Source organism: Zingiber officinale, chromosome 11A, assembly GCF_018446385.1.
Source record: "Zingiber officinale cultivar Zhangliang chromosome 11A, Zo_v1.1, whole genome shotgun sequence".
Lineage (NCBI taxonomy): Eukaryota > Viridiplantae > Streptophyta > Magnoliopsida > Zingiberales > Zingiberaceae > Zingiber > Zingiber officinale.
Window position 1 is genome coordinate 96,175,329 of NC_056006.1, and position 66,589 is coordinate 96,241,917.

The 66,589-nt window shown below is 39.4% G+C and overlaps 6 protein-coding genes across 7 annotated transcripts; 2 read left to right on the top strand and 4 right to left on the bottom strand.

The window, feature by feature from the left end:
- Positions 1–1,297: 1,297 nt before the first annotated feature.
- On the bottom strand, positions 1,298–2,566 carry LOC122031644. Its single transcript, XM_042590735.1, has one exon. It carries the CDS (start codon positions 2,564–2,566, stop codon positions 1,298–1,300), a length of 1,269 nt encoding a protein of 422 aa, XP_042446669.1.
- A 32,656-nt stretch (positions 2,567–35,222) lies between these two features.
- On the bottom strand, positions 35,223–36,492 carry LOC122031645 (zinc finger MYM-type protein 1-like). The gene is made up of 2 exons (XM_042590736.1): positions 35,812–36,492; positions 35,223–35,723 (listed from the first exon to the last, which is right to left on the bottom strand). The coding sequence occupies exons 1-2, from the start codon at positions 36,490–36,492 to the stop codon at positions 35,223–35,225; spliced, it is 1,182 nt and encodes a 393-aa protein (XP_042446670.1).
- A 2,951-nt stretch (positions 36,493–39,443) lies between these two features.
- On the top strand, positions 39,444–41,778 carry LOC122030977 (putative pentatricopeptide repeat-containing protein At3g47840). Its single transcript, XM_042590024.1, has one exon. It carries the CDS (start codon positions 39,452–39,454, stop codon positions 41,666–41,668), a length of 2,217 nt encoding a protein of 738 aa, XP_042445958.1. The 5' UTR covers positions 39,444–39,451; the 3' UTR covers positions 41,669–41,778.
- Positions 41,779–42,191: 413 nt separating this feature from the next.
- On the bottom strand, positions 42,192–44,358 carry LOC122032116 (probable WRKY transcription factor 31). The gene is made up of 6 exons (XM_042591370.1): positions 44,025–44,358; positions 43,867–43,944; positions 43,605–43,790; positions 43,235–43,531; positions 43,052–43,165; positions 42,192–42,981 (listed from the first exon to the last, which is right to left on the bottom strand). The coding sequence occupies exons 1-6, from the start codon at positions 44,253–44,255 to the stop codon at positions 42,367–42,369; spliced, it is 1,521 nt and encodes a 506-aa protein (XP_042447304.1). The 5' UTR covers positions 44,256–44,358; the 3' UTR covers positions 42,192–42,366.
- A 1,256-nt stretch (positions 44,359–45,614) lies between these two features.
- Positions 45,615–54,855, top strand: LOC122031038. Its single transcript, XM_042590086.1, has 10 exons — positions 45,615–45,970; positions 47,314–47,357; positions 47,723–47,837; positions 47,922–48,048; positions 49,010–49,698; positions 51,051–51,321; positions 51,386–51,662; positions 52,255–52,416; positions 53,795–54,274; positions 54,356–54,855. The coding sequence occupies exons 1-10, from the start codon at positions 45,787–45,789 to the stop codon at positions 54,626–54,628; spliced, it is 2,622 nt and encodes an 873-aa protein (XP_042446020.1). The 5' UTR covers positions 45,615–45,786; the 3' UTR covers positions 54,629–54,855.
- Positions 54,856–54,985: 130 nt separating this feature from the next.
- LOC122031040 (probable receptor-like protein kinase At2g42960) lies at positions 54,986–58,891 on the bottom strand. Of its 2 annotated transcripts, none has more exons than XM_042590091.1 (8): positions 58,221–58,891; positions 57,152–57,939; positions 56,930–57,034; positions 56,391–56,513; positions 56,070–56,240; positions 55,816–55,945; positions 55,437–55,646; positions 54,986–55,366 (listed from the first exon to the last, which is right to left on the bottom strand). In XM_042590091.1, exons 2-8 carry the CDS (start codon positions 57,817–57,819, stop codon positions 55,247–55,249), a joined length of 1,527 nt encoding a protein of 508 aa, XP_042446025.1. In that variant the 5' UTR covers positions 57,820–57,939; positions 58,221–58,891; the 3' UTR covers positions 54,986–55,246. The 2 variants fall into 2 exon arrangements, with proteins under 2 accessions (XP_042446025.1, XP_042446024.1); XM_042590090.1 differs by having other exon boundaries at positions 57,152–57,826; positions 58,221–58,654.
- Between the last annotated feature and the right edge of the window lie 7,698 nt (positions 58,892–66,589).

Here is a 66,589-nt window from a genome sequence, read left to right on the forward strand (position 1 = left end):
ACAAAATATGTTAGTCCAATAAACCAAATAATAACCTGCAAGACAAGTGTTAGCACAATAATAATGAGTAATAATAATTAGCTCCTGTCATCCCTGGACCAGGGACTTGTTAAGGTTTCAGTTTAGAGATCCAAAGTAGACTTCAACTGGATCGACGCCTATTGACCCTCAATCGGAACGCGTTCTCACTGAGTCACTCTCCTCCAGTAACTTACCAACTTGTTGTCTGTCATTAGCCTCTTGACCCATCAGGTTTTCATGCCAGTTGTCAAGTCCGTAGACCCAACTGAACTTCTGCCAATCGTCAGGTCCCGCGGACCCAATTGAACTTCCTGCCAAATATCAGGTCGGTCCTTTGCCTATCTGGGCTTCGCACCAACTATCAAGTCCTTAGACCTAACTAGATTTCAGCTTGGTATCAGATCCTTTAGACTCGTCAACTTCTGCACACTTGGTAAAGCAGTTAAATTACATAAATACCTAATTTAACTCACTTGTCATTTATTAAAACCTGAATTAAACTGTTAGTACAAATTACACCAATAAATAACAATAGTAGTAATAAAAATAATAAAAGAATTTCATTACTTTAAAGTAAGGAAAAAATCTACAGATTTATGTTCAACCATCATATATGTTGCAATGCTATTTAATGCTTTCAACACTTTGTTGAAGTTTTGGCTAGTATCATAGTATGATTGATCAAATATTTTATGAATCAAAGAGTATCGAGCATTGTGACTAACAATGAGTAAAATCATGACAACTATTTATTCAATACAAATGTATCTTGTATCTTACAATAGAATTTTTTTCTCTAAGGATGTTGTACAATTTTAAAAATACACCAGAGTGCATTCTATAAATTTCTCAAAAGTGTGTTCGATCCTCTTTTAATATTCTATGAATATAACATCTACTTAAAGGACGATGGACATATTCACTACACAAATAAGATATATGCTCAATCAACACACATAAGATCCTATAAAATTCCACCAACAAACATCTAAGTATTTTGTTTAATTCTTCTTCCAATATCTCGTCCTCCATTTGTTTTTCTACTCCATGCATGTTTATGTTTCACATTTAAATAAATCACATGATATCCAACAAGAAATTAAAATAAAAAAAAACTCTAATAATTCATGAAAATCATTCCACTTATAACCAGGGATGGATCCAGGAATTAGAGTTGGGGTGGGCTTGAATTTAATATAACAAATTATATATTATTATTAAAAATATAATAAATTATATAGATATATAACAAAAAAAAGTCATTACATTATACTATTCAAAGTTGTACCCTACGAGATTTTGAAATATAAAATTCATCTATAATAGAATCTACATCTATATCTTTAGCTAAATCTCGTTCAATATAGAGTGTCAAACAATCTTCAAGAAAATTATCCTCCATTTTATTGCGAAGTGTCGTCTTCACATGCTTCATTGTTGAAAAGGCTCGCTCAGTAGTGGTGGTAGAAACAGGTAATGTCAAAATAAGATGAATCAATCTAGTCAACATAATGTAAACCTTTGACCGTCCACTCTCAGTTAATTGCTGACACAACTCAACAAGTGTTGAAACCTTCAAAATTTGCATTACATCAAGTTTATAATGTACCAATTCATACTCCAAAGCAACGATGTCTTGACTTGTGAAATCTTCATGATAAAACTCCTTTGCAAGTTTGCAAATATCATCACTATTGATTGGGTCAAATGAATTTTTAGGATCTAAAGTTGTACTAAGAGAAAGTAGTTCCACTGATGACTCATTGAATCGAGTATTTAACTCCATCAAGATGGAATCTATTGCTACATTAAAAACATCAAAGTGGTAATAATGCTCAACTGTAGTTTGCTGACGAGAATGACCGATCTTATATAGGCAATCAAGGTCAGGCACATCAATTTCATTTCTAGAGCAAAAAACTTTCACTTCATGAAGAAATTCTTCCCACCCGCATTCTCTAAGTTCTTGAAGGATAGTTTTGGTAGTAGAGACAAATGTAATAGCAGTCAAAATGTCTTGAGATTTTCTTTGAAGAATTTGACAAAGAGTATCTGTTGTTTTCATAATTTTATGCATTAAGTGTAAAATGAACACAAATTCAAAGCTTGTCATGTTTATGTAAATTCCACGAACTTCAGCCTTAGCTCTTGCATTTGGAGAATGGTCACTAAGAACTTCAAAAACTTTGCAAGTTGCAGCGTACATACCTATCAAGCTTTTTACTGAGTCATAGTGAGAACTCCAACGAGTAGCTCCTGCCCATTGCAAATTACCAATCTGATTGGCCCCACTTCCGGAATCATGTTCTCCAATTGCCAACATATGTTCGATTTCATTTCTTTGTGTAGTACGTAACTCAGCAATACGCTTAGTAGAAGAAGTGACAATATTGTCCAAATGAGAAAAGGATTCCCAAATAACACTGACATCCTTGGTTGCATAAACCAATGTTAGTTGTAGTCGATGAGCAAAATAGTGGACATAATATGCATAAAGACAATCTTTGAGAAATAATGCCTGAAGTTCATTCCATGCGCCACGCATATTGCTAGCACCATCATATCCTTAACCTCTAATTTTCTTAACTTGTAAGTCATAATGTATAAGAACATTTGATATTTCATTTTTCAGATTCAATGAGGTAGTGTCACTAACACTTTTGATGACAAAAAATCTTTCTGTCAAAATCCCATGATTATTCACAAACCTCAAGATAACGGCCATTTGCTCTCATTTAGATATATCTTGTGCTTCATCAACAAGAATACAAAAGACTTTATCTCTAATTTCTTTACGAATCATCTGTCGCACTCTATTGGCCATAATATGTAAAATCTCTTTCTAAATTTCTGGAGCAATATATTGGGCATTTTTGGGAGCATTTTCTAGTACAACTTCATTAATTTCCGTACTCATGTTTGCAAAAGTCTTCACCAATTCAAGAAAATTTCCACGATTAGATGAAGACAGAGATTTATCGTTGCCTCTAAAGGCACAACCTTGAAGTGCTAGCCAGCGAACGGTGACAATTGAAGTCCTTAGACGCAAACGATTTTTCTCCTTTTCCTCTTTATCTTGAACATGAATCACATTATCGATATGTTGAGAGGGTCTCATCAAATTTTCAGCCCTTCTCTCACACATAGTATTGTTAGGACCAAAAGTAGCTAGAGGGGGGGGGGGGGGGTGAATAGCTCGTCGCGTTCTCTCGGTGCTCGGCGTTGCTTGGCGTTGCTTGTTTCTTCAAGAATATGCAGCGGAAAATACAGAAACAAATGCAACAACGCTAACACGGTTGGTTTACTTGGTATCCACCTCACAAGAGGTGACTAGTCCAAGGATCCACACCACGCACGCACCCTCCACTATGAAAACACTCCTTTTCGGTAACTACCGAGGGCGGAGAAGCCCTACAAGACTCTCAGTACAAGAAGAAAGGAAAGGGAAACAAAATACAAGCGCAAAGCTTACAATGAGTACAGAAAACCCTAACCCTAGCTTCTCTTCTTGCCTTTGATCCGCCTCTTGACTTGGAAAGCTTCCAAGATCCTTCAAGAACTGGCGATCTGATCTTTGAGAGCGCTGTGGAGGAGTAGGCGAGAGCTCTGGAGTGAATCGGAGAAGTTCTTTGCGGCCAATGAGCGCTGCGGCCTTAAGCGGCGCCAGCGGTCGGATCCCGATCGATTCGAATGTTCCCAATCGATCGGGAGGCTTTGGATCGATCCACGGATCGATCCAGCGCCTATCGAAACTCCGATCGATCCACGGATCGATCCAGCGCTTATCGCGCCGTCCCATCGATCCACCGATCGATTGGGACATCTGATCGATCCACGGATCGATCCGGAAGCTCTCTGTAAGGTGCGGATCGATCCACCGATCGATCGAGCCGGATCGATCCACGGATCGATCCGACTTGGTTTTGTCCAAAACCAAGTCCCAAACATCTAACCAACATTCGGTCAACCTTGACTTGTTGGTATGTCATGCCTAGCATCTAGTCACTCCCTTGACTGCTAGGACTCCCTTACCAAGTGTCCGGTCAATCCTTTGACCCACTTGGACTTTTCTCTGTGCCAAGTATCCATCAATCCCTTTAACCTACTTGGACTTTTCTTTCATGCCAAGTATCCAATCAATCCTTTGACCTACTTGGACTTCCCAACACCGGATGTCCGATCATCCTTGATCCATCTGGATTTTCCTGCTGCCTCACTCACGGGACTTTCACCTAGCTTCACTCACTAGGGTTTTCCATCCGCCTAGCTTCACTCACTAGGACTTTCACCCAGCTTCACTCACTAGGGTTTTCCATCCGCCTAGCTTCACTCACTAGGACTTTCACCTAGCTTCACTCACTAGGGTTTTCCATCCGCCTAACCACAGAAAGCTCGGCTTTTAGTATACACTCCAACACCGGCTTCACTCACCAGGACTTTTCTTCTGCCTGGCTTCACTCACCAGGACTTTCATTTTGCCTAACATCCCAGTTAGTGTTGGTGCAATATCCCTCAGGTCAAGGTTGACCTGGGTAACCAAGCTGAGTCTTGGTTTGGGTTTAGATGTTTGACAATAAGATATTGATTGAAGAAAAGTCAAGTAGGTCAAGGTTGTTGGACACTTGGGAAGTCCTAACCGGGATGTTAGGCAAAATGAAAGTCCCGTAAGTGAAGCCAGCAAGAAAAGTCCGGTGAGTGAAGCAGAAGAAAAGTCCCGTGAGTGAAGAAGGAAGTCCTAGTGAGTGAAGCTAGATGGAAAAAAGAAGTGGGCAGTGAAAGTCCTAGTGAGTGAAGCAGATGGAAATCTGGTGAGTGAAGCGGTGAAAGTCCTAGTGAGTGAAGCTAGGCGGATGGAAAATCTGAGTGAAGCGGTGAAAGTCCTAGTGAGTGAAGCTAGGCGGATGGAAATCCGGTGAGTGAAGCCGGTGAAAGTCCTAGTGAGTAAAGCTAGGCGGATGGAAAATCCTAGTGAGTGAAGCTAGGTGAAAGTCCCGTGAGTGAAGCGGCAAGGAAAATCTAGATGGATCAAGGATGATCGGACATCCGGTGTTGGGAAGTCCAAGTAGGTCAAAGGATTGACTGGATACTTGGCATGAAAGAAATCCAAGTAGGTCAAAGGATTGACCGGATACTTGGCACAGAGAAAAGTCCAAGTGGGTCAAAGGGATTGACCGGACACTTGGTAAGGGAGTCCTAGCAGGTCAAGGGAGTGACTAGATGCTAGGCATGACATACCAACAGGTCAAGGTTGACCGGATGTTGGTTTGGGAGGTTTAGGACTTGGTTTTGGACAAAAACCAAGTGCTGGATCGATCAGTGGATCGATCCAGACCTGTCCCAGCGAACAGAAAGCTTCTGGATCGATCCGTGGATCGATCCAGAGGTCCCAATCGATCAGTGGATCGATTGGGACGCGGCTGCTTCGCGCGATAAGCGCTGGATCGATTGGGAACATTCGAATCGATCGGGATCCGACCGTTGGCGTCGTTTAAAGCCGCAGGCGAGCGTGGTCTTCGGCATCTCTTTACGAGATCTTCTCCGATTCACTCCAGACTACTCGCCAGCTCCTCCACAGCGCTCTCAAAGATCAGATCGCCAGTTCTTGAAGGATCTTGGAAGCTTTCCAAGTCAAGAGGCGGATCAAAGGCAAGAAGAGAAGCTAGGGTTAGGGTTTTGTACTCATTGTAAGCTTGTAAGCTTGTATTTTGTTTCCCTTTCCTTTCTTCTTGTACTGAGAGTCGTGTAGGGCTTCTCCGCCCTCGGTAGTTACCGAAAAGGAGTGTTTCCATAGTGGAGGGTGCGTGCGTGGTGTGGATCCTTGGACTAGTCACCTCTTGTGAGGTGGATACCAAGTAAACTCCTAGTGTTAGCGTGTTTGTGTTTGTTTATGTATTTTCCGCTGCGCATTCTTGAAGAAACAAGCAACAACAAGCAACACCGAGCACCGAGCGAACGCGACGAGCTATTCACCCCCCCCCTCTAGCTACTTTTGGTCCTAACAAGTGGTATCAGAGCAAGGCCGCTCTTCACCGGAATCATCGCCGGAAGGGTCAAGCATATCAAGAAAAGCTAGAGGGTGAAGAAGTTGGAGCAAATTCTTCAAGTTCAAGACTTTATCAAGCTCAACTTCAAGATGCAATTCCAAGATGGGCTTGGATTTGACACAAGGGTGGCTCCACCATACACTTCTACGAGTTTCGATTCTTGGAAATCAAGAATCGAAAATTTTCTTATGATGGAGATAGAGCAATGGTTTGCTCTAATGGAAGGCTTCAAGGCTCCAAGAAATTCAAAGGGCAAAGTTCTAAAGAAAAGTAAATGGAGCCCGGAGCAAGTCCAAAGGTGCGAGGCAAATGACAAAGTGACCAAGCTTTTGGTCAATTTATTGCCAAGCACCATCCTTTGCAAAATTGGAGAGTTTGAAGATGCAAAGGAGCTATGGAGCAAATTGGCCAAGCTTCATGAAGAGATCCCCTCCACTGTACAAGATCATGAAGAATCCAGAGAGGGTGACTCTTTGGAGCAAGACCAAGAGGAGGACTCCGAGGTTGAGAGATGCTCAACCTCGGAAGAAGAAATCAAGAAGCTTCATCCTCAAGGGAATGCAACGAAGGGAACAAGGAGGGAGCATACTCCTTGTTTCATATTCAAGATGATGAAGCCTTCACCTCTAGGATTGAGGGGGAGCAATCCTTGGTGACACCGGATCAAGAAGAAGAAGAAGCTTCTACATCCGGGTCAAGAGAAGAAGAGGAGGAAGAAGCTTCTACCTCCACAAGTCAAGAAAAATCAAATGGAGGAGAATCAAGGTCCGATCAAGAGGAAGCTTCTACCTCCGGATCCAAAGAAAAAGATGCCACCCCTACAAGCAAAGGTATAAATGTTTCAATTAATAATAAAAATCATATAATATGTTTTGAGTGTAGGGAACATGGGCACTATAAGAGCAAGTGTCCCAACTTGGCCAAGAAGAAGGGCCAAGTGGCACAAAAGGGCAAGGAGAAGCCCAAGGTGACCACCCCCGGGACAAAGAAGAGCAAGGAGCACATTGTGTGCTTCTTGTGTCAACAAAAAGGGCATTACCGAAGTCAATGCCCCAAGGGGAAAAAGATGGTCAAGGCTCAAGGAGGCACTAGTCAAGGGGGAGCCTCCAAGGTAAAAAGGAAGGTAACTTTCATTGAGCCTATTCCCTTGCAAAATGGTAAAAAGCATGCTAGGTCAAATTTTTATCATTTTAATGCGATTTACCATAAGAATAGGAAGCATGAGGGCTTTAAGGAAAAGCATGTAGCCCTACATGCCAAAACTACTACACCTAAGGCTAGGAATGTAGGTAAAAGTCTAGGCAAGAACTCTAAGGATTGTAGCTACAAGCCTAGAAACAAAAATGCTCATGAACTTAATGGAAAACCAAAAACTAAGGACTTAGTGATGGAAAATCAAGTCTTGAGGTCAAGACTTGATAAAATGGAAAAGACCCTAAAAAGGATGGAAAATATCCTATTAGGGCAATGAGCATAACCTAGGTTTAGGGGTACAAAAGCCATCCAATGGCCATAAAGGTTTGGGATACAAACCAAAAGCCAAGAAGGATGTGCCTAGTTATCATAGGGTTCCATATAGTTATGGAACGAACCCTAAGTCTAGAGGTCAAGTCAAGGATACAAGGGAAGATATCCCTAGAAGTATCTTTGCAACCAAAGTGACTAAGACTTCTAAGAAGTCTAAGAAAGTCACAAACAAGGTCACAAGGGAGGTTATCCCTAGAGTTGACCTAGAAAATGTGACCAAGGCTTCTAAGAAGCCCAACAAGGTCACTAGGAAGGTATCTAGGGAAGTTATTCCTAGTGAGTACCTAGAGCATCCAAGGAGCACCAATAGGTGTTGGGTTCCTAGGAGCATCTTCTCTACCCCATAGATGGGTTAGAGAGTGTCAACTCCGATTAGAAGGGTGGTTAACCCAACTTTGAGGAAATTGACACTCAAGGAGCATTTTCAAGGTTTTTGTTAACCTTTAAAAATGAAATGAAATTATTACTTACTCCTTGAAAGAGTAAAATGTGCCTAATGGTGGAAGAATTGATTTTAATTTTAAATGGCACATATTGGGAAATTCATAAGAACTATCAAGTTGGGATTTTGGTATGTTCTTAGGCAATTTAAGGCAATCCGAGCCTTAATTTAAAAGTGCTACTCTTGTGGAAAAATGGAATATGCCAACATTTGAGGAATATACTTAATTTTAATTGGCATAAATTAATCAAGGGAATAAGAAATGCAAACTTAGGCTTTGGCATTTTCTTGAAGCACTTTAGGGCAATCTAGATTTAAGTTGTAAGTTTAGCTAAGACTTTAAGGATACTTAGATAGTTAATCTAGGTATATTTTATTTATGCTAAATCTTGCCATGATTGTTTGCCCATCATATGCCATGACATCATATTTTATCTTATTTGTATTTTGCATTCATGACTTATCATGAAAAATACAAAAATACCATGTCATGCCATACATACATCATGTAGTTATAGGAATCTTTCTTTTGAAAGCTATTTTATTTTGATGTATGCCACAACATTATCATGCATTATGTTTATTTCCTTAAAAATTAAGGACATATGGCATTAGTTAAACAAGTGGCATTTGTTTACAACAAGTGGAATAAACAAGTGACATTTGTTTAACAAGTAAATCAACAAGTAACATCCTTTGTGGATGTCTACCTCTCAAAATGCCTAGATAGATATGCATGATCCCTAGAATAGGGCAAAACCAAAATCCTACATCTCACAAAGACTATAAGGTGACTTGTATGTGTTTTAGTGCACATTAGATACAAGTGAGATGTTAGGATGATGAACAAAACTCAAGATGTTGATTTAGTGCATTCTTCTGAGTTTTAGATTCATCAAAACACATAGTTATGTGTTTTCCCATCATTGGGAAAGCTAATGTACAAGTCATGTGCATTATGCCCAAGGAACATGATGGGATATTGGTTTTGAAAATGTTTTTAAAATGGTTTTGGAAAACCTTGGTGAAGGCTATCTTTTGATAGTAATCACCATTGAATAGTTAGACACAAACTTGAAGAAAAACACTAAAGTTTTTGCAAGCTTTCAAGTTTGTGTCAATCTTTGAAATTATGATGTATTTTCATAGAAAACTATTTTTCCATGATTAAGTATGCCCTAAATAATGTCTACACGAAATTTCATAATTTTTGGATTTTTGTAGAATTTTCTAGGGGTTTCTGAAGTTGACTGAAATGGAATTTCAGCAACTATCAGAGCTCCGATCGATCCATGGATCGATTGGAGTTCCTGAATCGATCCGTGGATCGATTCAAAGGTAATTCCCGCGAGCAATTGGATCGATCAGCCGATCGATTCAGGAGTCTGAATCGATCCGTGGATCGATTCAGAAAGGTTCAATCGATTGGAACCCAACTTCAATCGATCCAAGTTGCTGATTTTGGCTGGGAAGGCCTGATTTCAGCATCTTTGAACCTCTTCGAGTCTAGGTAACCATTCCAAACCCCTTAAATACATTTGTATACATACAAAGGGTGTTTTCATGTTGAAAACAAGGATGGATTGGTTAACGAAGACTAAGTAGAAGTTTAGGTTGAGGTTGTCTCAAATTTTGAATATTTGAACCTCAAAACTTCTAAATTTGGGTTTCCTAAAGGTTTAGGGATTCCAAGTCATTGTTGGTGCAATGACAGAAGTTACCACCATGTCTTTAGGGGGAGGGACTCTTTAAAGACATGAAAATTATTTTTCATGAACCTTGGAAGGTGGTTAACCTTCTGTTGTGGACTTGCTCAAGGTTGAGCATTTAAACTTGAAATGGGGAGAAATGGGGAGTGGATATCCTCATTATTTCAAGTGGACACTCAAGTGGTAGATAATGCTCAAGGTTGAGTAGTTGTCTACATTGAGGGAGACGTTAAGGATAAATGAAGGGTATGGGACCTTCATTATCGTGTTGATCACAACGAGTGATGTTGTGAACAACGATGAGCAACTCTTCAGGGGGAGAGTCTTCAACAAATGGATTTGTTGAAGTGTGCCCAGAATTGGAGCATAGGTTGATGTGTGTCCAACGATGGGTTGATGTGTGCCAATAGGGGGAGAATGTATGGTTAAGCTTAGTCCTTCATTACCTATGGGAAGGTCATAGGGGGAGAATGAAAGGACTCATGAAAGGGAGTAAGTTAGGCTTTCATTACCTAGAGGGAGTTTGCCCTCTTAGGGGGAGAATGAAGAGCTTAATTTATGCTTTCATTACCTAGTGGCATGAAGAAGGAGGCTATGGGATTAGCCTAACTTACATATGGGATTGTAAGTGTTATTGTGGTATTGTCAAACATCAAAAGGGGAGATTGTTGTGCAATATCCCTCGGGTCAAGGTTGAGGTAACCAAGCTGAGTCTTGGTTTGGGTTTAGATGTTTGACAATAAGATATTGATTGAAGAAAAGTCAAGTAGGTCAAGGTTGATTGGATACTTGATCGGAAGTCCTAAGCGGGATGTTAGGCAAAATGAAAGTCCCGGTAAGTGAAGCCGAGGAGAAAGTCCCGTGAGTGAAGCCAGGAAGAAAAGGGTGAGTGAAGCGGTGAAGGAAGTCCTAGTGAGTGAAGCTAGGGAAATCCTGGTGAGTGAAGCCGGTGAAAGTCCTAGTGAGTGAAGCTAGGCGGATGGAAATCGTGAGTGAAGCCGGTGAAAGTCCTAGTGAGTGAAGCTAGGCGGATGGAAAATCGAAGAGTGAAGCGGTGAAAGTCCTAGTGAGTGAAGCTAGGCGGATGGAAATCCTGGTGAGTGAAGCCGGTGAAAGTCCTAGTGAGTAAAGTTAGGCGGATGGAAAATCCTAGTGAGTGAAGCTAGGTGAAAGTCCCGTGAGTGAAGCCGAGCAGGAAAATCCGGATGGATCAAGGATGATCGGACATCCGGTGTTGGGAAGTCCAAGTAGGTCAAAGGATTGATTGGATACTTGGCATGAAAGAAAAGTCCAAGTAGGTCAAAGGGATTGACCGGATACTTGGCACAGAGAAAAGTCCAAGTGGGTCAAAGGGATTGACCGGACACTTGGTAAGGAGTCCTAGCAGGTCAAGGGAGTGACTAGATGCTAGGCATGACATACCAACAGTCGAGGTTGACCGGATGTTGGTTTGGGAGGTTTAGGACTTGGTTTTGGACAAAACCAAGTGTTGGATCGATCCGTGGATCGATCCAGATCTGATCGATCGGATCGATCCGCACTGCCCCAACAATGAAAGCTTCGGATCGATCCGTGGATCGATCAGAGGTCCCAATCGATCGATGGATCGATTGGGGCTGCTTCGCGCGATAAGCGCTGGATCGATTGGGAACATTCGAATCGATCGGGATCCGACCGTTGGCGTCGTTTAAAGCCGCAGCGAGCGTGGTCTTCGGCATCTCTTTACGAGATCTTCTCCGATTCACTCCAGACTAGCTCCTCCACAGCGCTCTCAAAGATCAGATCGCCAGTTCTTGAAGGATCTTGGAAGCTTTCCAAGTCAAGAGGCGGATCAAAGGCAAGAAGAGAAGCTAGGGTTAGGGTTTTGTACTCATTGTAAGCTTGTAAGCTTGTATTTTGTTTCCCTTTCCTTTCTTCTTGTACTGAGAGTCGTGTAGGGCTTCTCCGCCCTCGGTAGTTACCGAAAAGGAGTGTTTCCATAGTGGAGGGTGCGTGCGTGGTGTGGATCCTTGGACTAGTCACCTCTTGTGAGGTGGATACCAAGTAAACTCCTAGTGTTAGCGTGTTTGTGTTTGTTTATGTATTTTCCGCTGCGCATTCTTGAAGAAACAAGCAACAACAAGCAACACCGAGCACCGAGCGAACGCGACAAGCTATTCACCCCCCCCCTCTAGCTACTTTTGGTCCTAACAGTTAGGACTTCCCAGTCAAGTATCCAGTCAACCTTGACCTACTTGACTCTTCTTCAATCAATATCTTATTGTCAAACATCTAAACCCAAACCAAGACTCAGCTTGGTTACCCAGGTCAACCTTGACCTGAGGGATATTGCACCAACAATCTCCCCCTTTTTGATGTTTGACAATACCACAATAACACTTACAATCCCATATGTAAGTTAGGCTAATCCCATAGCCTCCTTCTTCATGCCACTAGGTAATGAAAGCATAAATTAAGCTCTTCATTCTCCCCCTAAGAGGGCAAACTCCCTCTAGGTAATGAAAGCCTAACTTACTCCCTTTCATGAGTCCTTTCATTCTCCCCCTATGAGCTTCCCATAGGTAATGAAGGACTAAGCTTAACCATACATTCTCCCCCTATTGGCACACATCAACCCATCGTTGGACACACATCAACCCATGCTCCAATTTTGGGCACACTTCAACAAATCCATTTGTTGAAGACTCTCCCCCTGAAGAGTTGCTCATCGTTGTTCACAACATCACTCGTTGTGATCAACACGATAATGAAGGTCTCATACCCTTCATTTATCCTTAACTTCTCCCTCAATGTAGACAACTACCCAACCTTGAGCATTATCTACTACTTGAGTGTCCACTTGAAATAATGAGGATATCCACTCCCCATTTCAAGTTTAAATGCTCAACCTTGAGCAAGTTCACAACAGAAGGTTAACCACCTTCCAAGGTTCATGAAAAATAATTTTCATGTCTTTAAAGAGTCCCTCCCCCTAAAGACATGGTGGTAACTTCTGTCATTGCACCAACAATGACTTGGAATCCCTAAAACATTAGGAAACCAAAATTTGGAAGTTTTGAGGTTCAAATATTCAAAATTTGAAACAACCTCAACCTAAACTTCTACTTAGTCTTCGTTAACCAATCCATCCTTGTTTTCAACATGAAAACACCCCTTGTATGTATACAAATGTATTTAAGGGGTTTGGAATGGTTACCTAGACTCAAAGAGGTTCAATGATGCTGAAATCAGGCCTTCCCAGCCAAAATCAGCAACTTGGATCGATTGGAGTTGGGTTCCAATCGATTGAACCTTTCTGAATCGATCCACGGATCGATTCAGACTCCCTGGATCGATCGGCTGATCGATCCAGCGAGTTTCTGCTCGCGGGAATTGCCGTTTGAATCGATCCATGGATCGATTCATGGAACTCCAATCGATCCATGGATCGATCGGAGCTCTGATAGTTGCTGAAATTCCATTTCAGTCAACTTCAGAGACCCCTAGAAAATTCTACAAAAATCCAAAAATTATGAAATTTCGTGTAGACATTATTTAGGGCATACTTAATCATGGAAAAATAGTTTTCTATGAAAATACATCATATTTTCAAAGATTGACACAAACTTGAAAACTTACAAAAACTTTAGTGTTTTTCTTCAAGTTTGTGTCTAACTATTCAATGGTGATTACTATCAAAAGATAGCCTTCACCAAGGTTTTCCAAAAACATTTTAAAAATATTTTCAAAACCAATATCCCATCATGTTCCTTGGGCATAATGCACATGACTTGTACATTAGCTTTCCCAATGATGGGAAAACACATAACTATGTGTTTTGATGAATTTAAAACTCAAAGGAATGCACTAAATCAACATCTTGAGCTTTGTTCATCATCCTAACATCTCACTTGTATATAATATGCACTAAAACACATGCAAGTCACCTTAAAGGTCTTTGTGAGATGTAAAATTTGGTTTTGCCCTATTCTAGGGATCATGCATATCTATCTAGGCATTTTAGAGATATTAGACATCCACCCAGGATGTCACTTGTCAATAAGTGTCGTTAAATGCCATTCGTCCTTAATTACAAGGAATTAAACTTAATGCATGATTATGTTATGGCATACATCAACAGAAAATAATTTTCAAAAGAAAATATCCTATTACTACATGATGTATGAATGTCATGAAATGGTATTTTTGGATTTTTCATAATAAAACATGAATGCAAAAATAGACATGATGTCATGGCATATGATGGGCAAACAATCATGGCAAGATTTAGCATAAATAAAATATACCTAGATTAACTACCTAAGTATCATTAATCTTAGCTAATCCTAAAACTTAAACCCTAGATTGCCCTAAAGTGCTTCAAGAAAATGTCAAAGCCTAAGTTTGCATTTCTTATTCCCTTGATTAATTTATGCCAATTAAAATAAACATGTCCTCAAATGTTGGCATATTCCATTTTTCCTCAAGAGTAGCACTTTTAAATTTAAGGCCCGGATTGCCTTAAATTGCCTAAGAACATACCACAAACCCAACTTGATAGTTCTTATTAATTTCCCAATATGTGCCATTTAAGATTAAAATCAATTCTTCCACCATTAGGCACATTTTACCCTTTCAAGGAGTAATCAATAGGTCCATTTCATTTTCAAAGGTTAACTAAAACCTTGAAAATGCTCCTTGAGTGTCAATTTCCTCAAAGTTGGGTTAACTACCCTTCTAATCGGAGTTGACACTCTCTAACCCATCTATGGGGTAGAGAAGATGCTCCTAGGAACCCAACACCTATTGGTGCTCCTTGGATGCTCTAGGTACTCACTAGGGATAACTTCCCTAGATACCTTCCTAGTGACCTTGTTGTGCTTCTTAGAAGCCTTGGTCACATTTTCTAGGTCAACTCTAGGGATAACCTCCCTTGTGACCTTGTTTGTGACTTTCTTAGACTTCTTAGAAGTCTTAGTCACATTTATTGCAAAAATACTCTTAGGGATGACTTCCCTAGTATTTTTGGCTTGACCACTAGACCTAGGGTTTGTTCCATAACTATATGGAACTCTATGGTAAGAGGGCACATCCTTCTTAGCCTTTGGTTTGTATCCCAAACCTCTATGGCCATTAGATGACCTTTGTGCTCCTAGACCTAGGTTATGCTCATTTTGCCCTAATAGGATATTTTCCATCCTTTTTAGGGTCTTTTCCATTTTATCAAGTCTTGACCTCAAGACTTGATTTTCTCTCACTAAGTCCTTAGTATTTGACCCATGAGCATTTTTGTTTCTAGGCTTGTATCTAAAATCCTTAGAGTTTACGCCTAGATTTTTACCTACAATCCTAGCCTTAGGTGTAGTAGTTTTAGCATGAAAAGCTATATGTTTTTCTTTAACACTATCATGCTTTCTATTTTCATGGTAAATAGCATTAAAATGATATAAATTTGAACTATCATGCTTTTTACCATAATGTAGAGGAGTAGGCTCAATAAATGTTACCTTCTTCTTTACCTTAGAGGCTCCCCCTTGACTAGAGCTTCCTCCATGAGCCTTGACCATCTTCTTCCCCTTGGGGCATTGACTTCGGTAATGCCCTTTTTGTTGACACAAGAAGCACACAATGTGCTCCTTGCTCTTCTTTGTCCCGGGGGTGGTCTCCTTGGGCTTCTCCTTGCCCTTTTGTGCCACTTGGCCCTTCTTCTTGGCCAAGTTGGGACACTTGCTCTTATAGTGCCCATGTTCCCTACACTCAAAACATATTATATGTTTTTTATTTTTAATTGAAACATTTATACCTTCTTGTATAGGGATGGCACTTGCTCCTCCATTTGGTTTTTCTTGACCTGTGGAGGTAGACGCTTCTTCCTCCTCTTCTTCTCTTGACCCGGATGTAGAAGCTTCTTCTTCTTCTTGATCCGGTGTCACCAAGGATTGCTCCCCCTCAATCCTAGAGGTGGAGGCTTCATCATCTTGAATGTGAAACAAGGAGTATGCTCCCTCCTTGTTCCCTTCGGTGCATTCCCTTGAGGATGAAGCTTCTTCTTCGGAGGTTGAGTATCTCTCAACCTCAGAGTCCTCCTCTTGGTCTTGCTCCAAAGAGTCACCCTCTCTGGATTCTTCATGATCTTGTACAGTGGAGGGGATCTCTTCATGAAGCTTGGCCAATTTGCTCCATAGCTCCTTTGCATCTTCAAACTCTCCAATTTTGCAAAGGATGGTGCTTGGCAATAAATTGACCAAAAGCTTGGTCACTTTGTCATTTGCCTCGCACCTTTGGACTTGCTCCGGGCTCCATTTGTTTTTCTTTAGAACTTTGCCCTTTGAATTTCTTGGAGCCTTGAAGCCTTCCATTAGAGCAAACCATTGCTCTATCTCCATCATAAGAAAATTTTCGATTCTTGATTTCCAAGAATCGAACCTCGTAGAAGTGTATGGTGGAGCCACCCTTGTGTCAAATCCAAGCCCATCTTGGAATTGCATCTTGAATTTGAGCTTGATAAAGTCTTGAACTTGAAGAATTTGCTCCAACTTCTTCACCCTCTAGCTTTTCTTGATATGCTTGACCCTTCCGGCGATGATTCCGGTGAAGAGCGGCCTCACTCTGATACCACTTGTTAGGACCAAAAGTAGCTAGAGGGGGGGGGGGTGAATAGCTCGTCGCGTTCTCTCGGTGCTCGGCGTTGCTTGGCGTTGCTTGTTTCTTCAAGAATATGCAGCGGAAAATACAGAAACAAATGCAACAACGCTAACACGGTTGGTTTACTTGGTATCCACCTCACAAGAGGTGACTAGTCCAAGGATCCACACCACGCACGCACCCTCCACTATGAAAACACTCCTTTTCGGTAACTACCGAGGGCGGAGAAGCCCTACAAGACTCTCAGTACAAGAAGAAAGGAAAGGGAAACAAAATACAAGCGCAAAGCTTACAATGAGTACAGAAAACCCTAACCCTAGCTTCTCTTCTTGCCTTTGATCCGCCTCTTGACTTGGAAAGCTTCCAAGATCCTTCAAGAACTGGCGACCTGATCTTTGAGAGCGCTGTGGAGGAGTAGGCGAGAGCTCTGGAGTGAATCGGAGAAGTTCTTTTGCAGCCATCGAACGCCTGCAGCTATAAACGACGCCAACGGTCGGATCCCGATCGATTCGAATGTTCCCAATCGATCGGGGAGGCTTTGGATCGATCCACGGATCGATCCGTGGCTCGATCCAGAACGCTCCGATCGATCCACGGATCGATCCAACGCTTATCGCGCAAAGGAGCGTCCCAATCGATCCACCGATCGATTGAGACATCTGAATCGATCCACGGATCGATCAGCTCGATTCAGAGCGGATCGATGCTCCGGGAAAGCTCGGATCGATCCACGGATCGATCCAGCACTTGGTTTTTGTCCAAAACCAAGTCCCAAACATCCCTAACCAACATTCGGTCAACCTTGACTTGTTGGTATGTCATGCCTAGCATCTAGTCACTCCCTTGACCTGCTAGGACTCCCTTACCAAGTGTCCGGTCAATCCCTTTGACCCACTTGGACTTTTCTCTGTGCCAAGTATCCAGTCAATCCCTTTAACCTACTTGGACTTTTCTTTCATGCCAAGTATCCAGTCAATCCTTTGACCTACTTGGACTTCCCAACACCAGATGTCCGATCATCCTTGATCCATCTGGATTTTCCCTTGCCTGACTTCACTCACCAGGACTTTCACCTAGCTTCACTCACTAGGGTTTTCCATCTGCCTAGCTTCACTCACTAGGACTTTCACCTAGCTTCACTCACTAGGGTTTTCCATCTGCCTAGCTTCACTCACTAGGACTTTCACCTAGCTTCACTCACTAGGGTTTTCCATCTGCCTAGCTTCACTCACTAGGACTTTCACCTGGCTTCACTCACCAGGATTTCCATTTGCCTAGCTTCACTCACTAGGACTTCCTTCTGCCTGGCTTCACTCACCAGGACTTTTCTTCTGCCTGGCTTCACTCACCAGGACTTTCATTTTGCCTAACATCCCAGTTAGGACTTCCCAGTCAAGTATCCAGTCAACCTTGACCTACTTGACTCTTCTTCAATCAATATCTTATTGTCAAACATCTAAACCCAAACCAAGACTCAGCTTGGTTACCCAGGTCAATCTTGACCTGAGGGATATTGCACCAACAAGTATGAGGCGAAGAAGCTACAAAACTAATATGAGCAAGAAATGCACATGTTTTTCCGTGATTTATCCTTTTCCAATTGTCAAATCCTTCATTGACCAGTGCTGAGATATTAGATGAATTAATATCGTTTAGAAAAAGAAAACAATAAAAACAATATGCCTTATTTGTTGAAGGCGAATACTCCAACCAATGAAACTTTTGGAACCATTTTTTCTGAAATCGACGATTTTGACTTCCAAATTTTGTAGTCGGATACTCCAACATATCTGGTTGATAAATCCCCATCTTTAGATATGAACGTCTTATCTCATCTCGTATATTAACATGATATTCACATATTTATTTTCTTTTTCCTGGATCTAGTACAATACAAGTAGCGGATGACTGATGATCTTCGTTAGGAGAAGAAATTGAAGGAATTTGAACACCAGGAATGAGAAGATTCTCACTAGATTGATGTTCCATTGTAGTAGGAATTGAAGTGCTTTTCCTAGTTTCACGATCTCTCTTTTTAAAGAAAGAGGATATTAATGTCTTTCCTTTCTTTGTAGCAGATTAATGCTCCATTTTGAAATAGTTCAAATTATATCCCCTAAATAAATAATCAAATAAATAAATGATTAATGACTCAAAGAATTATGTGAGGAACTAGTTTAAGATAAAATATAAATTATAATCTTATTTAAAATAAAATCTTAAAAAGTTAAAGTCAAATTAAGGGTACTAATCAGTAAAATAATGATATTACTTTTGCTGATTACCAAAGTGTATTTACTTTATTGATTATCATTTACCAAAGTATCAAGTATGTCAATTGTCAAGCAAGTTAGCAACTAAAGTAATGGCAAAATCACCGCTTTGCAAAAACTCAGGCTGCAATGACGCAACGTGCAAAGCAATGCTTTGGCAATTGATAATGAAGCCACGACGTTGGCTGCTCGATAGTGGCCACGACAACAGAAGTCGGGAGGCAATTGCAAACAAGTTACCGCAGGAAAGAGAAAATAAAATATTAGGGATTTAGGGTTACTTGTCCAACTTTCGTCCTCAGAGTCGGAGAGATACAGTCATACACATACACTGCCAGGGTTGGTGCAACGGTGTCGTCGTGTCGATGCAGTGGAGTCACTTCACATCTCCACACTTGGATGTCGAGCACCGCCTTCGAGTTCGCGGTGTCGTCAAACGCCGCAGTGTTGGAGATCAAGAGGAGTCTGTCGAGAGATGGGATACACAAACGACAAAATAGAGAATTAAATATTTCACTTATTTTTATTTTTTTGGGTTGATAGGGCTGAGCTATAACCCAGTATAGCCCTTGAATACATCCGTCTATGCTTATAACCAAAATAAGATATAATTAATAATCAACTTGTAATTTGTAAATTTATAAATAATTCAAACTAAGAAATCATTGCTAGTTCAATCACCATAAAACAATTCAAAATAATATGCTAGAATTTTAACATAATAAAAATCATTACTAATCATGCCCCAAAAATTCACTCATTCATTCAATTTATAGTCCATCCATCCTAAATGCTCTTCAATGGTCATTTTCAAGAAATCGATATTCTTTGATTGGGTATTAAACAAATCAAGTACTTTGTATCGAGAACAATGATCCAAGTTTGAGACCTCCTTGATAGCATCCCAACAGCCTTCACCTGCATTCCCTATTGATTTTATTTTGGAAGCCACATTCTCAAGAGTGTGAGACAGTCTATACATAACATCTGCATTAGTATTATTGAATATACTTGATTTTCCTTTAAGTTTGGTCCTATCTCGTTTTCTATTGGTTGGAGGAACTTCCGAACTTATGAGTTGAGATAGTAATGATGGAGTAGACTCCTCAAAAAATGAAGGCTCGTATGAAGATTCTTGTCTATCATTTTGATGAATTTACCAGTATTGTGATCAAACACATAATTATCTAAGAGCATCTACAATAAGAGATATTTCTCCAAATATTTTCAATCTCAAATATCCCCCATTGGAAGGGGATATTATGGAGGAGATTTGAAATTGTAGGTCCCTTTGGAGGCCGGCAAGAGGGGAGGGGTGAATTGCCCTACAAAATAAAACCAAAAACCCTTCTCGGATATTCAACTAAATTAAAAGAACTTGTAAATTAAAAAGGCAGAGACTAATTAAAACAGAAAATAGACACAGAGGAATTACTTGGTTTGCAATCAGAGGATTGCTAATCCAAGGCAAAGAAGGCGCACTAATTGATTCTCCTCTGGGCGGAGTAGCCTCTTACAGCGTTGAAAGCACAGAAAGAAATAACACAAATGAAAGCACTAGATTACAAGTAGTTGTTCTTGATTGATGATTGCTTCTGGACCAAGGCTATATTTATAGTCTTGGTCCGCACCTGAAGGGTTCCGCGCCTGGGGATAAATTTTATGGCCGGATCGAGTCAAACTCGATCCTGTTGAAAAGTCGATTCCGGGCGCCCGGAGCCCTAATGGTTCCGGCGCCCGAGCCCTAAGGTCAACATAGGTTGACTTTTGACTCAGGCAACTCGTCTCGTTCCAGCTCATCTCGGTCCGGGTCTCTTGCTCCGCTTGCTTGGGTGATCTCGGCCCTCGGGCCGAACCCATGTTCCGGCCTTCTCCTCGAGCAGCCTTCCTTCCCGGTTTCTCGTCCCTCGAACGCCGCGCACGTTCTTCTCGTCCGCCGGTGTACTCTTCCGCGGTCACCTCGTCCCTCGGACGCACCGAGCCCATTGGCTCTCTCCCCGTGCCGTCCTTCTCGTTAGCCGCGTCTTTCGCTCGACTTCCTGTGTTCCTAAGCTCCTGCACACTTAGACACAAGGGTTAAACAAACGCAGGATCTAACTTAGCTTGTTTGATCACATCAAAATACCTTGGGGTTCCAACAATCTCCCCCTTTTTGATGTGAGCAACCCAAGTTAAGTTAGGGTAACCATATGCAATAAAAATGATTTATATTCCAATAAGTCCAAATATTTTTCAATTGAAAATTTATAGTACCTCCCCCTAGATTTAACACACTTCTCCCCCTTTGATCACATTAAAAATAGAGGTTCTTTAAACAAGTCTAAGGTAAACAAAAAAAAAAATCTAAGGTAATTAATATTAATTTGTTAGAGAATATCTAGTTTAAAAAAAATTCTAAGTCAATATTCAGAACAAAAATTTTTAAGTTATTCTTCATAAAAGATTTCTAAGGCAATTTTCAAAGTAAAAATGTATAAGACAATATTCATCGAAAAATTTCTAAGTAAAAAAAAAATTATTTTCCAATTTTTTTTTTAATTATAAATTAATTTTAAATATTTTCTAACACAAATTGAATAACTCTTTTAAAGCATTAGGTAAATTAAATTAATGCTTTTTCAGTTAGTCAATTAAACTTTTCATTTCGATATTTGGCTTCCAGGTTGTGGCGAGGCACTAGGCCTTCTTGGTTATTGGAGCAACAACCACTTCCTTAGCCAAAGCCTCATAATGAAATTAGTCGTTTAATTTCCTTGCTGAAAATGCTAAGTCTAAATCTAAATTAAACAGGTTTTTGGAACCCAGTAGAGGTCCCTACCTACAGGGTTAACCAAGTATTTCCTAGGTACATAGATTTTTGATATATTTCTAATTTGACTTTGATGAAATATATAATACCAATTTAAACCTCTATAATTTCTAAAAGTAGAAATATTTGAACTTTTATTTTTTTTCAATCTTTCTATTTCTTCTTTTAGTTTTTCATTTTCAATTTTCAATTTATCAAAATCCTCTATAAGACATGATTTTGCTAAAATTCTTTTTGTTTCAAAAATTTCATCTTTTAATTTGATATTTTCATTTTCTAATTTATACATGGATTTAGTCATTGCCTTAATCCCAGAATAAAGTTGATCAGGGGGTAAAAGGCATACCTCACTTACCATATCGGATTTGAAGCCTGAATCTCCCCCTGCTTCGCTGCCTTCATCTGAGGTCGCTCCCCCTTCATCGATGCTAGGTTCTGATATACTTTGTCTATCGTAGCTTGCCATTAGTGCTATTCCGGCATATTCTTGAGCTTCTGATTCGGATGAAGAAGTGTCGTCCCAAGTTGCTTTTAGGTTGTGTTTCTTGGGAGACTTCCTTTTGGCCTTTTTGAGTTCTGGGCAGTCTTCTCTTAGGTGTCCCTCCTTCTGACACTGGTAGCACCGCACCTTTCTTCCACCTTTTTGATTCCTTTTATTCTGCATTTTAAATTTATTAGATCTAAAAAACTTTTTAAAATTTCTTACCATGTATGCTTCTTGATCGTCTTCGGAGTCTGACTCGAGTTCATCCTTCTGGGTTGCGTTCAGTGCCATAGTCTGGGTTGTATCCTTTGTCGTTCCTGCATACCTGGTTTCATGCAATTCAAGAGTAGAAAACAACTCTTCTAAAGTGCTTACCTCCAGGTCTTTTGAGATGTAGTAGGCGTCGACGATTGATGTCCATTCCGGAGTTCTTGGAAACGCGTTGAGCGCGTAGCGTATAGTGTCCCGGTTTGTTACCGTTTCACCGAGGTTCTTGAGACCAGTAACTAGTTCTTTTACCTTTGCGTGTAAACCAACTACTTTCTCACCTTTCTCCAGACGGATGTTCATCAGTTTATTGCGGAGGATGTCCCTTCTAGCGAGCTTTGCTTTGGACGTGCCTTCGTGGAGTTCCAAGAACTTCTCCCAAAGTTCTTTAGCAGATAAGTAGTTTCCGATGCGGTTGACCTCTTGAGGCGGTAACACGCTCAGCAGGTGATGTTCCGCACGGCTGTTAGCTACCGACTCATTCTGCTCCTTCTTTGTCCAATCGCTCTCTTCTTTTTCTTTTCCATCTTTATCTATTGGAGCTACAAAACCATATTTCATAATAAACCGAATTTCAAAATCTGTTTTTAGGAATACCTCCATACGACGCTTCCAGTCTGCGAAGTTCCCCTCGAATTTTGGTGGAACAATGCTTGGTCCGGCCATCTTTGTTGCTTCGATCGGCGGTTAGTCCTCCTAAAGCGCCTGGCTCTGATACCACTTGTAGGTCCCTTTGGAGGCCGGCAAGAGGGGAGGCGTGAATTGCCCTACAAAATAAAACCAAAAACCCTTCTCGGATATTCAACTAAATTAAAAGAACTTGTAAATTAAAAAGGCAGAGACTAATTAAAACAGAAAATAGACACAGAGGAATTACTTGGTTTGCAATCAGAGGATTGCTAATCCAAGGCAAAGAAGGCGCACTAATTGATTCTCCTCTGGGCGGAGTAGCCTCTTACAGCGTTGAAAGCACAGAAAGAAATAACACAAATGAAAGCATTGGATTACAAGTAGTTGTTCTTGATTGATGATTGCTTCTGGACCAAGGCTATATTTATAGTCTTGGTCCGGGCGCCTGGAAGGGTTCCGGGCGCCCTGGGGATAAATTTTTTTGACCGGATCGAGTCAAACTCGATCTGAAAGTCGAATGGTTCCGGGCGCCCGGAGCCCTAAGGTCAACATAGGTTGACTTTTCGACTCCGGTTCAACTCGTCTCCATTGGTCCGGGTCTTCTGCTCTTGCTCCGCTTGCTTGGGTGATCTCGGCCTTAATAGGGCTCACCCAACCCATGTTCCGCCTTCTCCTCGAGCACCTTCCTTCCCTTTCGCCCTCGAACGCCAAGACGTTCTTCTCGTCCGCCGGTGTACTCTTCCGCGGTCACCTCGTCCCTCGGACGCACCGAGCCCGTCGACTCTCTCCCCGTGCAGTCCTTCTCGTTAGCCGCGTCTTCCGCTCGACTTCCTGTGTTCCTAAGCTCCTGCACACTTAGACACAAGGGTTAAACAAACGCAGGACCTAACTTAGCTTGTTTGATCACATCAAAACACCTTGGGGTTCCAACAGAAATCACCGGGCATAGAGTTATGCTCGGTGATTTCTCTCTCTTTTTGTTTTTTAACAAAAAAATTTAAAAATATATATTTAATGGTGGAATTTGAAATATTTGATAGTGGAGTATTTAATAGGCGGGTCCTATAAATATTTGATTTGTGGGATAATTGGTTGTGAGATTTGGGATATTTAAGGAATGAGATATTTGATTGATGACGTGGATGTGGAAACCACAAATATTTAGGAGAAATATTCGATCTTATTATGAATGCTCTAATAAATTAGTACTTCAATTTCCTTCTACCTCTAATGTTCTTGCATCAATGTCATCTCCTAGTCTCATCGAGTATTTTCCTGTAACAGTTCCATTTCTAACTATAATTCTCATATCTTCATAATCCACAAAAATATCTGTTCGATAATGTTCATGTTTCGAGTGAAATTGTAAAAAAAGAAAAATAGCAAGTGTTAAAACTAGTTATAATTTTAATCATAAATGTAAATTTTATTATTGTAAATAGAAAATACTAATCTTAAAATAATCCATCCAAATTTCTTCAAGAGCCATGAATTTCTTCATCTCAGGATCTCATCCAAAACTAGAGTTATGACGTATAAGCTTAAATAGTTATTGTACCTCTGTTTGAACCACTTTAAACGACTTTGATATTGTGTGAAAGTTTTTTCGATTGCAAGCTTTTTGTTTAGAGCTGATAGAATTTTTGTTTCTATAGTTTTTTTGCTAAAGACTCCACTTCTATCACGTCATCATTGTGTGACAATCTCAATCATGAGTTTAATAATTTGCTGCTCTCTTCAATTGTCTATACAATACATTTAGCTTGTGAATCTCCCATTGATAATATCACTTAAATATACATAAGATAGAAAATAAATACATAAGCATGCCTAAGAATCTAGAAAAATAGTAGGCAACAAACTTATAATTATGTACCATTCAAAATCACATGTCATTACACATATTTTACCAAAAATTTTATGCATGGAAAATGATTAACGTATATCTAAACAGATTCCATGCAATTTATGATGCAAATTGACTTAATTCACAATCTAATGTTTGATGTATCAATTGTCTATCGAACTGATCACTGAATATTTTATGTTAACATGACATGATCCCTTATTCGATTATTATTTTTCTGAAGACTTTCAAGCAGTGGCGGATCCAGGAATTCAATCATAGAGGGGCAACCACGATCTGAGCGCGGTGAATTTTTTTTGAATAGTTAATAACTTCTATATAATTAAAAAATATTTTTAAATAACTTGGCATACAGGAGAAAAAGGTATAATATTATGAAAAAAACTCGTACAATAATATTAAAATATTAAAGCAATCTACTAACGAATACGTGACAATTACATTCTTCGAGACTCCATGTTCTGAAAACACTATAAAATTGGTTCATTGTCGACAGTATTAAAAACATCTTTCTCGATATAGACTACCAAACTATCATTGATCCATTCATCTCCAATCCTATTGTTAGTTGCCACTCGGAAAACCTAGAGGTTCCACTGTACAAAAATTTTGTACAAAGGTCTGAACCTTTTCCTAGCTACCATGTGTTCTTTTAAATTAAATTTTGGATCGCCTGCGGAACTTAACACGTTTGATCCAAAACTTAATCTATTCGTTCTTTTAGGTTTTGACTTGGGTCTCCTGCGGAACTTAACACGTTCGACCCAAATCACCTTAAGTTATTAATTCCATTAAATATTAATTTCCATAATTGGTTCCCAGTACTGACGTGGCGAGGCACATGGCCTTCTTGGATATGGGAGCAACCACCACCGACTAGACAAAACCTTTTATAGAAAGCTAATATTTAATTTCCTAAAATAACTTTAGGTTAACCGAAAAGAACAATCAAATCACAAGGATAAATAAAACAAAAGAACACAACATCAAAAAACATATTCGAAATACTAGAACGTAAGCCTCTTGTATTTGGTATTATTTCCATAAATAACTAGTATGATGCGGAAAAGGAAAAACTACTAGTTATACCTTCTAGAAAGACCTCTTGATCTTCTATCGTATTCCTCTTCTAACCTCGGACGTTGTGTGGGCAACGATCTTCCGAGATGAGAAACCACCAACCACCTTCTTCTCCTCCTAGCTAGGTTCGGCCACAAAGAAAGAAGCTTCACCAAGGAAGAAAATCAAAACACTAACCAAGCTCCAAGAGATGCTCGCTTCCTCTCCTTCTTCTTCTTCTTCTCCAAGTAGTATCCGGCCACCACAAGAGCTCCAAGGAAAGAGAGGTTCGGCCACCACAAGAGGAAGAGAGGGAGAGGATGATGGCCGGCCACACCAAGGAACAAAAGAGAGAGAGAAATAATAGAGGTTGTTTCTCATGAAGGCACCCTCACCCCTTCTTTTATATTCCTTGGCCTAAGCAAATTAGGAAATTTAATTACAATAAAATTTCCTTAATTTCCTTGACATGATTTAATTGAGAAAAATAAAATAAAATTTTCCCAATTAAATTCTAATGGCCGGCCACATCATGAAATCAAATTAGACAAGTTTCAATCAACAATTAAAACTTCCTAATTTGTTTCCGGAAATTTTAAAATTAAAATTTCTCTTCAAAATCTCTTCATGGTTGATAAAAAAAATTTTCCATAATTTTAATTCTACAACATGTGAATAATTTTTAAAGAGAAAATAAAATATCTCACCAATCTACAAATAAGGAAAGAGATCTAATCTCTTTTTTTAATCTTTTGTAGATATTTTACAAGAGAGATAATTTAATTTTAATTCTCTTTAATAAATTATATCTTCCATATAATAAAAATTAAAATTAAAATTCTTTTTTAATTTAATTTGGTCGGCCCCTCTAGCTTGGGTTCAAGCTAGGGCCGGCCACCCCAAAGCTTAGCCGGCCCTAGCTTGGTTCCCAAGCTAGCTTGGCCGGCCCCCTTTAGGTGGGTATAGAAGGTGGGTATAGGTGGGTATAGTACTCTATAAATAAGAGGCTACGATAGAGACTGAGAGGAGGAATTGGTTTTGATCTCCCGATAAAATTAAGCATCCCGTGTTCACCCCGAACACACAACTTAATTTTATCAATAATAATTCATTCCACTATAGAACTATTATTGAACTACCGCACCAATCCCAAATTACATTTTTGTGCTCCTTCTTATTATGAGTGTGTTAGTCTCCCTGTGTTTAAGATATCGAATGTCCACTAATTAAGTGAATTACTGACAACTCATTTAATTAATATCTTAGTCCAAGAGTAGTACCACTCAACCTTATCATCATGTTGGACTAGGTCCACCTGCAGGGTTTAACATGACAATCCTTATGAGCTCCTCTTGAGGATATTATCAACCTAGTATCTCTAGGACACAGTTTCCTTCTATAATCAACAACACACACTATAAGTGATGTCATTTCCCAACTTATCGGGCTTATTGATTCATCGAACTAAATCTCACCCATTGATAAATTAAAGAAATAAATATCAAATATATGTGCTTGTTATTATATTAGGATTAAGAGCACACACTTCCATAATAACCGAGGTCTTTGTTTCTTTATAAAGTCAGTATAAAAGAAACGACCTCAAATGGTCCTACTCAATACACTCTAAGTGTACTAGTGTAATTATACAGTCAAGATAAACTGATACCTAATTACACTACGACCTTCTAATGGTTTGTTCCTTTCCATTTTGGTCGTGAGCTACTGTTTATAATTTATAAGGTACTGATAACATCATCTTCTGCATGTGGCACCACATACTATGTTATCTACGGTATAAATTAATTGAACAACTACATTTATCACAAATGTAGACATTTGACCAATGTGATTCTTATTTCTAGATAAATATTTTATACCAAAAGCTAGGCTTTTAGTATACATTCTAACAATCTCCCACTTATACTAAAAGACTAAGCTGTCATTTCTGCTGCCATACATCTGATTCCCATGCCTTTCAAAAAACTCTTGCCTTAAGGACCTTAGGTTATCATCTGATGCAATCTAGGCGGCAACAACTTCTCCTCGTTATACAATTTCTCGTATTGGGTAGTACTTGCGCTCTATTGTGTTTACTTGCCTTATAGACTCATGGTTTCTTCGAGTTTGCTACTGCACCATTATTATTACAATAAATTGTAATAATCTTTGGACAAACTAGAAATCATATCTAAGTCTATCTTGAGGTTATTAAGTCATTCAGCTTTTATGGCTACCTCAGAGGCTTGCAATATACTCAACTTCTATGGTAGAGTCCAGAAAAACACCTATGCTTATCACTCTTCCATAGTTATGACTTTTCCTCCTAAAGTAAACACAAAACCCCAAGGTTGACTTATTATTGTTCCTATCTGATTGGAAGTCAAAATCCATGCAACCCACAAGAACCAAATTAACTGCCTTGTGAGCTAGCATATAATCTCTAGTGCCTCTAAGGTACTTCAATATATGCTTTACTGCAGTCCACTGTCCTTGTCCAGGGTTACTTTGATATCTGCTAACTATGTCTTTGGCAAAACAGATTTCTGATCTCGTGCATAGCATACATTAGGCTTCCGACAACCGAAGCATAAAGAACTGTCTTTATTTCCTTTATCTCCTTTGATGTCTACAGAGACATATCTTTAGATAAAGTTACTCCATCCTGAAAAGGTAAGAAACCTTTCTTGGAGTTTTGCATGCTTAAAACGAGCAAGGATTTTTCCGATGTATGAAGCTTGGGATAAGTAAAATATTCTTTTTTTGCGATCCCTTATTACTTTGATCTCAAGAATATATACATTCTCCCAAGTCCTTTATATCGAATTATTTGGACAACCATACTCCTACTTCTGACAACATTTTGATATTGTTTCCAACTACCAAAAATGCTATCTACGTATAGTACAAGAAATACCACCACGCTTCCATCACACCTTTTGTATACACAAGACTTATCCGTTTACTCAATAAATCCATAGGTCTGGATTACTTTGATAAACCGGATATTCCAAGACCTTGAAGCTTTGCCTCAGTCCATAGACTAACTGAGCTTGCACACAAGATGCTCTTAGCCCTTTGCAATGAACCCTTCTGGTTGCTTTATATGGATGCTTTCATCAAGACTTCCATTAAGGAATGTTGTCTTGACATCCACTTGCCAAATAGATAAAAGAATCCAGATAGACTTAAGCATGGCTACCAGTGAAAAAGTTTCCTTTTTATCAAGCCTTGCTTTGAAAGTTACTACCTTCCTTTCTATCCCTCTTTTCCTATTATAGATCTTTTAACACCCAAAGGCTTTTACACTATTTGGTGGTTCTACAAGCTTCCAGATTTTATTAAAATACATATATTCTAATTCTGTTATTCATTACTCTTTGCCAAGATATTGCATCTTTATCTTGGAGTGTTTCGTCATATGTCCGGAGATCAGGTTCATGTCCTCCAGGGATCGAGTCCAAAAACTCTCCCAAAACATAAATCTTTTTAGGTTGTCTAACAACCCTCCCACTACAACAAGACACTTTCTGCAATTGTGTATCATTTGTGATATGTGTTGCAGTTTCCTTGTGGTATCTCATCTTGTACAGTTGGTACTAGATTAGACATGTCTTTTATTATTTCCTTAAGAACAAATTTTCTTATGAGCACATGGTTTATTACATAGTCCTTTTCTAAAAATCGGTCATTGATGCTAACAATGACCTTCTGATTTTTAAGACTATAAACCTACTTTCATTTCTCTAGGATAACCCACAAACAAGTGAATTCCTGTCTCTCTTCTGCATATGTGTTGGACTACCCGAATCCGAATATGCTTCGAAATAGGCTTACGCCTATTCAGCAATTCTATATGAGTAGAGAGTTCTGTCTTTGGAAGGTACTATATTCATTTCCATTTCCAGAGTATATCCTTAAAATGATTTTGGTAATATTCTAAATAACTCATCAATCTACTTATTTCCATAAGAGTCCTATACATTCCTTTTTCTACACCATTCTGTCGGGGTATACCAGGTGCAGTTAGTTGGGATTGAATCCCTAGTTCTGATAAGTGACTCCTAAATTATCCCAAGAGGTACTTGCCACTACGATCTTACCATAGTGACTTTTACTTTAACATTTCTCCGCATCAGTCTTGTACTCTTTGAACTAATCAAAGTACTTAGTCTTGCGGTACATTAAGTAAATTTATTTGTATCTTAAATAGTTGTCTATAAAATAGACGAAATATTCAATACTACCTCTTGTCTGGATAGTCATAGGATCACACAAATCAGAATGAACCAATTTCAACATATCTTTGACTCCATACCCCTTAGACTTAAAAGCTTCTTGGTTATTTTTCCTTCCAAGTAAGACTCGTAGGTTGGAAAGATTTCCACTACTAATGAACCCAAAAGTTTATCAGCTACCAATGAATCCTACTCAAGTTAATATAACCTAGCCTTAAAAGCCAAAGATATAATTGGTTCATTTTCGAAGGTTACTTTCTCTTAAAGTTTAGAAGATGTGTTACTAATTACATTTGTTGCATCGTGAGAGTTATTGGATTTATAAATTGCCAACCAACGTACCAGAACAGATAACTTCCCTCTTTTTCTTAATAACAACTTTGTTATTAAAAGAGACAGAATATCAAGTTCTTTGAATAGTTTAGAAACTGAAAACTAGTTCTTTCTAAACTTGATGCGTAAAGACAATTACTCAAAAATCCATGTTTTATTCTTATCAAAAGATAAACATCTCCCACTACAACAGCTACCATTTTTATGTAGATAGTGTTTTAATTTTCATTTAGTTGTCGGGTTTCCTGGAACCCTGCAATGAATTGCGGACATGATTAATAGCATCTGTATCTACACTCCAGGTTCTGGTAGATAACACCACTAAACATGTTTCAACTAATGAATTAAATACACCTATATTGTTCTTAGTTCTAAGAAGACAGTTTACCTTAATGTCCAAGTCCTATTTCCAATCATTACAATTGGGATTACTAAGTCTTTCTTATAGTATGACTACTAGGGGATTGACAAACATTTTAAATCCTAAGAATCACAAAAATACTTGGTCAAGATCAACTCCTTAAAAATCCCCATGAATTTTGTATGCCACGATAGTGTGGACGTATACAAAATCGAAGAGAAGATTTTATTCATTAATTTTATTATCTCGTCAACTTTACTTTATGACGAATAAAATTAATAGTTGATCTGTCTTTGATCAAATATTTGGTCAAAAACTTTTGAATTTAAAAAATATTGATTCCTCAAACAATATTATTTAAATTCACCAACACCTCAAACACCATAAATTTTGTATGTCACGTTAGTGTGGACGTATACAAATTCAACATTTGTAAAAGGAGGGTTTTAACCCATTAATTTTATTATCTTGTCAACCTAACTTTTTGACAAATAAAATTAATAGTTAGTATCATTTGGCCACACAAATAATAGCAGTGACTCCGATGGGGAGGATACTATTAGATGTGTCTAAGTGTATACCATTACTTGACACTAAGTCCATTAATAAGATTATACCCCTTCCGTTGGGGAAGATCACACGCTCTTAATTAACTTCCTATAGTCATCCAAAAATGGAAGTCTGTTCTAGTGATCCACAAACAAGCTCATCCGTTATGGAGGAAGGCACTCAGAGCCAACGCGCAAGCTTGTTTGCATCACTTACAAACCAGTAATGGAGACCATGGGATTTACTTAAAAATCCCTCTCCCACTTAGTTATTTATAAATGAGGAATTTTAACTATGCTAGCCTACTAAATATGTAAACTAACATGCACACACAGCACAATATAAAAGCAATAAATAGAAAATCTAATTTTCAACTATTATGGTTTTTATCTCTTGTTGTCCTCTGTGTGTTGTCATCCCAAGCTGCTGCCATATTTGACCACTGCCACCGGGTCTAGCTGTCGCATCTATCTTGCTCCTAGTTCCGCTGCGCCTCTGGTCCTTAGAAGGTTCCACGCTTTGCAAGATTCGATCCGCGACATAAATAGAATTTAACATTTTGATCCTATATTCCTCGAAGGAATGTACATGTAAACTAGATCGAACATAAAATAAAATTTACATCCATCGATCCTATATTCCATAAAAGGAATGTACATATAACTAGATCAAAAATAAAATCTTAATAAAACTAAATACAGCTCCTGCTGTATTTTATAATACAATCATGCACATACAATAAAATGCCCTTGACATGTCCAAGGGTCCAATCACACACATAATAACTATTAGCCATAATAGTTGGATCCTGCATTCACAAAGTTAGCACATCCTACTATTAACCTGCCTAAATTATGTATGACATGTGCATAATTAAACTAATACCAAATACACAGAGGCAAAATCCTAGCTCTGATACCAATTGTTGGTTGTTACTCGGAAAACCTAGAGGTTCCACTGTACAAAATTTTGTACAAAGGTCTGAACCTTTTCCTAGCTACCATGTGTTCTTTTAAATTAAATTTTGGATCGCCTGCGGAACTTAACACGTTTGATCCAAAACTTAATCTATTCGTTCTTTTAGGTTTTGACTTGGGTCTCCTGCGGAACTTAACACGTTCGACCCAAATCACCTTAAGTTATTAATTCCATTAAATATTAATTTCCATAATTGGTTCCCAGTACTGACGTGGCGAGGCACATGACCTTCTTGGATATGGGAGCAACCACCACCGACTAGACAAAACCTTTTATAGAAAGCTAATATTTAATTTCCTAAAATAACTTTAGGTTAACCGAAAAGAACAATCAAATCACAAGGATAAATAAAACAAAAGAACACAACATCGAAAAACATATTCGAAATACTAGAACGTAAGCCTCTTGTATTTGGTATTATTTCCATAAATAACTAGTATGATGCGGAAAAGGAAAAACTACTAGTTATACCTTCTAGAAAGACCTCTTGATCTTCTATCGTATTCCTCTTCTAACCTCGGACGTTGTGGGCAACGATCTTCCGAGATGAGAAACCACCAACCACCTTCTTCTCCTCCTAGCTAGGTTCGGCCACAAAGAAAGAAGCTTCACCAAGGAAGAAAATCAAAACACTAACCAAGCTCCAAGAGATGCTCGCTTCCTCTCCTTCTTCTTCTTCTTCTCCAAGTAGTATCCGGCCACCACAAGAGCTCCAAGGAAAGAGAGGGGTTCGGCCACCACAAGAGGAAGAGAGGGAGAGGATGATGGCCGGCCACACCAAGGAACAAAAGAGGGAGAGAAATAATAGAGGTTGTGTCTCATGAAGGCACCCTCACCCCTTCTTTTATATTCCTTGGCCTAAGCAAATTAGGAAATTTAATTACAATAAAATTTCCTTAATTTCCTTGACATGATTTAATTGAGAAAAATAAAATAAAATTTCCCCAATTAAATTCTAATGGCCGGCCACATCATGAAATCAAATTAGACAAGTTTCAATCAACAATTAAAACTTCCTAATTTGTTTCCGGAAATTTTAAAATTAAAATTTCTCTTCAAAATCTCTTCATGGTTGATAAAAAGAAATTTCCATAATTTTAATTTTACAACATGTGAATAATTTTTAAAGAGAAAATAAAATATCTCACCAATCTACAAATAAGGAAAGAGATCTAATCTCTTTCTTTAATCTTTTGTAGATATTTTACAAGAGAGATAATTTAATTTTAAATCTTTCATATAATAAAATTAAAATTAAAATTATTTTTAATTTAATTTGGCGCCCTCTAGCTTGGGTTCAAGCTAGGGCCGCCACCCTAAACCTATACCTAGGCCGGCCCTAGCTTGGTTCCCAAGCTAGCTTGGCCGGCCCCCTTTAGGTGGGTATAGAAGGTGGGTATAAGTGGGTATAGTACTCTATAAATAAGAGGCTACGATAGGGACCGAGAGGAGGAATTGGTTTTGGTCTCCCGATAAAATTAAGCATCCCGTGTTCGCCCCGAACACACAACTTAATTTTATCAATAATAATTCATTCCACTATAGAACTATTATTGAACTACCGCACCAATCCCAAATTACATTTTTGGGCTCCTTCTTATTATGAGTGTGTTAGTCTCCCTGTGTTTAAGATATCGAATGTCCACTAATTAAGTGAGTTACTGACAACTCATTTAATTAATATCTTAGTCCAAGAGTAGTACCACTCAACCTTATCATCATGTTGGACTAGGTCCACCTGCAGGGTTTAACATGACAATCCTTATGAGCTCCTCTTGAGGACATTATCAACCTAGTATCTCTAGGACACAGTTTCCTTCTATAATAAACAACACACACTATAAGTGATGTCATTTCCCAACTTATTGGGCTTATTGATTCATCGAACTAAATCTCACCCATTGATAAATTAAAGAAATAAATATCAAATATATGTGCTTGTTATTATATTAGGATTAAGAGCACACACTTCCATAATAACCGAGGTCTTTGTTTCTTTATAAAGTCAGTATAAAAGAAACGACCTCAAATGGTCCTACTCAATACACTCTAAGTGTACTAGTGTAATTATACAGTCAAGATAAACTGATACCTAATTACACTACGACCTTCTAATGGTTTGTTCCTTTCCATTTTGGTCGTGAGCTACTGTTTATAATTTATAAGGTACTGATAACATCATCTTCTGCATGTGGCACCATATACTATGTTATCTACGGTATAAATTAATTGAACAACTACATTTATCACAAATGTAGACATTTGACTAATGTGATTCTTATTTCTAGATAAATATTTTATACCAAAAGCTAGGCTTTTAGTATACATTCTAACACCTATTTCGCAAATCTGTTTTGACAATATTCATTATCGAAAACACTCTTTCAACGGTTGCAATAACAACTGGAAGAAGGCTAGCTCAATCATCCGATAAACCAAAGGAAACACACGGTTCTTCATTGTTTCAATCATTTTCTTTGCAAGAGCTCCTAAATCTGAAATGCCTTCAAACCGTTCATCTGATCTGACATCATCAATATATGTTTCAAGCTCTTGTTCAACCAACATACGCTCACTCCAAGAAAAATCATCCTCATAAAAATGAGCCAGACGCACTAATTTCTATACATCAAATCTAGAGAACGAGTTCCTAGGATCAAGGCGTGACATATAAATCAACAAATCTGTAGTTGTTTCAGAGAAACGACTATCCATCTCCTGTAGAATAATACGATAACCTACAATTTAAAAATCAAACAACAAAAGTAAAAATTAATAAATATGTTACTGTTTAAAAGAATTTAATTGACGGTAAACGAAAAAAAGAATTATGAAGTTACCTCACAAAAGATTTCAACATGGCAGTAGTGATAAAAATTAACATTTTTTCCATCTCTCTTCAAATGACTACGGTTGTTGATGTTATCTGTCATATTAATTATTTCAATAAAATGAGTGTTACAAAACTTCTTCACATCCTCAAGTAAAATATCCCATCCAGAATCTCTCAACTTTTGCAATTTGCATTCACATTATTGATCAAATGCATCGCATTCACAATATTTTGATCCTTCTCTTGTAGAACGGTTGACAAATGATTTGTGATTGCCAATATACGTTTCATCAATAGTAGAATAAACATAAATTCATACCTCTCTATTCTTTCAACCAAAGTTCTACTTAAACCCTTAGAAGAATGATCACCATCATCAATCAAATTTTGAAGAACCTCTATAACAGATGGCCACATTTGTTCAATACAACATAAAGTTGAATGATGAGACCCCCATCGTGTATCTCCAGGTCTAGCTAGACTAGTTTCTTGGTTTAGTCCTCTACCAGAACTAATCTCTCCTCTTTCAAGAAGTTTAACTTTTCTGTCATGTTCAAGTTGTCGAAGTTTGTCGGCCCTTTTGTAAGATGATGCAGATGTGTTCACAATCGAACCAACAATCCACATGAAATCACAAACATATTGATTTGTTTGAGCAACAGTTACAACCACTAGCTGGAGTTGATGAGCAAAACAATGAACATACAATGCATACGGATTTTCATTCATTATCAGTGACTTTAATCCATTAAATTCTCCAGACATATTTAAAGCACTCATATCCTTGACCCCTCAATCTCGCCACTGACAAACCATACTTAGCAAATAAAGAGACGATTGCCTCCTTCAAACAAGCAGTTGTAGTTGTTGCAACATGAACTACAGCCATAAATCGTTCAATCACCTCTCCATGCTTGTTCACATATCTAATAACAACTGCCATTTGCTCTTTCATTGAACAGTCACGAGCCTCATCAAGTAGTAAAGTGAACCACCTATCTCCAAGATCAGCTAGAATAGCATTTGTGATCTCAACTGCACAAGCATTCACCAATTGCTTTTGAATTTTTGGGGCAATCATTTGATTATTTCCAGGTGCATTCATTCCAACAACTACCGTAACTTCTGGACAGTCTGAGCTATACCATTTGAGTAATTCTAAAAAATTTCCTCTATTGGATGATGTCGAAGACTCATCATGTCCCCGAAAAGGCAATCCTTGTAACAACAAAAATCGAATTACTTTTAAAATGGAAGTCAAGCGTTTGCGATAAGCAACTTCAAGCTCATGTTTCCCCGATGAAAATGAATACTCCACACTTTGTCTTTTATTCTTGAAACCCTCAAACTGTATTCTTGTCTCATTGTGCGCACTATCAACTCCACCTACATGCTCATTGAATTTTTCAATTGCTTTTTTCCAATTTATGAAACCAGATCTCATAAACACATCATCTCCTCCAAACCCTATATTACTAGGTCTAAAAAGATAAGACCAGAAACAAAAGGCTGCATCATTTGAAACACTATACTCTAACCAATCACGGTCTTTAAAACAAACCTCTCTGAAACATCTATTGTCTTTACCTTTTTTTTTTCTTGGAAAATTATGGCCTCGAGGTTGACAAGGGCCCATAGTAACATATTCTTTTCGGATACGATCTCTAGTACCAACATTATACTCTTCAATCAATTTTCGTAAACCAGGATCAACAACAATTTCTACTTCACTACTCAGATTTTCAATATTTTCAAATAAAATTTACGGAGGAGGTGGTGGTGGTGGTTGTGGTGCAGGAGTAGACTCTTCATCCGGAACACTAGACGATTCAATTAACCTCCTAGGCCTCTTTGCAAAATATTTCAACATTTTCTACAAATTATAATGTATGGAAAAAAATTATCAACATAAAGCAATGTGAACAATTTAACCATAACACAAAAAAATTATTTAACATCATTCATCAACAATTCTTTTAAAAAAATAAAATTAATTTAGCATAAATTATCAATATTCACAAATTATAATTAACTAACATCTAATAAAAAAAAACTAATTACATATTTAGAGTTTATACAAAAACTAAATTATAAATTATCCAACCATTAAATATGCAAAATCTAAATTTTCAATTACCAACAATCGAATATAAAAAGCAACTAAACATTTAAATAATCAAAATTTTAAATTGTTAACTGTATTATACATTATAATTAAGAAACAATCAAATAATTATTAAAAAAATAAAATAAAATTCAGTAATCCACTTACTTGAAGGTTGAAGGCTTCACCTTTGGGCTTTGGCGCTTTGTCGCTTTGATCGACACTCGGCAGAGAGAAAAAAAAACCTTTGGGTGCAAGGCTTTGTCGCTTTGGTCGACGCTCGACAGAGAGAAAAAACAAAGGACAAGTTTGTGAGCGGCGGAAACCAAAAAATAGAGGAGAGCAAGGAAATTAGTTCACAATTAAAAAAGCAATTGGACATGTGGTTCACAATTAAATTGAAAAAAATCAATTGGAAAAATATAAAAAGTAAATCTTTATATGGAAACATGTCATTGTGTCAAGGTGGACACGTGATTCACAATTAAAAACATGAATGGATCTTTGTCTCTTCGAGACTTCGACTCTTCGTTTTCTCTGTGACTCCGTCAATCGTGTTTTTCCTGCGACTGCTGGCTACTACGAGTGAAGAAGGAAGATAATCAGCTTGTAGAAATGGAAATCGGAACTATCCACAACAAGGTTGTCTTAAGTAAAGAGGAAGGAGAACTATCCTTGATTTTTTTTGGTTCCGCTGGCAAGGAAGGGGGGGGGGGGGTGCGACCGTCGACGCCGCCCTCCCCGGTACATCCGCCCCTGCTTTCAAGTATGCAACAGAAAGTTTCCCTAAATTTTTACTACCAAGCAACAATAATATAAATATTTCAGCTATGCATAAGCAACATAATTTTTGTTTAGATATTTTCTACTTCATTAGTCACTTTGAAGACATTGTTTTGAGTGTAGGTTTAACATATGTGACAGCATGCCTACCGTAGTAAGATTTGTTTAATAATTCAAAATGTGGAGCATATGTTTCTGCGAAAATTGTTGGGTAAATGCAATGTGGAGATCATTGTTCTAATATTAAACAAGGAAATAAATAACTAAAATGTGACAAGTAAGCTGATATGTCCTTTTTAGCTTGGAAACTTGAACTCTTTTGCAACTTTTTTATCACTGGTTTGACAACCGTTATTATCCTAGTCTTTCATCTTTTGATTTCAACTTTGGAATAGTTGACCCAGGACCAACTCTTTTTAATTCAATTTTTTACAATTCGATTGTGACAAAACAATAACGGTGACCCTAATAAACATGAAGATTTAGTTTTTTTTAATCATTTTTTTTGTCAACATCTAAGATCTTGTATTCATTAATAAATTTTTCACTTGTTAGTCACATGATTTTATCATCTCATCAAGAAACAAAAATCCAACAGTCAATCTCCTCTTCCTTCTTATTATCCTCCTCCTCGTAATCCTTCTTCGATCACCCATCAGTTATCCACGCCTCCAACTGAACCTCTTTAGGGACCAACATCATTTTCAATCCTTCAAAGTCCCTCCTCATGCTTCGAATTTCATCTAAACTCATGACCAAAATATCCTCTCAAAATAATGCAGAACGACTCCATTCATCAAACCAAAGCCTAAAACACATTAGACTTCAAACACCATCCTAGCACTGAACTCGCTTAGCCGAAGCCAACCGTGGAACCCTAGACGCCGAAAACAACAGTAAAAGCGAGACAAATCGAAGATTCTTTGACATGCACAAGGCCGAATGTTTCTTCTGAAGTAGCATATGTAACCCTAAAGGGATCTGTTTAACGACAAACGCATGTCTACGAAAGGATAAAACGGTCGGCGTCGAAGTGAATAAAAATGCCAAGAATGATTCAAAATTTTTTATGAAAAATATACTTTTGAAAGTTGATGGTGCAAACTCTCAATTGTGTAGTTTTCTGGAAAGAAATGAACGTCTCATCTTGTGAGAGAAGAAAATAGAGAGACATGTAGAATTAAAAGTCTATAAAAATTCCAAAGATGAGTAGGATGATATTTTAAAATTGTACCGAGTGTTTAAAATCTGTATCCAATAAATTTTAAAAGAATCCATAAAAATATATTGAAAATTTAGATACCAAAAGATTTTTATAAAATTTTAAAAAGTTAAATTTGAATATTATATGATTTTTTAAAAACAGAATAAAATTTTAATTTAGATACTATTAAATTTGTATAGAGAGTATAAAAATCTAAGTTGAATACCTCTATATTTTTAAAATCTATAAAAATTATTAAAGTAATCAAAGTCAAGATTGAATAGCGTACAGCGTCCGGAAAAAGCTAGTAGGATGATGATTTTTTACTGCAATATTAACATGCGTCCCATTCCTTGCTCACCAACTGAGACATTGACCATGAAGGTCGCGCCCATTTCCCCACGGCTCAGACTGTTCCGGTTCGCACATCCGGCCCACTCGTCCTTCACCCAAACCCTCCCTTCCGGCCCCGCCGTGGTCTACGAAACCAACACACAGTTGCGGCAACTCGTCAAGTCCGATCGCCTCCTTGACGCCCGCCTCCTGTTCGATGGAATGCCCCACCGCGATATCGTCTCCTGGACCGTCCTTATCTCCGGCTACGTCTCCTCCTCCGCCTCCCACGAGGCCCTCTGCCTCTTCTCCTCCCTCGTCCGCTCCGCCGATCCCTCCCTCGACCCGGACCCCTTCGTCCTCAGCGTCGTCATCAAAGCTTGCGCTTACGGCCCCGGCCTCCGCCCTCACGGACGCTGTCTCCATGCTTACACACTCAAATCGGGGAGGCTTGTTGGCTCTGTTTTTGTCGCTACCGCCCTCTTGGATATGTACTCCAAGACCGGCGACCCTGCATCCGCCCTCCAGGTGTTCGATGAAATGCCCTTCCGAAATGCCGTCTCCTGGACGAGCGCTGTCTCCGCTCTCGTCCGCGCAGGGAGGTGCCGACGAGCCGTCCGGTGTTTCGCCGACATGTGGGCCTCCGGCGTGCCGTGCGACTCCCACACTTATGCTACCGCCCTCAAGGCCTGCGCCGACGCACGCCTGCTCGCACGCGGCCGTGAAATCCACGCACAGACCGCGAAGCTCGGGCTGGAAACTGCACCGTTCGTGGCTAACACGCTCGCTGCGATGTACACCAAGTGCAGCGTCCTTCGGGAAGGTCTCGTCTTGTTGAACCGTGTGCGCTCCCTCGACGTGATTGCGTACACGACCATCATCGCTGCCTACGTGCAGGAGCGCCGCTACGAGGAAGCTGTTCTTGCTTTCTTCAGGATGCAGTCGGACTCCCTAGAGGCGGTAAGCCCCAACAATTACACTTTTGCAGCTGTGATCTCGGCATGCGTTGGGCTCGCCTACCTCGAGCTGGGGGAGCAGTTGCACGCGAGCGTCATTCGGCGGGGCTTCGCCGTCGCCAGTTCGGTGTCCAACGCCCTCGTTACTTTATATGCCCGCGCCGGCCTCCTTGCCTCCGCCTACGCAATGTTCCGGGAAACGAGGACAAAAGATATCGTCTCATGGACAGCTATCATCTCCGGTTTCTCCCTGGAGTGTGAGATCGAGAAGGCTTTTGCTCTGTTTGACGAAATGCGGCGCGATGGGTGGCCACCTCCCAACGAGTTTACCTTCTCCAGCCTGCTCAGTGTATGCGCCTCCTCGGCAGCGCTAGACATCGGCCGGCAACTCCATGCCCGCGCAATAGTCGATGGGTCTGACGCTGATGTGATGATCACAAGCGCACTGATCGCCATGTACTCGAAAAGTGGGAGCCTCGAAGACGCGGCACAGGTATTCGAAGGGCGCGGTTCCGAGGAGGTGGTGTCGTGGACCGCTATGATCATCGGTTACGCAGAGCATGGCCGAAGCGCGGAGGCAATCGAGCTGTTTGAGCGGATGCAGCGCACGCCGGGGCTGGCTCCCGACGGAGTTGCATACATCGGGGTGCTCACGGCGTGTTGCCACGCCGGCCTGGTGGATCGTGCTCTGCAGTACTTGGAATCGATGAGGGAGCAGGGGGTGGATCCCGGGAGGGAGCATTACGGCTGCATCGTGGATTTGCTGGGGAGGGCAGGGAGAGTGACGGAGGCGGAGAAAGTGCTCGAGGAAATGCCGAAGAGCGAGGTGGACGCGGTGGCTTGGGCATCGTTGATGAGGGCGTGCGCGGCGAAGGGGGACGTGGAGGGTATGAGGAGGGCAGCGGCAACGGTGAAGGAGCTGGAGCCGCGCGGAGCGGCGGCATACGTAGTGTCTGCTAACATATACGCAGGGCAAGGGAGGTGGGCAGAAGCAGCGGCGGAGAGGAAATGGATGAGGGAGAAGGGGTTGAGGAAGGAAGCGGGATGGTCCTGGGTGGCCGTCGGCAGGGAGGCGCTAGGGGTGTTTGTAGCCGGGGGTGGCTCTCACCAGAAAATGGAGGACGCCATCTACTACATGCTTGAGCTGGTCGACTATGAAGCGAGGATGGCAGGAGATATCACCATGAGAGCAGAGTTTGAATTCGAAGAAGAAGGAGAAGAATGCAGGGTGAGTTGTTGAAAGTGCGGCTTAGTCAAACGGTCTATATTCAATGAACCTTTTCATATATTTTATATTAGTTAATTTATAAAGGGTTTGTATTGCATAATAAAAACCACAACTTTATCTTATGTCGAGTGGGGCGTTTGGTTAAATGATAAAAATTACTATGGGTATGAGTTTAATAATAGGGTGGAATGAGAATAGGAATAGAAATGAAATCCATCAAATTATATGAATTTGATTGATTTCCATAAATCTAGTAATCATTCTCAAAATATCATTTTCAAACTCATAATCCAAACACTATCTTTTATTTTAAACTCATAATCCAAACATTATTTTTTACTATCATTCTATTCCTTCATTCCCAAATTCATCAACCAAACACCTCTAAGTTTCTACAATGTTCAAATTTATTTAATTAAGTTGAATTAAGTTTTAGGATGTTCAAATGTTTAACTAATTGAGTCAAAATCAAACTAAATTTAAAATGAATTAACTGAATTCTGATTAAAGAATCTCTTTCTATTGTTATGGAACAATTAGGAGATTTTCTTCCTAATCTTAAGGTGGATTATAAAAAAAACAACTAATTAATTAACTCTTTTCTCAAATCCTAATTAATTAATACAAATTAAAAGAAAATGACTAAAATAACGATATGGAAAAAAAGAAAATCTCTAATGCTCCATCCCATCCCATCTGATTTATTCGATTCACTCTCTGCCGTCGCCTTCGCGATTCATGAAGGAGGAGATCGCGGCAGAGAGCACGGCGGTGAAGTTGGGATCGTCGGCGACAGCCGCGGTCGCCGCGCTCACCGTCTCAGCAAGCGACCTTGGCCCCGACGGGTGCGGCTTCATCGGCAAAAGCTCGCTCGTTGCTCCGCCCTCATCGCCGGCGGTGAGGCAACTTGTCGACATCTGCAACCCTGAGAAATGAGACTGCTGGTCGTGGTGGCCGAAGGATGCGAGGCTCGGAGCCACGCCGTTGGAGAATGGGAGCACTCGAAATGGATCGATATTCGTCGACGGCCTCCACTGTGGAAGAGAATTGGGAACGCCGGTTAAATCAAGCGAAATGGTCGGGAACGGAGCAGATGACGAGATCATGGCCACACTCGCCGACGACAACGGCAGGGTTCTTTTGGCGAGTAAGCTGTTGGAACCGAGCAATGGTTGGTCGGCAGTTGACGTGGAGCCAGACAGAAGCATGGACACGGCCGCCGAAGTAGTCCTGGCCATGGCGGCGGCCGCCGGAGGAAGTGGGTGGTTGTGGGTCCCTTCGTAGGTTGTTATCAACACACTCCGGTCCTCGGCGCACCGTTGAACCTATATACATAATCGAAGAACAATTGTGGGTAAAAATAGTTCATCCTGAATAATATAATCAGAAATTTACCTGTTTTCGAACAGGGCAACCGTCGGCCATGGTGCAGCGGTAATAAGCTCGAGGGCAGGAGTTTCCTTTGGCGATCTTTTGGCCGTATTTTCTCCAATGGCAGCCGTCGTTTATCTAATTAATTCCATGGAAAACTTTACAAATCCAATCAAGCTACTCAATCTAATGAATTATACGATGTACCATTCGTGCTTCGGATCGAGCTCGAACTGAGACCCGAGCCTTCTTCATGGTCGCTTCGTGGTCCGGCGACTGCTGCTGCTGCTGAGTCGTCTTTGGCTGTGAAGCGGCCACTTCCATTTCCCCAGCGTCGAGATTAGTGTGAGCGGAGTTGTCCTGATCATCAGTACTGAGCTCTGTGTTGTGAGACTCTTCCTTGGCCGATAAGGCGGGTCGGAGATCGATGAATTGCCTCGCCACAGTCGATCCACCTTCCTCTTCCTCCAGCTGATGACTTCGCCGGGTCACTTCGTCTTCGACCTGAGTAGGTATATAGTTGTTGATTTTAGTCAGAAATTACTGCAGAAGCATGCAATTTTGCACATGATCCCACCTGGTGGAGTTTTCCTCCTCCTCGTTCTTGCAACAGCTTCATGAAATGAGCCCGCAAGGATCCATACTTGTCGGCGACGTCGCTCAGCGATTCCCTCAGCCGCCGGTTCTCCTCCTTCGCCCCTGCGAGCTCTTCACGCATCTCTTCTAACTTCTCGATCATTCCGATAATATTTAAACCAATTAACTTCGCATGTCGATTGTCGTAAGAAATTAATCAGAGAAATAACAATAATAATAAAAAAAACTAGATCGATCCCAACCTCGATCTCAACACTCTTGTTTCCAACCGGGGACATCGGCGCTTGATCCCGCGCCGGAGTAACCACTTGCAAACCGATCTATTTTAGCACATGAAATTAAACGATCGATTATATATAAAGCCATAATTAAATAAAACCACAGTGCTAATGCAACTAACGTTCATGGCGAGATCAACTTCTTTGTTCAGATTGAGATCCGGCACACGAGCACGATCCATCCTGGTGGACGTTGGCGGTCGGCTGCTCTCCTTCATGGCAAAGAAATCCATCTCATGCACCGTCCCACGCATCCCCGCGGCCTTTGAACCCTCGTCACCAGAACCGCCGCCAGTAGCCCGTTCGGTGGTCTGAAGATCATCTTCGTGGATTAAATCTCTACTAATCTCCATGAGAAGCTGCAAGGAGGAGGAGGAGGAGGAGGAGGAGCCGTGCGTTAATTGTGGAAGGAGGGAGGATTTAAGAGGATGACTTGGGAGACGGAGGGGAGTCGTAGGGTGACGGGCACGTGTAAGTTTGACAGTCGTTGCGGATGAGCGAGAAGGGTGGTGAGTCCACCGTTAGATCTCCTCCGTGGGCGTGGACTTCTGTTGTGAGATAAGAAGAGTGGAGGAGGAGGCAAGCGATCGGCTTTGACTGCTTCTGGAGCGGTAAGTCCACCGCCTCCGAACGCCCCGGCGGGTCCCTCGATGGGCGACCCCGTCAACCTTTTCCTTTTCAACTCTCGATTAACCTCTTTTTCCTTTTAAACTACCACAATTTTAGTACAGGCAATCCGTCTGTCCGTCGAGATATTTTGTAGAAGATTTCCATCGAATTTGTATTATACGAGAATCGACGATATTGAAAACAACACCGTATGTCTACGCCAAGTATTTCCTCGGGAAGGAAAACGACGCTCCACCGAATGTTTCTGGTCATGCAATATCAACCGTCGGAACATGGATCAGGTTGATGATTCTTCGGCCGCCTTCCTATCAATTCCTCCTCTGTCGTCTCTCTTTGCTTCCCTTTTCAGGTGACGTGGGGCGACGCCGTAGTTTTCCGATGTTTCTTTCATTCGTTTTTTTTTCCTTCTACCGATGTGTAATCAGTTCCATGTGCACATAGAAGTTGCAGTATGCTTTTCCAAGATGTTTTTTTTTTTTTTTTTTTGTAGTGCTCAATGGAAGTTATTAAAAAAAAAAATCTCAATAGTTCACAAGCCTTGAAAGTCTCAATAGATTATTGCGTGTTAAAATTGAACCATAATAATATGTCAATATATAATCCAAGTCATCAAAATAAAATCACTAAATCATCAATATTATTAAAAAGAGCAATATTAAATGATCATAATTTATATATACATATATGTATAAGAATATTTTAGTAATATCATATTTATATATGCATGTATTATAATTAAAAAATAAAGATTTCTAGTTCCTGACCAACAAAATTTATTATATTGAGATAATATTAAATGGTCAAAATCTGATAATACATACCTGTACAAAGACATTTTAATAATCAATAAATTTTATTGGTCAAAATCTACCAATTAAAAATCTTTATCTTCCAATTATAATATATACATGTATATACATATAATTAATATATAAGTATGATATTACTAAAATATTTTTATACATATATGTATGTATGTATTTTGATTGATCAAATTTTGACCATTTAATATTATCTAAAGACAATTAGTAAAGTAATTAGTAAGTATCTAGTGCATCGGAATCCTCTCTTCTCTATTCCGAGGAGCAACAAGATAACGTGGCGTTAATTATTGTAAAGTAGGTTATAGGAGAGGGTTTTGGCGGCCGGAGCTATTAAGACCCGCAGTCCGGTGCTTTGTGTATTTTCTTTCCGGCTTTGGGGAAACAGGGGCCAAACAAAGGGCGGAGAGGAAGGGAAGGAGAGAGTGAGAGGATGAGCGCGGACGGAGCCGGGGGCAAGGGGAACGGGACGGCGGCGGCTCCGATCCAGTTGGGGTCAAGGAAGCTGGTGCAAAGTCTGAAGGAGATCGTGGACTGCCCCGAGGCCGAGATCTACGCCATGCTGCGTGAGTGCAATATGGACCCCAACGAAGCCGTCCACCGACTCCTCTCCCAAGGCGCGACCTGCTTCTCCTAATTTGTTCTCGGGTTCGCTTTATTTATTCGATTATTCACGGAATCCCGCTATTTCTGTGGTTTCCTTCGAGTTCTACTCGGAAGGGGTTGGGATGGAAGGGTCGCTCGATGGTGGTACTCGGTGCCTGTTGTTCTTTCCGCTTGATCTAAGAAAAAAGATCCAGTTTTGCTTCCTCATGCGCGGTTTTCTTGAAAATGCTTATTTTTTGGTGGTAATTTAACCTTTTGTTTTTGTTTGTTTGTTAGACTAGTAATGGTTAGTCAAGGGCGGAGATATAAAAGAGGAAAGCCTTCACTTGAACGTGTTGAAATTTTTGATCGCTCGTCTGCGCTACTGTTCTATCTAGATACATTTGAAATCTGCACCCATTTGACTTCTTTGGTTCAGTTTCTTATGCCAAGTGTTGCTTAACTCCCTTGCTTGGATCATTTTTATGGATCAGAAAATAGTCCATCACCTCGGGAAATTTTTTAGTCATGCCAAAATTTGGCTCTGGCCATTCATAAGACTTCAACAGGTAAATTGTCAATATTCATAACCAGCCACATTCCTGGTTCACTTTTTTTCATCCTTCTTTTGACTGTGGTTCTTCAGAATGCACATTGCACTTTTCTCATAATGAAGTGCGGTTCTTCCTACTAACCGTGCTATCTCATTATTTGTCAAACTGTGATTTGTTCCCTGCTGCTTATCAAATAGGATTATAGGAAGCCATTTGTTTTTACATATGTGCCAATATTGATTGAATAGTTTGAGATGTGTATCTGGAAGCAATTACGATATTGGCTTAAGATTGCTTGAGATGATTTGTCAACAAAGTGTGTTTTTCTTCAACAGCCTGTGGACAGAATTCTTGGATTTTGTCTTTTGTTTTTTGTTTTAATCTTGAGAAATTTAACTATGCAGGATCATCTTATAATGCTTTTTGGCTCCCTCATTTTACATCCATGTGGTAGTAATCTTTTGTTTATTTAATCAGTCCTAACTGCTACAAAAATTAATAGGTTGTAGATAATAATTAGTATTGCAGTACTGGGTTTTGTTTAAATTTGGCGAATTTTGTCAGAAGGATCATTGAGGCTCTCATATTAAAAGATGAATGGTTCTCTCATTTGTTCTATCTAAGATCTCATGTCTGTTATCTATGTTAGCAGTTGATACAAGTTGTACTTAACAAAATGCAACCATTTTAAGTTATTTATATATTGGTTTTGACCTATTGTTTTGGCTGTTCCTTGGCATTCATTGCCCTCTGATAAAATGTTTTTCCCATACGCACACAACTTCAATCACTTTTATTAAATATCCTTCATTTTGCTGCAGATACTTTTCATGAGGTCAAGAGCAAGCGTGACAAGAAAAAGGAGGTGTGCTTGCATGTCATCTGCTAATTAATTATGAATAGATTCTTCTGTAAAAAACCACTTGCGATCAACAATGACAGTTTCTAACTAAATTTATTGCCATCATTATCTCTATTCCTTGAGTATTACTTTTCCCCATTTCACTATCTAGTGTTACCATTGGCTATTGATGAAACATATGCATTCTGTTTGGCTCATTCTTTGCAAACCATTGACAAATATTTTAGAAGTATGAATTCATGGATTGTTGGTTTACTAATTAAACTCGTGTATACTTTCTTATCTCTAACTCTATATCCTTTATTGAGCTCCAAACTTGAATTTCAGTGATTCATTGCATCTTATTTTTGTTAACCTGTACTCTTTAGATCAGAGAGCCTCCAGAATCCAGGTCCCGATCTGTGAACATCAATTTAGGTCGTGAATCTAGGGGTGGTAGTGACCGTGGAGGTCGTAGTTCTTATTCCCAGTCCACTTTAACAGGTTTGATTTGACATTACTATTTAGTTGTTTGACATTGGTTAGTTTTGTCTATTTATCTTTTTTTTACTTTTTTTGCACTTGTAGATTATGGTGCTGGTAAAGATAAACCCATCAACAAGAAAGAAAATGGTAGTAGTATTGCTCCTGTTTTGTCAGTTGTGGAATTTGCAACAGTACCAAACAACCCTACAAAGAGGCCAACAATTCAAAGGTAAGTTTTTCCTGAACATTCTCTAGCAGCATTGAATTTCTACTTCCCTATTAAACTAGATCAGGATTTATATATTTTTTTTCTTCGTAAGATTATTCTACTATCCATGCTTTGATGTTATTGGATTTAATGAATCCTTTAATTCGTACATATATGTTTATTTGAATTTATGAATTACTCTTGTTGGTTTGGCTGGCTGTTGCTAAAGGTTTTTTGCTCATTTGTTTTTCTTGCATCTTATTTGGTTCAATTTAAAGCATGCAAATTGGACGTTGATATTTTCTCTCTTGGGATGCCTTCATCAAACTGTATTAGTCCCTATGTCAGGGTTGACTAAATGAATATTGTCCCTCCATTGAACTGCATCCATGGCTCTATTGTTGTATATCCAAATCTCTTAAATAACCTTGTAACGGTCACTAAAATTTTCTTTGGTCTTCTTCTACTCCTTTCACCTGTAATTCTTATGTTCTTGTGTAATTAAAAATCTTTTTTTTTTAAGATGTTCATACCATCTTAACTATGTTTTCTCATTTTATAATCTACATAAATCATTGTAGTTAAGTGGCTTGTTAAATGACTAGTTGGAATGAATAAATTCCTTGTTGCATGTATTATACAGCTAGTGCACTTGTTTATTATGATCCATGTGAGGAGTAGCTAACCAGTTTTATCTAAGAGATGCCTAACTATTTAGGTTGCCAATTAATTGATAGCCATGCTTGTCACTTGTGCTGAAATATGCCCCAGTATGATTTTTCAAATAACTTTTTGAAGATAGCTTCAGATCAACTACCACTAGCGTGCAGTCTGTTAGCATTGTGATTTTACTGCAGAAGTATATGTTCTAGATTATCATGATATCATGTCCTGTGATGTTCTTCTTAGCTTGTTGGATCAATAATGTTTAGGTTATTTGGAATCTCTGTGATCTCTTATTTGTGGCTTTGTTTCCTTGCAGCACTTCTGCTTCCATGGGAATCCCACTGCATGCAACCAACTTTGCTGATGTAATTTCAACATCCGTTCAATCTTCAACTGGCCTCCAAAACAATTGGTTGGGGAAGCCGGCACATGTTTCCATGGCTGATATTGTCAAGATGGGCAGACCTCAAGGGAAACATCCAAGCATGCCTGCTATTGCAAGTGGAAAACCTTACATATCTGAAAATGTAGCAACATCAAATGGACCACATCACAATTCAAAACAAATCCCAGCTTCAATTTTGCCATCTGAAGCCAAGGAGAAATTAGACTCTTTTCAGGAATCTACTTATATTTCTGATATTAATCATGACCTTGGAACTGCTGAAAATCAGCATATTTCTACTGATGGATGGTACATATGTGATGAGCAACCCACAGAAAGTGTTCCAAATTTTACAGATATATCTGGTGCCTCAGCAGTTTATGCTAACCCATCAGCCTTAGCAGCACCTAGTATGGTAATTGCTGGTTCTGACTTGCATATAGATCCTTGTTCGGAAGATTTCCAAGACCTGGATGAAAGACCTAACGATAAACCTCAGCCAGTCGAATATATTCCTGTACCAGAGAGGAAGATAGATGTAGACACTTCAATAGATGGTTCACATTCAAAGAGTATAGATGCTTACCAATCTGAAGATGTTGAATTTGATCATCATGAAGGTAATAGTTGATGCTTCACATTGTTCCTTGTCCCCACATATCTTGGTTTTTTAAATTGGGTTATTGAAATTGCCATAAAATTGCTTTAAAATTATGGGTATTTTAGAAACTAGCGTTTTGGCTGTAAAATTATTTCAAAGGAGGTAAATGAATTTCAGAGAATGGAAATAGGCAAGAAGATTCTACTTGTGTCCTTGAGAATTGAAAGTAATTTAAGAAATAATAAACTAACTTATAGAAAGATTTTAGGAACCAGAAGTCAAACAGCAAGTGTTTATGTATTGCCTTATGAGTTACGGAGTAAGACAAAATAAAAGGTTAGTGTAGCTAAATGCGTGAGACTGATGCAATGGACTATGAGGAAAGAAAAACAAGATATTATTGTTTGCTTCAATTATTATGCTTAATTGATGTAACAACAAAATTAAACCCTCAAACCACTTGGGAAAAGATATTATTATTTCGTTTTTGATGATATTTTATTTCCCTTATGATCTCTTTACTTTGAAAGTTGGTCTAAGGAAAAGATAGATTGCACGAGAGTTGAAACAACTTTCTCCTTTTACTCAATGTAAAAATAGTCTGCAAAGGGGATATATAATTCGTCCATGAATCATTTTTTTTATCATTTTCTTGTCTGTCCAAAATCAAGGAGAAGCAAGTTTCCATCCTCCCTTGTCAAACTCTCATAGCAACTCCATTTGGTAAACACCATCAACATGGGCAAACTCGTTGCCTAGCACGAGCTCCTGAATTGGCTGTGAATTTGCAATCACGACCTCGCTGCCTGGCTACACATCGTTGGCTGCGGTTGCCGTGAGTTTCGGCCTAGTCGCAAATAATAGTTACAACAACTATGAGCTTTATGGTTAGGCCACTGCGAGCTCGTGGCCAGGCCATGAGTTCGCAGCTGCCACTGATGAGTTTTTTTTTTTCTTTTCATTTTTTCTTTATTTCGTTCACTTGCTTCTTTTCCTCCCTTGTTTTCCTCTTTTCTTTTCACAGATGATCCTTTTCCACCTTGAATATATTCCCGCCTTTATTCGCTTTTCATGGTAAACATAACCTTACAGAAAAAGTTAATAGTTTCAGACAGTATCAACAAGTTAACAAAATTAGTGAATCTTATAATTAGATAAGTTTAATCAAATAGATTTAGTTGTTTAAGGAGTGGAATGCCAATGATGTCTTCAGCTGATGAACATTGCCTTTTTCATAATTCTGGATATTAGATAATATTATGCTTTGTAATGCAGAAAGACTTTATTAATTTTGCTTCTAGTAGGTAAAGCAAACTTGATGTTGTTTACTCTTTAGAATAATTCTTGATGAGAAACCTTTTTCCATTCCAGCTGAGAATGGTGTGGGAATTTCTTCAACTGCTACAACCTTGATGCAATTAAGCATACATGAGGAGACCAGCACAAAAGCTACTGAGCTTGGCCCTGCAGTAATTATCCCTGACCATCTGAGGGTTACTAATGCAGATTGTGCCCATCTGAGCTTTGGTAGTTTTGGTTCTGGTGCATTTTCTGGATCTTTTCCATCGAAGTTACTAGCAAGAAACTTGGAAGCTGCCCCAGCTTTAGATGATGTTTCTATAATCAATGAGTCAGATACAAGGTACTATTAGCACTTTTTTGTTTTTTTCCCCTTGCAAATTTTCATCTTTAACATCTTTTGGCAGAAATCACGAGTACTTTAACAATGAACCACATAAGTCTTCTCTCACTGAGAATGTGGCTTCTATATCTGGCACTGCTTCAGAGAATCTTGATGTAACTTCAATTTCAGAATCTGAAGTAGTGAGGAATCATCCGCTGGATGCTATAGGACCTCAGAGTGAATTTCCATCTGTTTCCAGTTATGGGTTGCCAACCTCTTCACAGCCAAATGTTACAACTTACACCTATCAACAAGAAAATTCTCACATGCAAAATATTTTACCTTTGTCAAGTTTAATGGTGAGCATGTATCTGATGCCTTACTTTTCAGCTGTCTAACTCACTATTTTGATGATTGATTCTTTTGATTAACTGAAAATGGTGCTTGTTATGATAGATGTTTGCTTGATCTAGATTTTGTTGTTTCTGCTAACAGTAAATCCTACCCTAAAAGATATAATTTAGATAAGTGATTTGCAAAGTAGGCTAGTACAACAACAAACTTTATTATTTTGCTTTCTTGAGTTGAGTTGATTAGAGTTTGATGTTTTATCTACTGGAATTGAGGGTGCAAGGGATAGAGGAAGACCAAAGAAAATTCTATTTAATATAATAAAAGCTGATCCTATATTATTTTTGAATTAGCCTGCAGAGTGTAATGGAAGGATAAGATCCATATATAACTGACACAGAATAATTTGGACTAACAGATGGTTGTGACGATTTGCAATAAAATCTGTTTCGAGTAAATATATGCCCACTGCCTTTAACTTAGGATCACATGATGTTCATGATAAATTCATTATTTAACATTTTTGCATTACAATTCATTGTCTGAATGCAATTCACTTGCAAGTATTATTTGTAGTTTTACAAATTATTTATTTTACAGCAATCAAATATTCTACAAAACAATATATTAGCAGCAGCAAGTAATCCACATCTTCGGGATTTTGATCTTCCCTTGTCTCCCTTACGTATTAATCAGTCAATGCCTACAAGATATGGTACCATGGGGTTGTCTATTGGTGGACCAACCACTTCCATGCCTGAGGTAGTTATACATTATGTTTTTAATTATCTGATTTGCAGTTTAAGTTGGAATACTTTAGTTCTTTTATCTAGCTTTATTATCAGTTGATGTTAAAGTATGCGTATTAGAAGGTGTGTAAGAAATGATTTTTTTTCCCTATAATCATAGGTTTACATGGAGTATCAGCATACATAACATAGCAAATTATTTTCTTATTGGTAAGTTTTACATAGGATTAACGCCTTTTCCATAGGATTAATGCTGATTCCTTATTATTATACATTAGCATCTGTACTAAATGAACTAATGATGAACATGTCAATAAGAAAAATAATTAGCCCTATTATTTGGGGTTGGATATATGTATCTTCATCCTTCCATGGAATTTGACCCTCTTTTTTTTTTTTACAAGACTGCAAGCACTAGTAATATTCAAACAAGTTAAATTTCATTCTGTTTACTACATTAACTAGAGTTTTTGTGGCCTTCCTTTATGTTTTACATCTTAAATTATATATCTATTTTCGTTTTATCTTTCTTAATAACCACACACAACCATCTTACCATTCTATGTGGTCTATGAAATGGATTGGAACATTAAGAAAAGAAGCAAGAAAATAATTACGATAATGAATATGAAATTTTCCTAATTAAGAATTTTGATTATCATGTATCTATTATTCGGCAGGAAGACAATGCTAGTAAAAATAAGATAGTGGTTACTTGAAATGGAGAAACATTTTTGTAGTTTTGTTTGATCATCATATGCTCTTTATGGTTTAAATGGTATAGACATGTTCAAAATGGTTCAAATGGTATAGACAATTATAAAGTGGCAAATAAATTTTATACTAGACAAGTTGAATCTATTAGAGTGGAAAAGATGCAAGGGGTAATAGGGCACGCTAAAGAAAATAAGTTAATGGAATTAGAAGTGATTTGTGAGATTTGAATATTAGGATAGCCTTGTATAGCGTCCAAATGAAGGGATAAGAGCTATGTAGCTGAACTCAACTGGTTCTAACATATTTATATTATAAAGATATTTGAGGATGTTTATTAAGTTATTATCTCATTGTAAATCATGGATGATCAGGCTTTGATTTTCATGGCTAAAGTCAAATGTCTAACAATTTTTCATTTCATCAAAAGTAAGTATTCACTTGGTGTGATGCTGTATTCGCTATTTAGCCATGGAAACCCTTGCTTATTTCTTGTGGGGCACTGACAATTGTGAAAAGATAATATTACAAATACTTGTTCTGCAATGTTTTACCCTCTAATGTGACCCCTTCATCTTCTGGTATAGAGATGTCTGTTTATCAGTGGATCAGCAGCTAATATGTGAAACATTCTATAATCTAATTCTTGATGCCCTAACATATCCTTCTCTGTGCAGGCACCGAAACCTGGGATGTTTCCTGACCCTCAATCAGCTCCACCATCCTTGCCTACCGCCACCACGCTAACAAATTCTGCACTTCCTCAAGCTCTTCCTGTTCACCATTACTCTCAACCACCTCTTCCACTAGGTCACTTTGCGAATATGATAAGCTATCCCATTCTACCTCAGAGCTATGCGTTCTTGCCTCCTCTGCAACAAACACTCTCTCCAAACAGCCTTTTCAATCAGTCTGCTGCTGTACCCAGTGTTGGCATGAAGTACTCTCGACCACAATACAAAGGCAGCTTATCTGTGACCAGCTTACCTCAGGCTTCTGCCTCACCCACTGCTTATGGGGGATTTGGAAGCTCCTCCAGCATTCCCGGAGGCTTCAACCTCAACCATACGACCATGTCTTCTAGTACGACAATCAGATTGGATGAACCTCTTAACCAGCAATACAAAGAAGCAAGTCACTACCTGGCGCTTCAGCAGGTAATAACAGTAAATTTCATATGTAATAGAAATCTCCAAGTTTTCAACAATTATTCTGAATTCATGATTGGTGTTTACCAGAATGAGAACCCTACCATGTGGATTCACGGTGCTGGTTCAAGAACAATGTCACCTCTTCCATCAAGCATCTTCTACAATTATCCAGGTCAGGATCAGCACGGTGGTGGCTTCCGTCAGGCTCAGCAACCTTCACACCTTGGCAACTTGGGGTATTCAAACATGTACCTTTCCCAAGGAGGCGCATCAAGAGAACATCAGCAAAATTCTGGCGAAGTTAACTTGAATGGTTCCCAGGCTATGCCGGCTAGCCAAATCTGGCAACATGGCTACTAAGCTGCTTAAGTGGCCCAAGTTTTTTTTGGGTCTAATAGGTCGCTATAAGTTGATCACATGCCCACGCTAGTCAAAGCACTCAACTACTACTTGGGATGCTAATATTATTGAGCGAGTTTAGGCCCGTGTATTTTAGAATCCGAGTGTGTTCTTAACGTGCAATGATATGGACAATTTAAAGTCATCGTTCTTTCAGATAAAAGCATTTGCTGTGGAGATTTGTGTAACTTTTGTGGGCTTATCTAAACAAGGGGGCTCTCTGGTTCTTTTACGCCAACTATACCTGTTGATAGCTTTGCTTTGGTGCTTTTTAGCGAGAAAGGATCAATGAATTTGTTTTGTAATAAAGTTCAATGCTAGAACAAAACAACATATTGTAATAAAGTTCAATGAAGAATTTCAAAGTGATATAGATACATACATGTACAGGCACTCTAACTCAACTAGCTTTTCATTAACTTTCAAAAGGAAGGGGTTAGCTAATCCTTCAGAACTTGTCCTTCAATTGATCTCGAACAGTTTTCCCATCATCGTTAACAAGAAATTTGGTCTAGTTAGCAACATAAAGTGTTGATGACAGATTAGTGAATGAGCATATACTGCAACCATGCTTTACACCTAAAACCTTTCAGAAGTTTGATAGCTTCGCATTCCAACACTAGTTTCTTGATCACTTGAACTGTAGTTGCGGGATTCTATCTCCATGTTTCCTGCCTGGTGCCTTCTGTTTCTCCGGTCCTTTTCCGAGTTTAAGAGCAACATCAGCAATTAAACATGCAGTTTAAATCATGCATAATTTAGTAAATACCTCACGATATGGAACTTCATCTGCTTCGAGCATTCGAACAACCTGACCCATCTTGGGTCTCTTATCAGAATCAGGGTCGACACATCTTAGCGCAACCAAAAGGGTGCGCTTAAGCACTCGTATAGCTGGTTTCACCTCAAGATTCGGATCCACGACTTCTTCAGCCCTTCTATTCCCAACCATCATTTTAAGCCACTCAACTAAATTCACCTGGCAAGGAGACAATGAGTGTGGATTTCAAGATGAGAAAATTAATCCTCTCTATACCATTATCATATAGTCATTAAAAATTGTCAAAGTACAAGTCAAGAAGTTTGGAAAACATATTTAGAAGAGTTCTATTTAACATTAATTCAATTCTATATACCATTTGTCATACCTCATTTGCTGGCCTGCTGTAATCTACAGGATCCCTACCAGTAACTGTCTCCAGTAACAGCACTCCAAAGCTATAAACATCACTCTTCTCGTTTAGAAGACCAGTGTTAGCATATTCAGGAGCCACATACCTGAAGTTAATGACCCAATGTGGATGTTCATGTCAACAGTCCCCTCTCTTTACAATTTATATATAAATTTACAAAATACTAATGCTACCAAACATAGAGAGGCCTACATCAAGAACGTACGTACCCAAATGTTCCCATAACTCTAGTTGCAACGTAACTTTTATCCGAACCCAGGAGCTTGGCCAATCCAAAATCAGATATCTTTGCATTACATTCATCATCAATCAAGATATTACTTGATTTGATATCTCGATGCACAACTTTTGGTTCAATTGCTTCGTGTAGATATGCAAGCCTGGAAAACATTCAGTAATCCATATTTCTCAAAAACACATTTGGTTGACTCCTAATGATTTAGCTAAATCAAAGCTTCCTAAACATATAATATGAATAATCAAAAGAGAGCATATATTTCTCTATGTATCATGCTTGAAGTCACACTTACGCCTTAGCCGTGCCAAGGATAATCTTCATGCGATTCTCCCAACTGAGTACAGCATGTTGATGCATGGCTCCATGTAGCCACTGCTCTAAATTGCCATTATTAACATACTCATACACAAGCATCCTGCAATATATAGAGTAGCCAAGAAAATGAGATCAATGAACTTAATTAAAGCCTAATTTTCATTCAAGCCTTTACCATGAAGACATAGTATGTCAATTCCATATCCAGTTAGCTGTCTTGATCTACAACCTGATTGAGTTAGTTTACAATGTTTTCTTTTGTACTATGTACTAAGCCCATTTTCCCATATGCTTGATAAAGAATCAAATGTGCCTTCCTAAGGACACTAGTGTCTTCTTATTTTTTTTGTATAATTTAGTGTTCCTACAGCCATTCCTTGTAAGTTTGAACTCTTGTTGCCTTTGACTGTGTTTTAAAGTTATTTGGCGAGTGAAACATATGGTTATTTAACTGCACCGAAGTGGAGATTCAACATGAAAAAACATACAAAAGAACTGGTCATAGAATGTTTTAACCTATGAATTCCTTCAATACAATATCCCAAAAGCCTCACTAGATTCTTGTGTCGAACATGACCAATGGCTTCTACTTCCACTCTGAACTCCTTCTCTGCCTGCCCCCTACATGATCCATCCATTTATTAAGAAAAACATTAACTGCACAAAACAAATGAATAAAAAGATGACACGGTAACACTGTTGTAATGACCTAATCAATACGTGAAGTGTTCGACTTACAGATTGTTTAGAAGTTTCTTGACAGCAACCTCAGATCCATTTATTAAACGGCCCCGATAAACAACTCCATATCCACCCTCCCCAAGAACATTCTCTTTGGAGAAACGATTTGTAGCAAGCTCAAGATCCCTTAGAGTAAACCAGTGACCCCATCCTAGATGTGAGGACTCTGGTAGTCCAACTAAAGGAGATGCAGAAACGAGTGCATATCCGGAATAAGTTTTCCTAGTCAGTCCTGAGCTTCCTTCATCACCAGAATATGAACTCCCAGCCCTGTCATTGTGGTATATTGAGCTTGACTGACTCATGTTATCCGCATCACTCGACTTGCTCATGGTCAATTGTGCAAGTGTCTTTCCCGAATCCATATCACTGAATTTGTCTTGCGGGAGGAAGAAAGGACCTTCCCTGTCCTGAAGAGTTTGAGCAACGGACTGTTTACCAACTCTGTCGACCGTGATTTCCTTTGAGACATTTGGTATTTGTGAGATCGGCAAGGTGTCAAAAGACCTCTTTGTCTTTCTCTTGGATGCCACCCATATGGACAAGATGGAGAGAATGAAGACGATCAAAACACCAATGCAAATGCCAATGATAACCCAAAGTCTCAGACCCAAAACTGGCGTCTTTTGTGTTAATTCTGCGTGCAATGAGCTATCAGATGACATCCTCGATCTGGAATTGGCAGACCACGAGATTAGTGGTTATTCCAAAATCACTTGCAGTTTGATGCCATTGTGAAAGTAATCCACAATGTTAACAATGTTTACAACAAGAAAGAGTTCAGTCTGCAAATAAGCTTAAGAAGTAAGAGCAGCAAAGAGGAGTGAACAATTCTTACTTCTTTGAAAAAAAACAGGAAAACAGGGAGGGGGCCTTAAATTAGTACTGACAATGAAATCAATAAATAATTAACGGCATAAAAAAAATTAGAGATTGAAAATGCAGATATGCAAGATATAATGAACAAAAAAAAAGATCGAACAAAGAATCTTGCCATTCAGTGTCACCCTAAACAACAAGAACCCACCTTTCAAGAGAAAAGAAATAAAAAAGAGGAAGAAGTTACCTCTTTTGGTCGTCCGATCTTTGTAATCTTTCAATCAACAAGTAAGAAATAGGATCCTTCAACGCCGAAATGCAGCTAGAGCGCCATCAACACAGGAGAATCAAACGGCTGAGGCCTCCGACATCGAAGAAAAACCGAACAACCAAAGAATGACCAGCAAAGATCCAATCTTTGAAAGGTTGGACTGAGGAAAAAGACCTCTCGGTCTCAGGCAGAATAGCTGAAGGCTGCTGCAGTTTTGGCTGGGCTAGGAAGAAAGAATCATAATAACTATCTAGGGGCAGGAGGATTCCTGAAATTGGGAAGAGGGATCGATGATCATGGGAGGGTGAACCGACGAGAAAAGGAAAGGAGTAAAAAGCGAGACAGTAAGTAGTACAGGGTGAGCATTCAAAGAAAAGCTGGGGAATAGAGATGAAACATGAAGATGGGAGAGAGAAATAAATAAATGTGGTTTCAGATCATGATGAGGTGAGAGAGAGAGAGAGACAGAGGGGTCAACTTGGAGGGCAAAACTCCAAATCCTGCTTACCATCTCACCCTCCCACTTTCCCTTTCCTATTCCTACTGTGAAAGCTCCCTTCCACTGTCATCTCAGGTGCTGAAGTGACCATCTAGCCCTCACAACGGCTATCTCAACCTGTCACTTATCATCAGGCTGTAAGCAGATCGGCAGTCGTTTACTAGATTATCAACGTGTTCATGGCAATAAATTTTCTACTGTCGCAGATCTTTTTGACGAAGATCATAGGTACGGAGATGGACCAATAAGGCCATATTCCTTGGTGGATTAAGCATTTAATTAGTGGACCAGCTGTTATCCACTCAAACATTAATGCAAAAACTAAGATCAGAGATTAATGATGAAGGGCTATTGTCTTCACCACTAAGGTCCATCCATATTCACCTTCAACAGCCACGAACCTTTCTCTTGAGAAAATCTTTAATTGATTATGACGAAGTCAAACAAATCCCACACAACATCCACAGCGTGGATTCTGACCATGGGCAGAGAGTATGCATAAGATATTTATTATAGCAAGGAAAGTGGTGGTGTTTTGGATTGCTGGGCAATGGGCATGTGATAATATTACTGGCTTGTTGGCGTCTGGCGATCGAATTGGATAAAGGGCATGCAGAGCGCTGCATCACATGCCGCCCACAGTCGAAGCAAATCCCTTTGCTAATTGACAAGGGATCACAGCTCGAGTGGCTTGCTTACAAAGAAAGCCAAAAGCACACCCTTTGCTACTTGGCAAGGGGCTCCTCCACCCGATTTAGATTTTTTTTTTTGTTAACTGGTTGTAGGGAAACACAATGCACGCCCCTAGACAGAATAATGGATGCTATACAGCCGTTCTCATATCGTCCGACGTTCTGGACTTGCTTGCCTTGTCAGTTTAAAGTTGATTGATCATTGCTCTTCCTCAACTGATCGTAGATAAATGTTCAAAAATACACATCTTTTCATGTTTTATTAGAAATTATCTTGTTGCGTGATCATTTTCATATAAAAAGGTCGTTAGAACAAATGTCATTTATTTCTTTCTTGATTTGTTTTGCTTCAATTAGAAATTGTCTTGTTATATCTCGTAAGACACATTAATGATCGTCAAAGTTTATGAAAAGGAAGAAAATTAATGTTCTTAAGCAGTGGTGGATCCAGACAAAAAAGAAAGAGAGTGCTCAAAGAAGAGAGCTGGAGTTTGTCTTCCTTCTCGTTGCCCCTCGGACTACAGTATACTGGTGGAATTTTTCGGGAGCAAAGGGGTGCTCAAGCACACCCCGCTCCCCCTAGATACGCCACTGTTTTTAAGGAAAAAGCATTTTTACCTTTACCGTGATTTTTCATTTTGTTAAGGCATCATTCTATAACTATTATCTCTCTTCTAAGATGCTCCTGGACAATGATGCAACATTAGGGCATCTTTTTAATTTTCCAAATATCTAAGAATCAAGTTTCAATTTCAATAAATTAATGAATAAATTTTTCTTAATAGGTGTTTGATCTATGAACATTGAACTGATGAGTCGCTCGCTTCGAGCGCTTCCCAATTTACCCTGATAGTCGATAAAAAACTTTTATAGAACCTAACCGGTCAACTCAGAATTAGTTGACATAACCTGGATACCTGATGTAACATTATATCTCTTCTAAGATATTTAAACAATTACTAAAAATATGTTGGATCGAGAAAACATTAGAGAGGGGGGTGAATAGCGTGCTTAGTGTGCATTCAAAATTGTTAGAGAGTAAAGATGATGCTTCTGGTTTTACTTGATTTGCATTCTCGTGGTTACTAAGTTTGACTGCTTTTATTAGGTAATCATTATCAATTCACTTCTTTATAAAAAATTAGGTTCGATAACAATCTTACAGACCCTTAACTAAAAGCATACAGAGAAACTAAATCAATAACAACTTGTGTTACTAAATACTAGACTCGTTTGAGCTCGTAGTGGCATCGCAACATTGTTGTGTCGTTGTAGCTTGAGCATAGCAGCATTTTGTAGTTGGAGAAGTGTAGATTAATCGTACAAAGTCTTTGGTCGTGACCTTCTTTTGTCACTCTCTCCAGGCGCTTCGATCGGTACAGGTTGCCTCCAACAACCTCTATCCTACTTCGATGTTAATTCGACCAATCCAAGCATCTGGTGTTGGTGCAATCGACCTCTAGAGTTTCAATGTTTGATAATATACCAATATTGGGTCAGATTGACTAAAGGTTAATCCAAATAGGATTTGATATTTGGAAAAGAGAAGTTTAATAAGTGACTCAATGTTGGACTAGATGACTAGAAAGGATAAGTCTTAACCGAAGGTTAGGTAGGTGAGAAGTTTATTAAGTGACTAGTTCTAACTGGAGATTAGACAAAATGGAAGTCCTGGTGAGTAAAGTTAGACAATGGAAATCCTAATAAGTGAAGCTAGGCCATAGTGAGTGAAGGTAGACAATGCTTTCCTAGTGAGTGAAGCTAGACAATGGAAATCCCAGTGAGTGAAGGTAGGTCCTAGTGAGTGAAGCCAGGTAGTAGAAGTCCTGGTGAGTGAAGCCAAACAATGGAAGTTTTAGTGAGTGAAGTTAGACAACCTTAGGAGTAGGTAACCTTAGAGAATGAGAAGTCATGAAGGAGTAAACTCTAAGTATGTATGACCGACTAGTTTTTGATTGATGGTGCGTAGCCGACCAGACCAACAAATTCTTAATACTGCTAACACTATTTTACTTTACTGTTTTATATTTATTGTACTAACTCAGTATTGTAGGTAAGTCTTAATAGATCGGATTGATCAGACACTAAGTAGGACCAGATGTTTGATAAGCAAGTGGAGGTAAGCACCGGAAAAGAGAGATCCAGTGAGGACGAGTCCTAGTGGGACTATAGGCACGGTTCAACTTAGAGTTATTTCAGATGTCTAACCTGAGACAATAACTAGATCCTGGTCTTGATAAAATAATATCTAATTAATAATTTTATCTTGTTGTGTTAACTCTATTTTTCAAGTTATTTGTTGTTATTTGAAGTAATGTATCGGAGTTAGTTTGCAAAAATCAACCTCGGATAAATAGAGTGTTCGAGGTGCCTCAAAGTTATGAAGAGGTACCCTGGATTAAGAGGAGGCGCTCTCGCGCGGATAAACTTCGGGGATAGAAGTTTACTGCGCAAAGGTGCCCTGGAGCATATTAGAGGTGCCTCGGAGGTATGCGAAGGAGCCTCAAAGCGTTTGGAGGCACCCTCACATGGATAGAAACTGAAGGTTTCGGAGTTGATAGAGTCCGAAGTCTACACTATCAGATTTGAGGGTCGAGGTGCCTTAGATGAGGTTCGAGGCACCCTCAACACTTTTTATAAGCAGTGTTCGGCCAGCACTTGAATAAATTTCACACGCTTATTCTTGATCATTCTGCCGCTTCGTTCTTCAACTACTGTGACTCTACTATGCTCGATCGCTGCCAGCAGACTGATACCAACACACAAGCTCAATCAAATTCCATTCTTCTAAGTGTTCGTAACAATTTCATTTATTGCATATCTCTTATACTTGCAAAAGAAAAGTGTAGGGTTATTACACTTTTCTATCTATGTATTTTTATATTCAATTGCTCTACCGGGAGTTTACCGATAGAAAATTTAATGGATTGTTCATCAATAGATCTAAGAGACCTAAGTCTTAGGGTATAAGTCGTTGAAGACTCCGAACCAAGTAAATTGACCGTGTTCTATTTTCTTTTACTTTAATTTATTCCATTGTGTATTGACTTTTATAAAACCGAAAAAGATAAGTTTTTAAAATACACATGATTCATCCCCCCCCCCTCCTCCTCCTCCTCCTCTTCTTATGTGCAACGATCCTACACCTGGATCCCTTCAACGTGCTTAGCCAGTTGATGTAGCAACACCTCATCGAAACTCTATCTGACCTCTTCCATCGAAGCTTTCTTCCCAAGTGTCTGGATCCCTTCTAAGTGTATGGAAGCTAATGTGCGCTAACCAACAAAGATGCACCACCTCATCTGGACTCGGAGTTGAGTTTTGAACTATTCAGGCGCCCAGACCTCTAATCGCCTTGATCCACTCCTGGCACCCAGAGTCCCTTTTTTTCGACTAGCTCCTTTTTTTCCCTACATAATAATGTTATCACAAATATAATAATGATTAATTATGATTGACAGCTCTTCGAGCTGTCCAGTCTCAACTTTTGGTGTCCCGTAAAATCTTAAGTTGGATCAACACCTACTGCTCTTTTTCTGAGAGTGCATCATCACCACTCCATTAGAGAGAGTTTACTTGGTGGCAAACGTTAGTCCACCTAACCTGTTTAGACTTTTGTCCAGTTGATCTAAACCCTCAAGATTTTTTGCTAGACCTCTGGATCTTAACTTGTCTAGATTTCAGCCTAGTATCCTCGACTCCAGGGTTTCCTATTCAATGTCATCGATCTGTCAAGACTTCTTACCTAGTCTTATTGACCATAAGTTCCTTGTCTAGTCCCATCGACGAAGACTTTCTTGTTTAGCCTCAACTAAGACTTTCCTCGGGACTTTCCACTAGACCTCTGATCCTCAATCCATCTAGAATTCTGTCTAGTGTTCTTGACCCAGGGCTTCTCACTCGATGTCCTCGATCTACCAAGATTTCCTATCTAGTCCCACCGACTAAGACTTTCTTATCTAATCCTATCGATCAGGACTTCCTTAGTTAGCCTTAATTAGGACTTCCCTTAATACTTAATAAGCATATCAAAATCTCAAACATACTTAACTTTTAATATTTTACCAATATCAAAACTTAAGCTCGACGGACAACTACAAAATATAAATTAAAAATATCAATATTGATTGCATAATAATTATTTAGTCAATATACAATGTTTTTTTAGAAGTATATTTGTTTAACTTTTCATTTGGATTATATATTGTATTAAATATATTCTTATTTAATAAGTCTTGTTATTATGATTATCTTGTTATACTGTAACAATATAAACGTGGTTTAAATCTTAATATCAAAGCTTTGGATGCGACTTATTAATTTGATTTAAATTAATTAAATGATTTTGCTATCTAGAGTATTTAGATAAATTATCTATCCTTATTTTTTTAGATAATTTAGGTAATAATATTTAAGACAATAATTTTTTTATTATTGTAAATATGAAATATTTATTCGACCATAAATGATGAAATTTATTTAACTAATTTGATTAAAAATATACAATGCTAAAATAATTAAATTTTAAAAAATATTTATGGAGGATCATCCATCCTCTTATTTCTAATAGACATGACTTCCAGCATAAACTTGATTAGCCCTATAATCGTTCGAACCTCCGGGCTCAACTCCCTATTTCTTATGGGCATGACTCCTAGCCTCCTAGCGTAAATCCGATCGGCCCCAGAGCCGGTCCGATCTCCAGGGCTCAACTCCCCCTTCTCATACGCATGACTCCCAACATAAACATGATTGACCACAGAGTCGGTCGGACGTTCGGGGCTCAGCTCTCCATTGCTAATGGGCATAACTCCCAGCATAAATCCGATTAGCCCCATAGTCGTTCAGACCTCTGGGTTCAACTCCCCATTTTTAATGGACATGACTCCCAACATAAACATGATCAGCCCCATAGTCATTCGGACCTCCGGGCTCAACTCCCCACTTCTCATGAAAATGGCTCCCAACATAAACTCGATCGGCCCTAAAGTCAGTCGAATCTCCGGGGCTCAACTCCCACTTCTTATGCGCACAGGGGCGGATCCAGGGGGCGGCATCAGCGGTCACCCCCCTTCCCCCCTTGCCGGCGGTGGAACCCCTAGTATTATGGGGTTCCACAGGTGGAGATGGAGGATATCACCCCTTGTTTATCATGATCACCCCTCCATACTTGAATTCCTGGATCCGTCACTGCATGCACATGACTCTCAGCGTAAACTCGATCGGACCCAGAGCTAGTCGGAGCTCAGCTCCCCCTTTTCATGGGCATAACTCCCATTATAAATCCGATCAGCCCCGGTACCAATCAGATCTCCTGAGCTCATCTCCTCACTTCTCATGGACATGGCTCCCAGCGTAAACCCGCTCATCCCAGGGCCGATCGGACCTTCGGGGATCAGCTCCTCACTTCTCATGGGCATGACTTTCAACATAAATCTGATCGGCCCTAGAGCCGATTGGATTTCCGAAGCTCAGCTCTCCACTTCTCATGAGCATGACTCCCAGTATAAACCCGACCGGTCCTAGAGTAGGTCGGATCTCCAAGGCTAAGCTCCCCCTTTTCATGGGCATGTCTCCCAACATAAACCCAATTGTCCCCAAAGTCTGTTAGGCCTCTGGGCTCAGCTTCCCACTCCTTATGGGCATGACTTCTAGCATAAACTCAATTGGCACCACAACCAGTCGGATCTCCGGGGCTTGGCTCCCCATTTCTTATGGGCATGACTTCCAGTGTAAATATGATTAACCCCAGAGTCGGTCAGATCTTCAGGGTTCAACTCCCCCTTCTCATGGGCGTGTCTCCCAGCATAAACCCGATTGTCCCTAGAGCCAGTCAGACCTCAAGGGCTCAGCTCCCCACTTCTTATGGGTGTAGCTTTTAGCATAAACTCAATCGGCCCTTGAGCCAGCCCAATCTCTGGGCTTGGCTCCCCACTTCTCATAGGAATGACTTCCAACGTAAACCTGATCGATCCCAAAGCCAGTCAGATCTCTGGGGCTTGATTCCTCCTTCTCATGGGCATGACTTCTAGCGTAAACATGATCGACCCTAGAGTTGGTTAGATCTCTGGGGCTCAACCCCCACTTCTCATGGGCATGACTCCCGACATAAATTGTTGGCTCAGAGCTGTCAGATCTCTGGGATTCAGTTCTTCAATTCTCATGGGCATGACTCCAAGCATAAACCTGATCAACCCCAAACCGGTCTGACCTATGGGGTTCAACTCCCCACTTCTCATGGACATGACTCCTAACATAAACCCAGTCGGCTCCAAGCCGATCAAACTCTATTTAAAAGACAACATTATCAGAAAATCATAACCACCTATCAGAGAATAACGACTATTCATCAGAGAATATTCCATTACTCTAACATATACATGTAATGGAATCTTTCTCTATCTAGGGGAAGGCTTCTATATATTCTCCACTACCCGATATATTCTGACATCAGACATTCTTTGACGCATCATTATTGTAGAGGTTATGAGAAACGGTATAAAAAGAGGTTCTCTTTATTAGCAAGGTACATGGACACACACACATCCACACTACTGTTAAATTGTTCATCTTCTTCTCTATCTTTTGCTGGGATTACAATGTTAGGGTCGATTTGTAGCTAGAGGGAGTGGGTGAATAGCTCATCGCACTTGATTTGATTGTTTCGGTGTTGTTAATTTGCAGCAGAATAAACTTGAAACAGGACTCACAATGCCAACACAAGGATTTACTTGGTATCCACCTCAAGAAGAGGTGACTAATCCAAGCATCCACACACGACACACTCTCTACTAAAAAAACACTCCTTCTCGGTAACTACCGTAGTTGGAGAAATCTCATACAACACTCACACAACAAGATACAACACACGCAAGAAGAAAATATAATAATATAAAGTAAAAACTTCTTCTTACTTGACCTTGTCGACGTAGATCACCTCTTGAACCTTGGAAGTGCAACAACACTTGTCCCCAAGAGCTTCCAAGAATTGGCGGGGAGTGTCGGAGAAGATCGTGTGCACTGGAAGAAGGCTCGAGTAAGGTACTAGCTAAAAGAAAGATGGCCACAGTTTTATATACTGCGCCTCTAGGGCTCCCAATCGATTGCCACGTGAGATCCACGTCATCCCAGCCGTCCAAAGCTCGCTACCTACG

Bases quoted from the DNA above. Each gene is read 5' to 3' on its own strand.
- LOC122032116 (XM_042591370.1), bottom strand. From the start codon at position 44,255: ATGGAGATTAGTAGAGATTTAATCCACGAAGATGATCTTCAGACCACC. The intron at 43,945-44,024 runs GTTAGTTGCATT...GTGCTAAAATAG, and splicing joins AAGTTGATCTCGCCATGAAC to ATCGGTTTGCAAGTGGTTAC. The intron at 43,532-43,604 runs GTGGGATCATGT...ATACCTACTCAG, and splicing joins GAGGAGGAAAACTCCACCAG to GTCGAAGACGAAGTGACCCG.
- LOC122031040 (XM_042590091.1), bottom strand. From the start codon at position 57,819: ATGTCATCTGATAGCTCATTGCACGCAGAATTAACACAAAAGACGCCA. The intron at 56,514-56,929 runs GTTAAAACATTC...TATATATTGCAG, and splicing joins TGTATTGAAGGAATTCATAG to GATGCTTGTGTATGAGTATG. The intron at 55,946-56,069 runs GTACGTACGTTC...CATTAACTTCAG, and splicing joins AGAGTTATGGGAACATTTGG to GTATGTGGCTCCTGAATATG.
- LOC122031644 (XM_042590735.1), bottom strand. From the start codon at position 2,566: ATGCGTGGCGCATGGAATGAACTTCAGGCATTATTTCTCAAAGATTGT.
- LOC122031038 (XM_042590086.1), top strand. From the start codon at position 45,787: ATGAGCGCGGACGGAGCCGGGGGCAAGGGGAACGGGACGGCGGCGGCT. The intron at 51,322-51,385 runs GTACTATTAGCA...ATCTTTTGGCAG, and splicing joins ATCAATGAGTCAGATACAAG to AAATCACGAGTACTTTAACA. The intron at 54,275-54,355 runs GTAATAACAGTA...GGTGTTTACCAG, and splicing joins ACTACCTGGCGCTTCAGCAG to AATGAGAACCCTACCATGTG.
- LOC122030977 (XM_042590024.1), top strand. From the start codon at position 39,452: ATGATGATTTTTTACTGCAATATTAACATGCGTCCCATTCCTTGCTCA.
- LOC122031645 (XM_042590736.1), bottom strand. From the start codon at position 36,492: ATGAGATCTGGTTTCATAAATTGGAAAAAAGCAATTGAAAAATTCAAT. The intron at 35,724-35,811 runs GTCTGGAGAATT...CATCAACTCCAG, and splicing joins GATATGAGTGCTTTAAATAT to CTAGTGGTTGTAACTGTTGC.